General features: G+C 38.8%; 1 protein-coding gene across 1 annotated transcript; it reads left to right on the top strand.

The window, feature by feature from the left end:
* The first annotated feature begins 12,197 nt into the window (after positions 1-12,197).
* Positions 12,198-60,688, top strand: Rif1 (replication timing regulatory factor 1). Its single transcript, XM_032903279.1, is given in 37 exon segments — positions 12,198-12,294; positions 12,479-12,592; positions 13,563-13,641; positions 15,399-15,495; positions 16,226-16,353; positions 16,438-16,532; positions 17,383-17,572; positions 20,428-20,520; positions 21,848-21,986; positions 24,149-24,300; positions 27,349-27,466; positions 28,207-28,368; positions 28,771-28,881; positions 30,483-30,545; positions 30,924-31,024; positions 32,116-32,202; positions 33,409-33,482; positions 34,891-35,071; positions 36,997-37,104; positions 37,431-37,580; positions 37,939-38,038; positions 41,301-41,565; positions 42,395-42,437; positions 43,837-44,039; positions 45,205-45,304; positions 45,977-46,096; positions 46,729-46,880; positions 47,485-47,568; positions 47,651-47,702; positions 48,187-51,300; positions 54,486-54,596; positions 54,598-54,633; positions 54,906-54,983; positions 55,074-55,189; positions 57,012-57,165; positions 58,591-58,699; positions 59,301-60,688. Coding segments are annotated over 36 exon segments (7,281 nt in total). The 5' UTR covers positions 12,198-12,294; positions 12,479-12,488; the 3' UTR covers positions 59,513-60,688.
* The last annotated feature ends 260 nt before the right edge of the window (positions 60,689-60,948 follow it).

The raw sequence follows: 60,948 nt of genomic DNA on the forward strand, positions 1-60,948 counted from the left end.
TAAGATGTAATCTGAAAGTGGTTTTTATTTGCATTTCTGTGATGGCTAAGGAAATTGAACATTTAGGTGTTTCTCAGTCATTTAAGCTTTCTCTATTGAGAATTCTCTGTTAGAGCTGTATCCCATATTTAAATTGGATTGTTTGGTTTTTCGATATCTAGTTTCTTGGGTTCTTTATATATTTTGGATGTTTGTCCTCTATTGAATATGGAGTTGATAAAAATCTTTCCTGATTCAGTAGGCTGCCACTTTGTCGAAATGACCGTGTTCTTTGCCTTTCAAAAGCTTCTCAGTTCCATGAGGTGCCATTTATTAATTGTTGATCTTTGTGCCTGTGCTAATGGTAGTCAGTTCAGAAAGCCTTTGCCTGTGCCAACGAGAGCAAGGTTATTCCCTACTTTCTCTTCTGTCAGGTTCAACATGGCTGGTTTCATGTTGACGTCTTTGATTCATTACAAGTTGAGCTTTGTGTACGTTGAGAAGTATGGATTTATTGGCATTCTTTAACATTCAGACATCCTAGTTTGACCAGTTCCATTTGCTGGGGATATTCTTTGGGGAGTGATAAAAATGTTTCCAATTGGGCTGGTATTTTAAAAGCTCCTGCCTATAATCCCATCATCCAGCAGGAGACAACAAGCAGATCAGGGGGTTACTACAAGTTTCAGCTACAGACATAAGTTTGAGTTCAGCCTGTACTACATGAGACCTTGTCTCAAGAAAAAAACACCTAGCAAGCTCAAGGCCCTGGGTTCTTTCCTCAGCTCCGAAAAAAAAAAAAAAAAAAGTAAATCAAGAAAAAAACATAGAAAGGGATTCTAAAATGTCATGATAACTACACAAGTCTGAGTATATCAACCATCTTTGAGTTGTATACTTGAGATTGGTGGGTTTATGCTGTGTGGACTGCATCTCAATAAAAGGGGATTTAAAAGAATGAAATGTTTTCCACATATAAGAAGATCACATAAAAAAAAAAAAACTTAACTACATTGTGAGGGAAATAAAGATCAAATCCAGAGTGGGACATGATTTTACCCATAGATTTTACTGGTTCATTCTAAACTATCCTAACATTCGAAAAAATGTGGTATGGTGAAGTCTCTTACAAAATTTCTCTGAGGATAATTAGAAAAAATCACACTGAAAAAAAAAGTTGTCAAAGGTTGTTTTGTTTTGTTTTGAATGTCTGACAGGGTTTCTCTGTGTAGCCTTGGCTGTCCTGGAACTCACTCCATAGAGCAGCCTGGCCTCGAACTCAGAGATCCACCTTCCTCTGGCTCCCAAATTGCTGGGATGAGTAGTGTGCCACTATGGCTGGCTTTCTTCAAACTTCTGGTGTGAAGAAAGCTCTGGAGAGGACAGGCTGTGCCCTACTCTAAGTTACTCCCAATGGTATATGAAACAGTAGCTTCCAGGCTGTGTCGTTTTCTGGATGATAACTTTTAATAAACAATTATGGCCTTGTTTTGAGTGCCAATGTGAGACCAGATGACATTGCATCTTCTGCCCGTAGACACTACACTAGTGTCTGCCCACGAGGAGCAAACTGATAAATAACTTACTCCTAAACGTAAAAAGATAAGCTTACCAAAGCAGATTGGGAACATGTAAGCATGTGGACATGTTTAACCATATCAGGAAAATCAAGACTTACTGAATAAACCATACCAACTAAATTATAAATAAACAAATTTAAATGCCAGTCCCTCATTGGACCCCATAAAGAAAAGGACATCAAAGAGAAGGAGGCTAATAACAGTAGCCTCCAATAGACTGACCTGTCATTTGATCATGGGTGTGTGTGTGTGTGTGTGTGTGTGTGTGTGTGTGTGTGTGTGTGTGTGTGTAAAAAGGAACACCAGGTACAGGTAGAGAACCCCTGATTGTTCCTGAAGCTTTAGGTCATCTCAGTCCCTATTGGTATTGTGACCCACTTACACTGTCCTTAATCCATCTGTCTGTCTACACATCTATCCAGCTGACCTGACCATGTCCTGTATCTTACTTTTCTCTTTCATAGCTGCACCTTGTCTCTACAACTCAACCATATGACCCTACAGCGCACCTGTCAAGATGGCTCAATGAGTAAAAGTGCTTGTCATCAAGCCTAATGGCATCCCTGGAATCCACATAACAAAAGGAATGGACTCAAGCAAGTTTGTCATCTTCCACATAGGTTCCATGGCATGTACATGCCCCCACCCCAGCCCCCAATAAACAAATAAAAATATGTAAAATTAGAGACAAAAAGGATATTAGAATACTGTGGTGGTTTGAATAGGTATGGCCCCATAGACTCATGTGTTTGAATGTTTAGCCCATGGGGAATGGCACTCTTAGGAGGTGTCGCCTTGCTGGAATAGATTTGGCCTTGTTGGAGGAAGTGTGTCACCATGGAGGTGGGCTTTGAGGTCATATATGGTTAAGCTACGCCCAGTGTTGAACACAGTTTCCTTTTGCTGCCTATGGATTAAGATGTAGAACTCTCAGCGACCTCTCTAGCACCGTGTCTACTTGCTTATCTCTATGCTTCCTGCCATGACACTACGTCTCTGAACTACAAACCAGCCTGATTCAATGTCTTCCTGTATAAGAATTGGTCATTGTGTCTCTTCACAGTAAGAGAACCCTAACTAAGACAAGTACATAGCAACGAAATAAAAAGGATCATGAGGAACTATTTTTAAAATTTATATTGCAAGAAATTTAGAAGAAATGGGTAAATGTCTAGACATATATGACCTACCTAAATTAATCCAAGAAGGTATAAATAGTCTAAATTAATAAGGAACAATGGAGTTGATGTAGTAAAAGTTTGCCCACAACCCTACTGGGGCGGGTCGGGTCGGAGGGGTGGTTAGGGGGAGGAAGCAGGCTGAGAAAGCAAGCCAGGGGAAGCAAGACAGTAAGCAGTATTCCTCCAAGGTGTGAGCTTCAGTTCCTGCATCCAGATTCCTGATGGGGTTCCTTCCTTAGTTTCCCTCAGCGATGCACCTGAAAGCCAAATAACTCCTTCTCTTCTCCAAGCTGGTTTTACTCATAGTGTTTATCAGAGCAACAGAAAGCAAATTGGAATGCGAGCCCTAGCACTCCTGTTCTGTATCTATGCCAATATATAGTACTGATACCTGCACACTCATATGTACCATGATACTATCACAAAAATGAAGTGATGGGATCACTGCAACTGCCCATGAATGAATAAACAATAATGTGGTGTGTGGTGGTCTCATTGATAACAGTCCCTGTAGGCTCACAGGGAAGGGCACTATTAGGAGGTCTGGCCTACTTGGAGTAGGCGTGGCTTTGTTAGAAGAAGTTCGTCACTAGGGGAGGGCTTTGAGCTTTCAGATGCTCAAGCCAGGCCCAGTGTACAACTCTTTCCGTCCTGCCTTCAGATTCTGATGTGGAACTCTGAGCTACTTCTCCAACACCATACCTGCCTGCGAGCTGCTATGCTTCCCACCATGATGACATTGGACTAAACCTCTGAGCTGTAAGCCGACTCCCAATGAAATGTTTTCCTTTATAAGAGTTGCTGTGGTCATCCTGTCCCTTTACAGCAATAGGAGCCCTAACTGAGACATGGTGCACATGCAGTCGAAGTTGGTTGATTTGGCAAATTGAATCCAAGGCCTTGCACTGGGATTGCGCGCACTCTATCATTGAGCTAGGTCCTTAGCCCCTGTGATTTAGTCACAAAGAAGGACAAAATCACGCTCGCAGGAAGATGGGTGAGACTGGACAACTTCACGTTGCCACAAATGCAGACCGTGGTACTGATTACGTGCCACTGCACCCTGCTTTTGGATGGTGCTGAGGACCTGAACTCCAGTCCTCGTGATTATATAGGAAGAACTTTACCCATAATGCTACTTTCCAGACCCAGAAAACTAGCCTTATTCTGACCATCAAGAAGACACCCTGGCTCATACCTGTAATTCTAACACTCAAGAGATAAAGGGAGAAATGCCATGAAACTGAGGCTAGCCCAGGATACATAATGAGACATTCTTTAAAAAAAAAGTCTAACTATACCCACTCATTTCCCTAGGGATGATGGCTTGAATTTATTCTAAGAGAACACAAGCTTAAGAGTTTGTATGTTCTTTTTCTCAGAAGCCCTGACACATAATAAAACAGTTTTTCATCTTGTAAAGACTGTCAGTTTGGGCTCTCTTGCTTCTCTCTTGCTCCTGCCTTCCTGCTCCTGCTTTGTCCTCTTGTCCCTTTCCCCCCTCTCTCTCCACATGCTCATGGCCGACCTCTACTTCTCCCCTCCTCTCCTCTTCTCTCCTCTCCTCTCCTCTCCTCTCCTCCCCTCCCCTTCCTCCTCTACCTTTCTCTGCCTCTGCTACCCTCTTGACTCCCCTCCCCATGACCTGAATAAACTCTATTCTATAAAAAAAAAATCCCTTGAGCTTCCAATTTTCCTTCCTATGATATATAAGATACAGATATATAAGATAGAGATACGATATATATGGTACAGAAAAGGGGGGCTGGTGAGATAGCTTATGGAGCAGAAATGTTTGCAATAAAACTTAACACTCTGGGTTTGAGCCCTGGAGCTCACATGGTAGAAAGAACCAACTCTCTCAAGCTGGCCTCTGACCTACTTTTTTAAAAAAACAGGAACATACACACAAACACACACACTCACAGAAACACACACCAATACACACACACACACACACACACACACACACACACTCACAGAAACACACACATGCAAACACACAGAAACACATACACACAAACACACACACTCACAGAAACACACACCAATACACACACACACACACACACACACACACATGCACACACACACACAATGTTAAAAAGTTTAAAACAGCTGAATGTGGAGACACAAGCTCTTTGTCCCAGCATTTAACAGGCAGAAGCAAGTAGATTGCTATGAATTCGAGGTCAGCCTGGTCTACACAATGAGTTCTAGGCTAGCCAAAGCTATACTGTGAAACCCAGTCTCAACCCTGCTGCTTCCCAACTCCAAATAAACAAACAAACAAACAAACTAACTAACTAACTAACTAACTAACTGCATTGCATAGGTGAACTCTTTCAGAGACAGATATATATATTCGAATTACAAATAAAATTAAATACTATACTAGCCTATTAAAGTTATTATTATGCCTTAAACATGGCAATACCAGCCTTGACCAGGATGCAGATGCCCAGGAAACAGCAGAGGCTAGTGCAGAAACAGTCTGTACTTGATTTGAAATCTGTTGGGACAGAAAGACCAGGGACAGAAGGTAAAGTTAAGATGTTTAGGGGGGAGGAAACTTATCTTACCTCTACATTTGAGATTTCTTGGTCCTGGTAGTCCATTGGGAAGGGGAGTCTCAAGGCTGGGAACAGATGGACAGGAGGAGAGGACCACAGCAGGGGAGAGATCCAGCCTTTAGGAACATACCGGTGGGACATTTTGGCTGTTGACAGGAGCTCTTATCTGGAGTCCTTAGGACCTGTGACAGGCACAATCAAGTTGATTTCCGAAAACTTATGAGAATTTTTAAGTTTATAAAAAAAGATAAAAGTTTCAGAAACGTCAGCATTACTGCTTTTTGTTATCTGTATTGAAATTCTTATTGTAGAAAGAGCAGTCCATTTTGGGATCCTGTAAAGTGAGAACAAATTAAATCGAGGCTGAGGAAAGGGAGCGGAGTTTATGTTGAGGTACTTTGGAAGCTATGGGTAGAAGGCAAATGTCTGTCAATTTTCATAACAAGCTGGACATAGTCTTGTGTGCCTGTAATCCCAGCACTGCGCAGGTCTGTAGTGTGACAAACATTTTCCTGGGGAGATGATACAATACACACAACTTCTCATCTCCGATGGGCATCTTCAACAGACCAAAGTACAGATACTGCCGAGGTCCAACTTGGTGAATCGATGAGTGTGGTGGTTTTTTTGTTTTGATTTGTTCTTTTATGTTCTTATATCTACAACCCTTCCAAACCCTATTCCACTCTAATCCCTTCCAAACCCCAACACTAGGTAGGATAGAAGGAAGGTTAGAGGGGAAAGAAGCAGTAGACCTCTTTAGACTACTTCCTGCTGATTAGGGGCTTAGAGCTCCCTGGGGCCAGTACAGTCTTTGTTGGCAGGATATCTACAACTTCTTCACGAACACTTGCAAAACCACAACAGCAACCAGGAACAGCCATGGCCAGAAGCCACCACCACAGCCACCACCACCACCTCCTCCTCCTCTTCCTCCTCATCTTCTTCCTCCCCCCTCCTCCTCTTCCCTCTTCTCTTCCTCCTCTTTTTTAGAGAACCTCTGGCCCCTCTCAGAACGCTGGCGTTTATTCCCACTCCAGAGTCCTCGAATAAACTTATCTAATCATGTCCCTCCTAGAACACAAGACAATCACAGTTAATGGCTGTGAAAAAAAAACAAAAAAAACAAACTGAAGCAGCCCATGGAACTAAAACATATTCATATACCATAACTGGGTCTAAGCACAGAAAAAATTATTCAGACACAAAAAAGAGAAAGGAAAGCTTCCCTCAGGAGTCTGACTGAAGCTTCTCACCACCTGAGAATCAAGAGTCTTAACCCAGGCTGGAGAAATGGCTCATTGGCTAAGAGTGCTAGTTTCTTTTCCAGGTGACTAGGTCTGATTCCCAGCACCCACATGGTGGCTCACAACTGCCTCTGTATACATACACACAGATGTACATTAAAAAATAAAATCCCCAAACCCTTTGAAATATTCTAATATAGTCTTAGCATGAGATTTAAGATGAAAATCAAGAAACTCAGAAAGATATCCTTGCGTATGGGTGTGGCGTTCTCTACGAGAGAATGGACCGCCACATTTTCTCTATTCCTTCACCAGTTGACTGATCCTTGGGCTGTTTCCATTGCTCAGCTGTCGTAAATAGTGCTGCAGTGAAGAGGGGAGTGCAGATCTCTCCTCTCAATACTGATTTCCCTTGCTCTGGGCATAGACCCAGGGCTGGGATTGCTGGGTCACATGCAGTTCCAATTAAACATTTTCAGGAATTTCTACGTTATTCTCCACAATCATTGTAGCTATTGATATCCCCCCTTTAAAGGTTTACTTTTATTTATGTGCATGCATGTCTTTGCATACCCATGTTTAGATGCCTACAGAGGACCGAAGAGGGTTTAGGATCCCTGCCTACAGCTGCAGTTATAGGCAAGAGGGCTCTAGATGAGCAGTAAACACACTTAGCTGTTGAGCATTTCTCCCAACCCTCTTTATCTTTTCTAACACAGCCATTCTGACAAGTGTGTATGGTGTGGTTTAATTTTCATTTTTTCCTAGAGAGAAGTGCTTTTTTTTTTTTTTTTTTTTGGCACATATTTTGACTGTTTGTTTGGGTTTTTGAGACAGAGTTTCTCTGTGTAATTTTCCTGGCTGTCCTGGAACTCGCTCTGTAGGTTGGTCTCAAACTCACTGAAATCTGCCGGCCTCTGTCTCTCAAGTGCTGGGATTTAAAGGTGTGTGCCACCATGCCTGGCTATTGGAAAAGACTATATTTAACATATACACAGGAGAGTCATGCAATGCTGCCTACGTTGGATGCCTTCACAGACATGATTTACAAAACTTTGCCTCTGTGTTGTTAATACATTTGATCCCAGTTCCTACTAGACAGGTCTGGTGGTTTGATGCAAATGGCCCCCATAGGCTCATATGTTTGACTTCTTGCTCCCTAGTTAGTGAATTGTCTGGGATCAGTTAGGAGGTGTGACCTTGTTGGAGGAGATGTCTAATTGGAGGTAGACTTTGATACCGCATCAGGCCCAGTCCTGCTTCTCTGCCTGCAACTTGCTGATCAAATGTATTGTATGCTCTTAGCTATTGCTCCAGTGCCATGCCTGCCTGCCACCTCCCCCTCCCCCACCATGCTCCCAACAGTGATTCGATGATCATGACTAACCCTCTGAAACTGTAAGGAAGCCTCCAGTTACATGCTTTCTTCTATAAGTCGTTATGAGGAACTAAGATACAGGGAAAGGCAGAATTTCTCTCCAGAGGACCTAGCAAGTCCCTCCTTTTGACATTTTGAACACCTGGAAAGAGGAAATAAGTTCAGAGGGCATTGGGATATGAGTGTGATGAATGGTTTTGAACATTATTCATTTATTTTTTTAAAGATGTATTCATTTATTATGTATAAGCACACTGTCGCTGTCTTCAGACACACCAGAAGAGGGCATTAGATCTCATTACAGATGGTTGTGAGCCACTGTGTGGTTGCTGGGATTTGAACTCAGGACCTCTGGGAAAGCAGTCAGTGCTCTAAACCACTAAACCATCTCTCCAGCCATATTTATTGTTTTTTTGTTTTTTTTTTTTAAAGCTAATCTCACTATGTAATCCTAAGCTGTCCTGGAACTCAGTATGTAGACCAAGCTGGCCTTGAACTTAAAGCAGTTCCACCGTCTCTGCCTCCCAACTATTGGGATTAAAGGTGGGTGCCACTACTCTCACCGTTTAAAATGTGCCCATTATTTGCTTCTCTTCTTTGGAGAAAGGGATTTTTCTTCTAGCTATTGTGCTTGGGACTGCCAAGTGTTAGGAGTTCCTTATGTGTTTTGGCTGTTGGTCCTGTATCAACTGTACAGCTTCAAACATTTTCTCCTACTCTGGAGGTTGTCACTTTACTCTTTTGTATCCTTTGCTGTGCAGAAGCCTTTTCCTTCTCCTTTGACTGTTTGACACGGGGTCTTTGTGTGAAGCCCTGGCTGGCTTGGAGTTCCTCTCTCCAAACACTGAGCACCCCCTGCCCCACATGCTGGGATGGCAGGTTTGCCCCATATTGCCCAGCTGGCAACCTTTTGTTTTGGTGAGCTTTCTGAATACTAATAATAAAAAAAAGAATAAAAAGAAAAGGAAAAGACTGCTTTTAGGTACAGTGGAGGAGAAAATTCATAGATATAAGGGAAGCATAGCCAGAGGCAGACACATCAGAGAGAGTCCAGAGTGGTCATGATCCTGAACCATGTGAGGAGAGGAGAGGGTTGGGGAGAGAGGGGGACTAAATATAGCAGCAGGAGGACAAAGAGGGGTTAGGTAGCCAAAACATCTGGATTACATAGGGAAGGGCAGTTTGACCCCTGGGATGGAAAGTTCAGGGTAGAGAGTGTTATATGCCAGCCATACTCTGGAATAGGTAGAGACTCAGGGATGCTAGGAGAACATGGAGGTCAAGTTCTACTTGATATGTTAAGTAGGCACCTCAGCCACTTGTCCCAGGTTTGAAATTTAACACTTTCGCCTTGTCTAATTTTGCTTTTGTTTCTAGTGTTTTTGGGTGAAGCCTAAAGAAATAATAACTTGTGTTTTTAGTAGTCTTTTTTTTGTCCCCTCTCCTTGACACAGGATCTCATTAGGTAGTTCCAGCTGGTCTGAAATTCACTATGGAGACCAGGCTGGCTTCAAAGTTCTATCAACCTATCTGCCTCAGCTTTCTGAGTACTGAGATTAAAGGCATATACCTTCATGCCTGCTAGCTTTTAATGTGCCTGTGGATTTGTGTGGGGGTGAATGTGTGCAGAGGCTAAGAAACAAGAAGGGGTAAAATAGGCTTGGGGTGTGTGGGGGAGGTAGAATCTGTACGATGTGAACATGGAAGGGTGAAGACTGGGGGACGGGGGAGAGGACGTGGGGTTTCCCATAGACCAGGTTGGCCTCAAGCTGACTGTGTAGCCGAGTATGAATTCTTGGTCCTTCTGCCTCTACCTCCCGAGTGCTGAGATTCTATGCATGGAGCTCCACTATGCTTGACTCTGATTCTTCCTGATACATGTTATGTAACACACGCATGTGTATATTTATGTATATATATTTATATATGTATATTAATTTTTTTTTTTTTGAGCTGGGGACCGAACCCAGGGCCTTGCGCTTCCTAGGCAAGCGCTCTACCACTGAGCTAAATCCCCAACCCATGTATATTAATTTTATGTGTATATATAATTTACAATTTTTTTATTGGTTTTTCAAGACAGGGTTTCTTTGTGTAGTCCCGGCTCTCACTCAGCAGATTATGCTGACTTTGAACTCATGTAGATTTGCCAGTTTGTGCCTCCAGAGTGCTGGGACTAAAGATGTGCACCACCAAGCCTGTTTATTTATTTATTTTTATCTTTATTAACTTGAGTATTTCTTATTTACATTTTGATTATTATTCCCCTTATTTTCTTTTTTAAACAGAATCTTTCTATGTAGCTCTGGGTATTTCGAAACTTCGTATGTAGATCAAGCTGACCTTAAATTTAGGAGTTAGAGATCCTCCTGCTTCTGCCTTCTAAGTGCTGGGATTAAAGGCAAGTACCACCACACCTTACTTGTTTTGCAGAGGCAAAAAAAAAAAAAAAAAAAAAAAAAAATGGTCTGGCTAAGTAGCCCTGACTGGCCCGGTACTCATTATGTAGCCCAGGTTGACCTGGAACTCACAGCAATCCTACTGCCTCAGCCTTGTAAGCGATGGGACTACAGATTTGTGTTGATAAAATTTTCTAGAAATTTTGGCGGTAGTCTGTGTGGGAAAGGGGCTTTGTTTTGACTCTAATCTTTGACTTTTTTTATATGAGATAGAAAACACCAAAGGGCAGAGAACTGACTGACCTAACGTGATTGCCTGTGGATTTAACTATTTTCATAAATGTAACACTTCTGCTGCAAGTGCCTAGGACCAAATAGAAAATTAAGTCATTTTAGGAGGTCAAGAGCTGGGCGTGGTGGTACATGCCTTTAATCCCCACTTTGGGGAGGCAGAGGCTGGTGGATCTCCTGGAGTTTGAGCCTTCAGGGGTGGGGGTGGGTAGGGTGAGGGGGGTGGGAGAATTTAAATCTCAATGGATGGAATGTGGGTGGTGGTAGGGAAAGATTCCACCTGAATGGTGGATTTCGAATTCCACTAAATGAAGCCGAAGGCTTATCAATATTTGTTTTTACTTTTGTGACTGGGTCCTGCAATGTAAGCCAGTTTGAATTGGAACCTGGGACCCCTCTTATGCAAACCTTCTGAGTGCTGGGAAACAGGTGTGTACTACCGTGCTTAACTGACCCATAGTTCTTGAAAGAGGGGATTTAAAAATAAGGGATTTTCACAGGGAAAAGTTAAGAGGGTTCTGGTGGGTTGTTCAGAACAAGCGGTTCTGAACCCGAGGTTCGAACCTAGGGCATCAATGTGTCAGGGCAAACTCATAACAGAGCGTGGCTCTGGGTCGTTCTATTATTCTTTGTTGTTATTTTAACAGTTTTCTTTCTTTTTTTTTGTTTAAAGACAGGGTGTCATTATGTTGCTCTGGTTGTCCTCTAACTCTTTTATCTGTCTGCCTTTGCCAACTGAAATTTTCAGAGTAAAGGCGTGGGCCACTAGGTCCTGCTTCCTTGACCTTGGGTGCTTAAAGTTGAAACAATTTTGCAGGCTGTGGAGCATGCAGAGAGGCCCAAGAAATGATTTTAATGAGAACCACCTTTAGTATCACGGGCCACACTCACGCTAAACACCTGGGGTCCAAAGGAAGCCAGGAGATTCAAGGCAGGTGCCTCAATCCGAGGAATCCCAAGGCTGGAGGGCGGAATTTTGAAGTCTGCACATCAATGCCGCCCATTTCCAGGCTTTTGTTATGCAGGCCATTGGCCTCTTTTAACTCCACCTTTTCTGCACAGAAATGTGCTGCATCTCAGTCCTAACCTCTCGGAAGAAACTGAGGTGAGGTAAATTTGCTAAGGTCACAGACCAACGCTTGGACGCGTTGCCTGAGTCTCTGACTTACCCATTGGGCTAGGGCTTAGAGGCCGAAAGCTTGACTGAGCAAGCGGACCTCTAGAACACAAAAACCCAATAACAACAACAAAACAAGCCCAACAGCCTGCCATTCACTCTCAATCAAATGGTTTTGTTTGCTCATTTTGAGAGCACTGCATTTGGGAGTTTGCAAACTTGGTCTGATGAGTAGACTGAGTCAGGTGGAGCTGGGCACTAATCTACATCACCAATTTGTACCCCTCCCAGGAGGCGATACACGCCCCCCGAGGTGATCTGGGGGCGGGGGCGGGCAGCAGGCCATCGAGCAGCCCGGCGCGCCACCGCCCGTTGGATTGGCTCGAGCCTCTCCCGCCAGGCCTGCCCGGCTCCCGCGCGCCGCTGGGCCCGCCCCCCGCCGCCATCTTGGTCGTGGAGGAGCGGGCTGCACGCGTGAGTAAATAAGCGCGAGCCGGGAGCGAACGGCGTCCCGGGGCAGAGAGCGGAGGAGCGGACTTCCCGCGTGGGGTGAGGAGCGGGAGTCTCGGCCGGCTCCGCCTCTGCCCCCTCGCGGCGGTGCTGCCTGGGAAGCGGCGGCGGGAGCCGGGCGGGCGGGAGGTCGGCCTGCGAGCGGGCGCGCGGCCCGGCGTGCAGGTGAGGGCGCCGCGCGGGCTGTGCCACCGGTCACTGGTGTCTTCCGGCCTCACTTCAGGGTGGCCGACATGACGGCCCCAGGTCGTAGCCCCCTGGAGCCGCTTCTGGAGACATGGGAGGACCCCTCGGTGTCTCCCGGAGAGCAGACGGACGCCTACCTAACTCTGACCAGGTGAGGCGGGCGGGAGAGGAACGGGGCGGGAGACGGGGTAGCTGTGGGGACCCGGCGGACGCGGGCAGCTTGGGGCGCACCGGGCCATGCCTACGGAGTGACGTTGCGGGGCGCAGCGGCGGCGTCCGAGGGCTTCTTCGGGGAGGAGCGTTTTTTTGTCCGGCCGGCAAACGGGAGCCCTTAAAGAAAAGTTTGAGCTGAAAGTAGTTTGAAGAGCAGAGCTCCGCGCTGCAGACCTGGGGTGCCGTGGGAAAGTTGGTGGCCCTGAATTTCTGGGTTTAGTTAGTTAGGGTCTTTGAGTCAGGCTCACTCCAGTGCTCCCCCGTGGCCTCGAACTTGTGGTTCCGCCTGAGCCTTGTAGTGATTAAGATTACAGGTGCGCAAGCCAGCAAACCGGCCCCAGAATTGGCTCTTTTAAAAAGTAGGGCCAGGAACCCCGTTTTTACTTTATTTGAAAGACTTTAGGAAATTTCTAAATTTTGTCAGGTGACAGTAATATTAGAAAATATGACTGGGGAAAAGGGTTCCCGTTTTCTAAAGATTAAAAAAAAATGTTAAAGATTTAAAAAGTTGTGGCTAAAAAGCTTAGAGGCTTTTAGCAAGTTGCCACTTATATCTGGTGTAATTTACAATTTTTTTCCTATGTACCCTTGAACCATTTTAAAGGAAGAGGTTAATTTTCAAGGGCTTGAAAGTGATCTTTAAAAACTTAAAAAAAACAAAAACCAGTTACCAGTCTGGGTACCTGTGCCTGCAGAAGCCTGAAGTGTTGGATGGCCCTGGAACTGGAGCTACAGGTGGTTGTGAGCCACTTGATAGGGGTGCTGGGAATTGAACACCAGTCTTCTGCCAGAGCCTCTGTGTTCTCACCACAGTATTATCTCTCCAACCCTGAAAATAATTCTTAAAAATGACAGTTTTTGTTTGTTTATGCTTTCAACTAAGCTTACATTCTCTATTTCCTTTAAAGTCGTATGACTGGAGAAGAAGGAAAAGAAGTTATTGCAGAAATCGAGAAAAACCTTCCTCGGTTGTACACGGTTTTAAAGGTCTGTTTCTTAATGACACCGTACTGCCTCAGTCCGAGCCCTTTGAAATCTTTTCCTTAGTCTTCCAAATCTGGGCTTCCAGGGACAACTCTAATGAGCTTTCTAATAAAATGGTTTTTCCGCTGTGGATGTAGCATTACGCACTGCATTATTAATGCCCTGAAGACAAGATAGCATCAGTTATATTGATGGAACTATTACCTCATTTCTGATTACATATGGTTCTTCAGGTGATTAGTTACCTTATATGTGTTCTCTCACTTCAGTTCATGTCTGTACCACTAAGCTACATCTACAGTCTGCTCTTTAAAGCTCCACTTTGCAGGTTAGGAAATTGGTTAATTTGCCTAAAGTGTCCAGGGTTGTCAGTTCAAAGCTTGTCTTTTATATTAAAACAGTTGTCTGGAATATAAAATCTGTTTGTTTTGAAAGTATAGTTCTGGGTAAGTTGTCCTAAAATGGCAACTGTCTTTGATCTGCTCTTTATATAGACAGTATTTATACACATCCTTTTTTTAGGGGAGGGGCAGAGTGATTTTTCCCTTGGTTCCCTGGGAACCAAGTAGCTTAGCTAGATGACAATCCTGCGTCTGCTTTCCAAGTATTGGGATTATAGGCTGGCACTGGCATACCCCACAATACATGTTATTTATTTCTATTTACATTAATTTTTTGCTAATTTTGCTTGTTTGGAAATTGTTAACACCTTAGAAAATTATAGTTAACTTGTTTTCCTTGTTTAATGGTAATAAATAGTTAATATCAGAGTGAGTGTATTCTTAACCTCATCTGACCACTTAGTGAGATCATAATCTGCCATCAACACTTTTTAATCTTGTTTTTAGAATGAAAAGATTGAACTGAATATCCCGACCTTATTGAAATTCTTACTATCTTTTTTGACAGGGTCTCTAGTCCAGGCTTGCCTTGGACTTCCTAGATAGCTGAGGATGACCTTGAACTTCTGATCCTCCTGCCTCCCAAGTGCTGGGATCACAGGCATGTGCCACCACTTTGCATTTATGCAGTGCTGGAGATTGAACCCAGGGCTTCATGCATGCTAGACAAGCACTGTACCCACCAAAGTAATCCCCAGTCCCAAATTTCTTAAGCATTTTTTAAGACAGAGAAAAAGTGCCTAATACATAGTACCCTTGAGAATTGCTGCATTGCGGCTGCTTCCCTTTCCTAGTCTTAGAGGAAGAAGGCAGCACTCCCTTCTAAAGCTAGCGTCAGTTTTGCTTTTGAGACTTCACTTATTCCTTGTGGAAGAGCCATGTTGCCTGTTTTCTGTCTAATAATTTTAGCATTTTTCATCTGTTGGCCTTTTCTTTGTTTTTGCATGGATATGGGAGATGTCATTTTGTCTTTTCTTAAAAATGTTCTTCGAGTTGATTTTTTTTTTGTTTTGTTTATTTTTTATGTGTGTGGGTATTAACCTGCATGTATGTATGTCTGTGTACCACGTGTGCAGTGACCACAGAACAGAAGAGGGTGTCAGACGGTAGAGATTGGAGTTGTGTTGTGAGCCACCGTGTGTGCACACTGGGAACCAAATGTAGATGTTCTGCTCTCTCCAGTCCCTTTAGTTCGTTCTTTTTCTAGTTCCTCCTCCTTTGCCAGGCTTCCCTATCTTTTTTTCACCACTCCCACAAGGTTGTTGATTGATTGGATTAAAATGCAATGAATTTGGGTTGCAGCTGGTTTTAACTCTAGAAACTCTGTTTCTTTGCTGTCCATGTGATTTTGTTTTGTAGGCTCACATTTGCAGTCCGAGCTCAGAACTGAGTAGTGCTGCTCTACAAGCCTTGGGATTTTGTTTATATAATCCCAGAATTACCTCAGGATTATCAGGTAGGTACTAATGCTAGTCATATCTGTTGACTTTTAGTTTACTATAGTTAAAGTACTGTTGTCTGTGGATAAACGGTAGCCCTCCTTAAGACATTAATTTGGAGCATGTGCACCTATACTGAAGTACAGGGAGTCATACCTCCCATGTGGGTTCTGGGGATTGACGTTAACCAGGCTTGATGGCAAGGGCCTTAACTGGCTCAGTCTTTCTAGTAGAACATCATAAGTTGGAAGTTAATATTTATCTATCTGATTTATGATTGATGTGGTAGTCATACCCCTAAGGAACTGTTGATGAAGAGTTCTTATATAACACTCGTAAGTGTTAGTTTGGAAGTGGTAATGGGGTATAGAACCTGATGCTGTCCAAGTGCTAAGTAGTACTATTGTTCTGTAGTTAGTAGTTTGCAACTGTAAAAGACGCCTACAAGATCACTGTTAGAGGGACTGAGGGGTAGGTAATAAAGATAGCATAAAGTAAGACTCCTTAGCATCCTCAGATGACAGTAGTTAATTGAGTTGTATAAGATAAAAAAAGTTTTCAGTCTGCTACTGTGTGTTTCTCCTTTGGTCAGGATTTTTATTTTGTCAAGAAGTGATACTGGTTAGCATCTCTAGGGTCTGTGATCATTATCTCCATCTGCTTTGTTACTTGTATGTTTCTAGTTGAGAATTTAAAGATTTAATTGAACTATACTATGTAAATGAAATTAAAATGCTTGTTTTTCAGAGGCAAATATTCAAGAACTGCTATTAACCTTGAATGGTATCATTAAGAGTTCAGACAAAAATGTGTGTACCAGGGCACTGTGGGTAATATCCAAACAGACGTTTCCTGCTGAACTTGTTAGCAAAATGGTGAGTCTAGTTTTGGGACGTCTGAATTATATGTCCAAAAGACAGTTGTGGCTCGTCTGATTTGTGTTTGCTTTTGTCATTTAGGTATCCAGTATTATTGATTCGTTGGAAGTGATACTAAGTAAAGGAGAGATACATTCTGCTGTTGTTGATTTTGAAGCATTAAATGTTATTATAAGGTATGGAGTTGATTCTTATATAAATTAGAATAAACAAGCTTTAGAACTTTGAGATTGTAAATTTGATGATGAGATAGATATTAAGCAGCAGGGCTGACAACCCGACTTCTAAAATCTGTGTGAGAGACCCCATTCGTGCAAGTTCTCTGAGCTAAACACCATGAATATGTAGACAGTCACACTGGTACACATACATGCACACACATAAAAGTTTAAAACAATGTTTAAAAAACCAGAAGTGATTATCCTTTAGACCAAGGTAATAAGATGGAAAACTATCTGTAAGTTCGTTCTAAAAGTTTTAAGATAAGACTTTCAAAATAAAATGTGCTCTAAGTGAGCCTCGGCAGGAGCATCTTTGTACCTCACTCAGACATGCTGACAGTGCAGTTTTGCTTATTTTCAACTTTCAAAGGTTTCTTGCAATTATTCCAGCTGTTTGCTTTAACTGTGTTCTGATGTCGACTGACTTGTTTCCGAACACATGCATGTATACATTTTCAAATAATTGGGTTGTGTTATACCTATTTGATGCTCATTTTCCTGGTAATTTCTTTCATAGTGTGAGATTTGAGCATAGCAGGCAATAAATACTCTTCCACTAAGCTGTGCCCCAAACCATGCCTTTTTTTTTTCTCTCTTTTTTAAAAAAAATTGGAGACGGAATCTCATCAAATTGCCTAAGGCTGAACTTGGCTTACCATGTAAGTGAAGTAGGCCTTGAACCTTGTGATCTTTTTAGCCTCTTGAACAGTTGGACTTATGGACATGCCTCATCTGCCCTTGCTTCTTGATAATTTAGCTTGACCTCATCTTTTAAGTTTGTCTGTCATTGGTTTCTCCATTGTAGGCTAATTGAACAAGCACCAGTTCAAATGGGAGAAGAGTCTGTGAGATGGGCCAAATTGGTCATACCATTGGTTGTTCACTCAGCACAAAAAGTACATTTGCGGGGAGCCACTGCTCTAGAAATGGGGATGCCATTGCTGCTTCAGAAACAACAAGAAATAGCCTTGATTACAGAGCACCTTATGACTACTGTGAGTATTTCCTTTCTTTTGTATGTGGTATGAAATTTAATGTGGCAGCTGGTGGGGAGTTCCTGATTGGCCAGGTTAAGGTGTCCTACTGAGAAGTCACGCTGAGGTAGACCTGGTACAAGGGAGGTTTGTTTGGGGAAGGGAGGGGAGGGAGGACCTGGAGAAGAGGTAGAGGCAGATAGGAGCAGAGCTAGGAGGGCAGAAATAGGGAGAGAAGGACCATCCAGGAATGAAGGTCGGGGTGGGGGAGCAAGGGAGCTAGGGAGTGAGTACTAGCAGTTCTTTTTTTTATGTGCTGCCACACTTGGAGGTGGCAGCAGGTTGCTAGGACCGTTTGAGGAGCCTAGCGGAATCCCCCTCTAAGCCAACGATAAGAGTTTGCTGAATTTTGAGTTTAGGAATTTCTTCCTTGAACTTAAAATTTAGCCTAAATTCATTGGTTTAGTTATATTATCTTTGAGGAGTTTTGTTTTGAATCAAAACAGATTTGGACTGGCTGTAGCCCAGTGGTAGGTAGAATGTTAGTTTTGCATGCACAAAAACCTTGGGTACAATCTTAGACATCACAAAAGAATCAAATGCAGAAAAGAATTGTTAGTTTAATCAAATTACTCATATAATAAGTGAATCCAAACATTTTTGCTAAAGTTTAGATATTTTTTATCCCTTCTAATGAGTGATAGAAGAGGGATTATATTCTGCGAAAGGAAGAATTATGTTGGATTCATTTTCTCAGTAGATGCACACTTAAGGCTTATAAACTCATGTGATACAGTTTTCCAGCTACTGTTTCAGGTCTTAAGTTTACCAACTTGTATTCTTGGCAATATTTATTGAACATCGGTTTTGGGTTTTGTTATTGTTTTTTCTCCACCGGAATTGTTCTAAGAGCCTTATTGGTTACTGTGTAAACTTGTAAGGTTTATATATGAGGCATATATATAGTATGAAGAAAATGTCACAATTAGGTCCTTTTAGCAGTGTAAGAACTGGCTGTGTGTATAATAATAATAATAATAATAATAATAGTACCACCAGCTCATTTTAGGTGAGGAAGTCATGATTGCAAAGGGCCCCCAAGGTTTGTGCACTCAGCTAGTTTTCAGGGGGTGTTGTGGGCAGCTTTTCATTTGTAGAAGGGAGCGAGAAAGCGGTTATTACGTAGGACTAGGACTTGGGGACTATAGTAAGATTGTTGTTTTGAGTAAGATCTCACTGTGCACTCTTCCATGGCCCTAGACTTCATTGTATAGACTAGGTTGGCCTTGAACTCAGACTTTTCTGCTTCCTGAGTCTGGGATTAAAGGTGCATGCCCCGAAGCCTGGTTTAATGTAGTGTGTTCCAAAGGACAATCTTGTATTCCTCAGGCACTACCTTTAAAGAAAAAGAAAAAAAAAAGATACTTTTATTGGCCTGGAACTTAATGGCTAGTGAGACCCAGGGTTTTTCTGTGTCACTGACTGTCCTGGAACTCCGTAGACCAGGCTGGTCTAGATTGAACTCACAGATCCACCCCAAGGTTCCTTTTTTCTCCACCCTTCCAGCTTTGGGATTTCAGATATGCACAACTTCGTCAACCTTGTTTGTTTGTTTTTGTTTTGTTTCTTTCTTTCTTTTTTTTTTCAAATGGGTTTGGGAATCAAATTCTAAGTTCTCATACTTTCGTAGCACTTTATTGGCCATGAAGTTTTTATTGGTAATGTGATTTATACAGTAAGACATGTTAGTTTCTTGTTGCTATGATGTCCTTCAGAGAATAAATATAGACTCACAAACAGCAGTTAATAAACATGACTACTTGGGTTTAGGTTTGGTCACTTTGGACCTATGCATTTTATGTCCTGACCAGCGTCGTGATAGGAATCTGTGGTAGAGTGTGTTTCATCTCATCATCTTACAGAGGACAGCACATACATGTAATCCCAGAACTTGGAAGCATAGATATGTGAATCATCTCTGAGTTGGAGGCCAGCTTGTCTTTCATAATATGTAACAGGTCATCCATAGCTGACCTCATCTTAAAAAATATTCAGAGACTAAAAATCATAGTTTATTGGAGGCAAAGGACTAGCTAGAGCAAGATATGCCCTTCAGAGACTCCCCACTACTGTCTCAGATTGTCAGTTTTTATACTAATAACTTTCTTCTCATAGGCCAATGTATACATTACCTAACATGTCTTTTAAATTTGCTTTTAAAATTTATTATATGATGAATGCCAGGATGTATGTACATGGTTTGGCTCAGAGGACAACTTGTATTTTTGGAGATAGTCTTAATAAGGAACTCACTGTGTAGACCTGACTTAAGTCATTTCAGCCTGCCTTTGCCTCCTGAGTGATGGGATTCAAGGCATGCATCACCATGCCCAGTAAGAGGGCAAATTAGGAGTTAGTTAATGTAGATTCTTTTGTTAGGCCTGAGGGGCAAGGGTTTTCACCCTCTCAGCCATCTCAAAGGCTCTTGGTTTTAAGTTATTAGTATGAGAAGATTATTACAGTATCATTTGAATTCTAGTTAATGATGTGCTTCAAGTTTTTAGGAAGAGGTAATGCTGGTAAGAAAAATGTGACCTGAATTGGTAGACATCTGGATGGTCAGTTAAGCATTAAACTTACTGGAATTAGGTGCTTTCCTTTGTCTTTAAACTTATTCAGATTGCTATGTACTGGAGTTTTTGCTTTCTTCAGAGGATGTATATTATTGTGGAAGAGGTTATTTGGTTCAAAAAAATTAATGTACGAAGTTATTAAGAAGGGGAGGGGCAAAGGGGGAAGCAAAAAAGTCCTTAGATTTGGATAATGGATGTTTTGCCTTTTAGAGTATTTGATAAATGTTTTACTTTTGTTTACAGAAATTAATCTCAGAACTCCAAAAGCTATTTATGAGTAAAAATGAGACTTATGTGTTAAAATTATGGCCTTTGTTTGTCAAACTTCTTGGAAAGGTAAGTGAAATATCTTGGAATTCTTGGATTATCTTGGAAAGAATAGTGATTTAGTTAGTATTTTCATAATTTGAACATGACAGCATTTTTACTTTTATTGTGTCTCACACAAGCTTCTGTGGAACTCAATACTCAGTACAAAGCTCAAACACAGCCCTGCAATTTGCATCAATCCTCCTGTATCAGCCTACCAAATGCTGGGATTGTAGCTTGAACCAATGTGCCCAGTTTATGTGTCTGCATGTTTATGTGTATAAAGTTTATGTGTCTGCATGCTTGCACATGCATGTGGAGGCCAGAGGTCAACCCTCAGGCGTTGCTCATTAGTTGCCATCTGCCTGTTCTTATATTTCTTTATTACATTTATTTGTATGACTGAGATACAATGCCCATCAGGACTGCTTGGTGTGGGGGTGGGGTTATTTCCTCCTCCACTGTGAGGTTCCCAGCAATGAACCCAGGTTGCCAGGTCTACCTGCCTCTGTGCTGGGATTAAAGGCATCTCTCTGCCACTGTCTGCCCAGCTTCTACCTTCTTTGAGGCAGGGTTCTCACACTCCTGTACATTGACTGAGGAGGTAACAGTTACTGCCTTTGCCTCCATTTCCACCCTGAAAAATAGATGGGTGTGTTTATTTTAAGAAATTTATTATCTCTTTTTTATTTTTTTCTGTTTTTAATGTGTAGCTCAGGCTGGCCTTGAACTCATTATCCTCCTGCCTTGCCTCCTTCAGTAGATCCTACTGAAATGCACCACTACAACTGGCAAAATTTATTATCTTGTTTATGCACTTGCATGTAGATATGTAGATGTGTGCACAGAGGTCAAGGCAACTTTGTGGAGTTTTTTCAGTTACCACTGATGGGCAAACTCAGGTTTTCAGGCTTTTTTGTTTTTGTCTTTTTCTATACAGAGTTTCTTAGTAACAGCCCTGGATGTCCAGGAAGTCCCTCTGTAGACCAGGCTGGCTTTGAACTCATAAAGATCTACCTGTCTTTGCCTCTGCCTCTTGAGTTCTGGGATTAAAGGGGTACACAGTAACCGTTCAACCATGTTTAGGCCTTCTGTGTGGCTAAGCAAAAGCTTTTGTACTGCTGAGCCATATCACTGGCCCTTTTGCCTAGTTTGTTGTTTTGAGACATAGCCTTATTAAGTAATCCTGGCTATGCTAGAGTAATAATTGTTTAACTTGCTTAATATCTCTTTATTACTCATGCTATAGGTTTTTGTAAGCGATACAGCTTTTGTTTACTGGTTAGATTTTGAATTTCCAAGAACATAGAGTAAGTGAATAAGTAACTTTCTGATGCCTTTTCTTCTTTCTTAGACATTGCACCGAAGTGGGAGTTTCATCAATTCTTTGTTACAGCTGGAAGAACTAGGCTTCCGTAGTGGGACACCCATGATTAAAAAAATAGCTTTCATTGCTTGGAAAAGCTTAATAGATAATTTTGCTTTAAACCCAGGTATGTAAATAGTCTTAAGTTCTTTCAGCATTTATTTTGTAAATTTAGTTGTGTCTGCGTGCTGGGTGTGGTGTGTCTTTAATGAAGGAAAGGGCCTATGGGCAGTGGTAAGAAGGATATTGGACACTTGTGGAGTCTGTTTCTTTTGCTGTTACTCCATGGGTTCTGGGAATCACTTAACATCATCAGACTTGTACATCTTGCTGTTCATGTTTTGCTTTTTTGAGGCAGGTTCTAAGAATGTCGCTGAGGCTGGTGTTGAACTAACTAGGTAGTTAGCCCAAACTAGGTAGCCCAAATTAAGCAAAGTTTTAATTTAGCATGGTATCATTTACTGTTCAGATTTTGGGGGGGGGGGGGCTTTATATTGAAATGTAGTTCTTATTAACTTTACCTTAAGGGAATAGGGACAAATATGTAAATAAGTGTAAGACATTGAAAATTGCTAATATATGACTTACCTAAGTTATTTCAGAAGTTGAACAAAATGAAAACCTATTTGTGACTTTGTACTCTGAGTTAAATGTCATATGTGTCTCTTTAAAGTCACTGCAGTAGGTTTGATTTTATGACTACTTTAGAAAAAAACCAACTTACCAGGAATAATAGAAACACTAGTTGACAAGAAACAGTGATAGCCATGGAATTAAGATTTTAATGACTTAGTTTTCTCCTCATAGCTCTAGAAATGTGCTCCAAACTGGATTCCTTTAGACTTGTCTTCACCTTATCATAATGCTCAGGTGGAGTATTTAACACTATTTATATGAAAATAGCCAAAAACATCAATATACATATTTAATAGACTAAGTTAAGTTTTATAGGTTGAATATTATAGATTAGAGGTGGTACACTGCTCTAATCTCAGTTCTCCAGAGGTTGACTCAGATGGATCTCTGTAAGTTTGAGGCCAGCTTGATCTACATAGTGAGCTCCAGGATCTACTCACACACAAAAAACAAAAAACCAAGCTAGGAGATTGTTTAGATAGTTTAGTCCTAGGTAGTATATGTTTGCATCTTTGTGGCATAACATCTAGACTTCTTATAGAAGTGATGATCAAATTGATAAAGTAGTTAAATACTGAGGGACGATACACCATTAAACACTATCTTTGACGTCTCAGTCCTTCTGAAGTCTTGTGATAATGATGTTGGAGCAAAGATTGTATCTTAGTTTTCTGTACTCAAGTCAAGAACACATCTAGTAAAAATATTCTTTAAAGAATTGGCTTTGAGGGTCTGGAGAGAGATGTGTTAGTGGTTGAGAGTGCTTGCTGCTATTCCAGAAGACACGCCCATATTGGAAGGCTTAGAGCTGCTTGGGTAGTCCCAGCTCCAGAGGGTCTGATACCCTCTTCTGGGTTCCAAGGGCATCTACACACACATGATATATACTCCCCCAGATATACACACATACACATAAAAATGAAAGCAAATCTCAAGAATTAGCAAATAAGACAAACAACTTTGAGTTTCATTTTTGTGTTGAAGTCTAAAAATAAACTAGGGCGCAGGCTGACTAAATATTTAACTTTCTAAAAATTAGATGGCATTAGTGGTAATGGTGCTTGCTCTATGTAGGTAGGTAGATAGGTATATTTGTTTTTTGGGGACAGGGAGGGTTTCTTTGTGTATCCCTGACTGTCCTGTAACTCTGTAGACCAAGCCGGTCTCGAACTCAGAGATACCCGGTATGTGTTCCCCACTGCCTGGCCATTAGTTGATTTTTTTTTTAAATAACCTTTGTTGTTACGATGTAAAAACATGCCTCCATTTCTTTTGTTGTTTTGAGGTAAAATCTTACGTTGATCATATTGTTGGCTTATACCTCCTGATCCTCTTGTCCTTCCCTGTGTCCTGCAGGGCATGAGCCACTATGGTTCTTTGCCTCTATTTCTTTTAGGAAATTGGAGCATCCTTGACTTGAATCCACTAAATGGACTAGCATCCATTCAGTTATAACAACCTGAAATATACTGTAGATATTGCCACATGTCCACATTCTTGGTGGGAATAGTAACCCTGTTATGTTACACTGTATCTAATCTTACAGGTTCTATTCTGATTTTGGCCTAGTTGTACTGGAGTTTGTCAAAGTGAAAAGTTTATTCTGACCTTTTTTGCTACAGCAATTAACTTGTGTTCATATTTTCTTTTAAGATATACTTTGTAGTGCAAAAAGACTGAAGTTGTTAATGCAGCCTTTGAGTTCCATCCATGTGAGAACAGAAACTTTAGCACTAACAAAACTAGAAGTCTGGTGGTATTTACTGATGAGACTTGGGCCTCAGCTCCCTGCCAATTTTGAACAGGTAATATAATTATTAACTGTTAACTTAAACATTTTATGTTGCTTGTTTTTGCATAGGGTCTTACTATGCAGCCCTGTCTGGGCTGGAACTCCCTCTGTCTATTCCGCTGGCCTCAAACTCATATATCTGTCTCTGCTTCCTGCATGCTGCAATTATGGGTATTCACCACCATGCCTGGCATATGTTCCTAATTCTTACCAGTCTAATTGCAGAGGTTTTTTTCTTGTTGTTTGGTCATTACATATCAGTATTTTGAAGGTCTTTTATGCTTTTAAGAACTCGAATGTAATTCAGAGTATTCTCCAGTGGCCTAAAATGGGGTATCATTTATAAACCTAATTATCAAATGCCAACATACCTATTAGTTTAGAGCATTTGGTTTTTTTATTTAAAAAATTACTCATTTTTCTATGTTTTTGGGTGTTTTGCCTACATGTATTTCTGCACTGCTTCTGTGCCTGCCAATGCTGGCGAGAAACGTGGATTCCTGGGACTGGACTTATGGTTGTGAGGTCCTCTGTGGGCAATTGGAATCAAACCTGGCCCTTTGAAGGAGTAGCCAGTGTTGAGTACTGAGCTCTCTCTCCAGACACTCTTTTTAAAATGAACTTTAATGTTTAGCAGTTAGTTAACATTAATGTGCTATACATAAGGTTATATAAATAAAATGCTTCCCCTCCCCCCCTAATTTCTGAGGACATAGTTAAAGCAGTCATTTAAAATATCTACTGACACTAATTTAATCCGATTCAAGCCTATCTTGTTTGGCAATTTCTTTGATGGTTTCTAATTAAGAAAACATTAAAAAAGACTTGTATATCTGTAGTAAATTGCTTTTTTGGAAGGTGCATTTGTACTAGAGCCTTTGTCCCCTGTTGGTGCCCTTTCATTAAGGCACGTTCCTATAGTTTAAAACAGGTTGTTCTTGAACTTGGGGCTGTTTCTCTCTTTGTTCTCTTGAGTTACTGGCATATGAGTAAGCCATGAACCATATTATTTAGATTTTGGGTTTTTGGTTTTTTTCTTTGGAGGTAGGACTTGCTTTGTAGCCAAGAATAGCTTTCTGGTCTTCCTGCCTTCATCTTCCAAATGCTGGGATTATAGGTATTTATACCTTTAGAGTACTAGGACTTCACACATGCCAATTGAACTACATCAGCCATACTATTCTTGTTTGGAAATCTTGGGGGACCCTCTGTATACTAGGGGAGCTACCAATGAGCTTTATCACTGGCTTTAGTTCCTGAGTTTTAGATAGAAGCCTTCCAAATTTGATATAACATAATTGAAAGTTGACATTAAGTAAATCATAATGATATCCTCCAAATATGCCATAATAAGGTCCTAAGAGTCTAATCTGGTTATCCATTTTAATGGAAGAGCATAGTAAATATAGATGAGACTGGTAGTGGATGATTTTAGAAGTAAGCTTTAAACTATCTTGATATTTCTAACGTGACTTCACAAAAGCTATCTGTTGCTTACTGGTAGTGAGTATGCTCAACCAGTGCCCCACCATGAGTTTATTTTTTGGGGTGGCTGTGGGTTGTATATGTTTAATTTGGGTTTTCAAGGCAGATAGCCTGGCTGACCCTGAACTCAAAGATTGGCCTGCCTCTGCCATTGCTTCTTCACCATGGGTTTAATCTGGAACACCAAAGAAGAATTAAAAAACTTAAATCAGCCAGGCATGGTGGTGCACACTTTTAATCCTGTGAGTCAGGACTACACAGAGAAACCCTGCCCCCTCCCCAAAATAAAACAAGGGTTGGGGATTTCAGCTAAGTTGACTGGATGCTTGCTTAGCATGCCTGGTACCCTATAGTCAAACTAATGACCCAGGTAAATGGGAATGTACTGGAGTGAAACTCTAGAACTGGAGAAGTAGAGGAAAAAGAGTTATTATGCTTTGTCATCTTGGCTATATGTTGAGTTCAAGGACAGTCTGGGTTGCAGAAAACCCTATTGGGGGAAAAATGTAAATACAGGAGTAGCATGTGTAACTGACTCAATTTATTTGTCAAAGCTATTAATGTATGTGCTTTGAGATTTAGAACTAACCAAAACAGAGATAGTAACTTAGACAAATATAAGTCTCGAAAACTTGTCTTGCATTTCAGTTTGTTTGCTTTTGTTTTTTTGTTTGCTTTTGTTTTTGTTTTGTTTTGCTGTGTGGTCTTGGCTGACTAGGAACTTGAGATTCGCCTACTTCTGCCTCCTGAATTTGCTAGGATTCAAGGCATATGCCCACCCTTACTAGACTTGCATTTTCATTTTTAATTCATGGGATAACCAATAAAATTTAGTACAGGTTCAATATTTGTTGTTGATAAAATATTTATGACTGTAAATGTTTCATATTTTTCTAGATCTTAGGAATCGTCGAAAGAATTTTTAGATTTAATTATTTTAAGAGTATAATAAGTGTTTTACCTGCATATATGCCTCTATGCACTTACCTGGTGCTCATGGAGGTCAGAAAGAGGGATTGAGTCTTCTGGAACTAGATGGCTGTAAGCTATCATGTAAATTCGGGAAACTGAACCCACATCTGCAAGAATAACAAATGTTCCTAACTTCTGAGATCTTTCTACCTCAAGATCTTGGGATATTTGGATATAAGGAATAGAACTAAAGTTTAACCATAAAATTTATGTTATATACAGAATTATACAAGGTAATTTTATTTTGCTACCTCTTCCATGAGATTGGTCATGTTTAGGATTAAAAAAAATTTTATAAGCAGATCTTAGGGGTGGAGAGATGCTCAGTGGCTAAAAACACAGACTGCTCTTCCAGAGAACCAGGATTTAATTTCCAGCACCCGTGGCAGCTAATAACTATAACTCTAGTTCTAGGGAACATCCTCACTTTAATACACATAAAATAAAAATGTTATTTAAAAGAAAACTTAATCAGGTCTTAAGTTTTTAAGTTGTCTTGCTCTGTGTCTGGAGAATTTGCTTCTGAATAAGAATACATAGCTTGTAAAGCTTTATCATAAACTTGACAATGACATTGTTACTATTTTGCCTTCTTATCTGTTAGGTTTGTGTGCCACTGATTCAGAGTACAATAAGTGTTGATAGTATTGCTTCACCTCAAGGCAGTTCATCTCGAGGATCTACTTCTCCTGGCTTGAGTCCACTGACTCCTGGAAATAAAGGTGAGAGATTTTTTTTTTTTTTCTCTTTGAAAATGGGATTAAAAAGTCCTTTTTTTTTTTTTTTTTTTCTTTTTAAATTTGAGACAGGACTTGTTGACGTTAATCTTCATGTGGTAACCCTCTGCCTCTCAAGTGTTGGGATTAGAGGTCATGCCTCTAATAATCTTAACTTATATTATCTTAGTTACTGATAACTTTTATCTAGATTATTGTGAGTGGTTGGAAAACAATTTTTCTTGTTTTGCTTTTTACCTTGCTTTGTCATTAGGTCTCACTATGTATGTAGTCCAGCTAGATTTTAATTTTTTCCTGTGTGAGGCAGTGCTTCACTGTGTAGCCTAGATTGACTTGAATTTGAACTCTTTGTTTTTGAGACATGGTCTCACTATATAGTTCTGGTTAGGCTGGAACCCACTATGATGACCATGAACTGACATGAATCCTGCCTCCAAATGCTGGGATTGCAAATGGGTATAACCAAGCCCAGCTCTTTTCATGCTACTGTGCTTGTATGAAAAAAAAAAAAAAAAACAGGTCTTAAAAGATGTTTTACATTGGGAAGCAATAAGGTACGTTATTTTAGTCATTTTCAACTTACAGTTTCTGTTCAAGTACAGAGAAGCTTGGTATTAATTTCAAGGTTTGTATTAATGTTTGAGAAATTTACATCATATTTTCAAAGGTATATAGTATCTTGATAGGACATATAACTTGAGTAATTTGGTCTTTCTCTCTTAAAGGTGCTTCTTACGGAACGCCTCGTGTGAACCTGGGTTCAAATATAGGTGGAATGGCTACAATCCCTTCTATTCAGCTTTTGGGACTGGAAATGATGCTTCATTTTTTGTTGGGTCCAGAAGTCTTGAGTTTTGCCAAGCAGCACAAGATTGTATTGAGTTTAGGTATTTAATTTTGAAATAATTTCATGCATTTGGAACATTCCAAAACATAACTGTTGGATGGAAGAGAGGCCTCAGTTTCATAATAGCCTACTAATAATGATGATGATGAGCATAATTTATTTTCCTTTCTGCTGTTTTTGTTTTTTTGTTTTTTTTTTTTGTTTTGTTTTTTTTTTTTGGACACAGGGTTTCTGTGTGTATGTAACAGCCCTTGCTAGCGTGAAACAAGAGCTCCATCTGCTTCTGCCTCCCAAGTGCTGGGATTAAAGGCGTGACCCATTATGACTGGCTGAATTTAAATCTTTTAAGGCATTTAAGACATTTAAGAATATTTCGGGGGGAGGGGTGAGAAATTTGCTTCATGAGTCTTTTAGCCTGACTGTATTTGCTGTTTGTGTTTAGAGCCCCTGGAACATCCACTCATCAGCAGCCCTTCTTTCTTCTCCAAGTATGCACATACGCTCATCACTGCTGTTCATGACAGCTTTGTCGCAGTTGGAAAGGATGCTTCAGGTAAATTAGGGAAGTTTTAAAATTCAGAAGTGTTCATTTCTTAAGGCTATAGCTTGTGTGCTTGTACATTGGTGTGGTCATACATTTGCCACAGCACATGTGGCTGTCAGAGGACAACTTTCTTGGGACTCAAGTTCGCTACCATGTGCGCCTTGGGGATTGAATTTAGACTATCAGGGTTGGAAGCAGGTACCTTTTACCCACCGAACCATCTTATCAGCCACCACTTTAATGGAAGATAAAATAGCAAATATTTGTGTGGTGTTAACTCATTGGCCAGATTGTACACAAAAAAATGTCTATTTTTTTTTCTTTGATGTAACTTGTATTAAACCATTAGAAATGGGGAGATTGGAATGACTGACAGCATGGTAGAGGCAGGGGCAGGCCATCTGTGATAATCTATGCCCGTGTTGTCTATGTAGCACATGCCAGGCATGTCAAAACAACTTAGGAGAAGAAGTAAGTTGTACAAAGAGATAAATAGTAACATAAAATTTTATAAGTGACTAATGGAGGTCTGGTTCAAGCCTAGACTCTGCATCTTCAGTCTTTGCATTTAACTTTGTGTTCAGGGCTCAACAAAAGAAATGTAAAGCCTTGGGTGGTGACTTACCTTTGTAAGGTAGGATTGAGGTCACCCTGGACAGCAGAATGAGACCTTGTTTTCAAATTAGACATGAATGAGTGTGGTAGCAAACCATCCCGGCACTGCAGAAGCTGAGGCATGGGGTCATTGATTTGAGGCTGACCTGATTTCCAGACCTAGAGCCTGTCATGAAAATAAGTAGCTGCTTGGAAAATGAAACATTTTGTTCCATCATACATGCATGTGTGTATTCATGCATTGCCACATGTTGAGGACAGAGGACAACTTTTAGAAGTTGGTTCTCTCCGCTATGTGGGAGTCTCAGGATTGAACTCTGCTTACCAGACCTGGCAGTAAGTGCCTGAACACCATTTCATTGGTTCTTTTTATTTGTTTTGTAATAAATAAAAGGGTAGGTGTGGATGTGGGTTGAGGGCCATAGAATCTAGACTGGGGGAGACTTGGCATCCTTTGGAGAAAGCATCTTGGTCTGTGTAGCTCTGCTGGCCTTGTAGTCTTGTCCTTGCCTCTTAAGTGCAGGGATTATAAGTGTCACCAGGCATGGTGACGGTGTCTTTCTAAATGATTGTTTTCCTTTCTGCAAGAGTGGTGAGTATACAACATTAAAAGGCTAAAAAAAATCCTACAGAAGGAAAAAGAGTAGGAAAAGTAGAAACATTTATTTTTTGTTATATGATTGGCCCATTGTTAGCATGTTGTAGTCCTTCTTAAGTTTAATTTCTTAAGATGTTTAATTAAAGAAACATTGAAATGGGGGTTTTATAGGTAGTATAAGGAAATAATATTCAAATTAGTTTTGAGTTTGCTGTTTCTTTAGTTTGAGGAACTGGAGAAAAGTTTGAGTTATTTTATGTGTATGATTTTTGTCTGCATGTGTATGTGTACTGAGTGTGCCTAGTGCTTAAGGAAGTTATAAGAGGACATCATATTCCTTAGGAGTGGAGTTACAGATCTTATGCTAGGAACTGAACCCCATCTATTTCCTTGACAGATGCAGTAGTCAGTGCTATCTGGAAGGAGCTAATTAGTTTGGTGAAGTCAGTTACTGAGTCAGGTAAGCCCTATTGCAGTGCTCCCCAGCCTTCACAGAAGCCCAGGTGCAGTGCTTCCCTAGCCAGTGCTGTCCTCCTTTTGTTGTAATCCCAGTTGGTATCCAGAATTATACTTTTTTAAACCGTTTACTTAACAGGGATTGTTACTTTGTAAAACAATTGTTATAACTCTCTAGTAGATAATACTTAAAAAACATATTTAGAATTATTTTCTTCTTTTATTCTTTTTGTTGTAATCCCAGTTGGTATCCAGAATTATACTTTTTTAAACAGTTTACTTAACAGGGATTGTTACTTTGTAAAACAATTGTTATAACTCTTTAGTAGATAATACTTAAAAAACATGTTTAGAATTATTTTCTTCTTTTATTCTTTGATAGGAAACAGAAAAGAAAGATCAGGTTCTGAAGTTTTGACCCTCCTACTAAAATCTTTGGAAAACATAGTGAAGTCAGAAGTATTTCCTGTATCAAAAACACTGGTAAATATGTTTGTAGATTCCCTCAGCGTCTAAGTTTGAAGTTTAGTTTATATTGATACTTGTTCAGATGAGATTTGGCACAGACCTTTTGACTTAACAGTTTATTGTGCCATTCAAATATCATTTGAAACCTATATAGTAAGCAGCTGAGCAGCAGTCGGCACTGCAGTGAGGTTAAAGGGCTCAGCCTTTCCCCAATAGTGGAATGAAAGACGTGCAGCTTGAGTTGAGCATACTCTAATGTCTGGAGTGCAAGGTAACATTGTTGACTTCCTATTAAATGTGCTTTAAATTTAAATAGTAGGTATGGAAAAATGTAATTTTCATAATATATTGAACAAATAACACTTTTAAATTCTGAGTCTTGCTGTTTCGGACTATGACATTTAATTAACACTGCAGAGTAGTATAGTAGATGGTATCAGGGGCTGTGGAGGAGATTAGGTTGAATCAACAAAGAGAATTTGGGCGATTAATTGATTTCTTGGTTCATCAGTTCTGAACTTGGGTTTGTAAAGACAGTGCAGTTGGTTTATACTAAGTGAGTTTATGCTTGCAGAGCGCTCTGGACAGGGTTCACATTAATGCTGTCAGTTTCAGTTTGTTTCCAGAACAACTGATTTGCTTTTACTAAGAATTGCTAGGTTTACTACAACTACTAGTTGACCTACTACAAACACAGGAAGACTTTGGTGAACAGTTCAGGAGGCTCGAGCATCTCTGGATTTGTAATCAGAGTCAACTTGTAGTTAACAAGCTATTGAGATGTTTGCTTCTAGGCCTATTATAGTAAATATTAATTGCAGAATTTCTCATAACAATGCAAAAAAAGTGTGAAGGTTCATTTTTTACTCAGTAATACAAAAACTGGTAATAAGGAGGAAGTTATTTTATTTTTGAACTTTTAGAATAATGTCAATATATACATAATCGATAAATGTAGTGAATCATGAGTGATGGTCACTTCTTTTTTTTTTTTGTGATGGTCACTAATAATAAATTGTCAAATATAGATGACACTGTAAGATTTTTGCTATGTAACAAGTTTTCAGGTTTTTATGACTAACTACTGTAAAATCTTTCTTCCTTAGGTTCTCATGGAAATTACAGTTAAAGGACTTCCTCAGAAAGTATTAGGTTCACCAGCATATCAGGTTGCTAATATGGATGTTCTTAATGCAAGTATCTTAAATGTAGTGTAGTGATGTGATAAAGATTGGCAAAACAAAAACTTCTGTTAGATTTCTTAAAAAAATAATTAACTGTATTTGTTAAAAAACTTGTATGCAAAATAATAGATTGCTGTGAAAAATTAAAGATGGTGCTGTGCCAGTAAGTGAACATACTGCCCTGGGTTGAGTAGTGGATTCTAGAAGGAAAGTTTTCTGTTTGTTTGTGTGGAATAATATTAGTGGCTACTGCTAAAATATTTGAAAGCTTAATATTAGCTTGATACTGTGAGAAATTCTAGGTGAGTGTGTTAGTTATGTTTTGTTAGTAATAGCTGAAGCCTCACTATCTGATTTCTTAAAGGAGGCCTGAGATCCAGAGTATAGAGATGTATTTGATATTTATTTATTTAAAAATATGTATTTACTGTTCATTTTACTCTTCGTGTGTGTGTGTGTGTGTATAGAGATGTATTTGATATTTATTTATTTAAAATATATGTATTTACTGTTCATTTTACTCTGTGTGTGTGTATAGAGATGTATTTGATATTTATTTATTTAAAATATATGTATTTACTGTTCATTTTACTCTTTGTGTGTGTGTGTGTGTGTGTTTGTGTGTTTGTGTGTTTGTGTGTGCGCGCAATACGCAGAGACCAGGAGAAAGTGTCATAATCTCCTGGAGCTAGAGTTAAGGAGCTTGCGAGCCATCTGATTTGGGTATGAGAACTGAAGTGTGGGCCTTTGTAAGAATAGAACACTCTTTTAGCCACTGGACCATCTATTTAGTTTCTTTTTTTTAAAAGAAAAATTGAAGGTCTGTGTAGTTTGCATAAGACTGCTGTAGGTCAGACTTGCTTCTAAAATCTCAAACTCACATATCTCCCTGCCTCTGCTGCCTATGTGCTGTCGTAGCTGGCTTGTTTGTGTGTTCTAATGACAGGATCTCACTGTCCCACACTGGCCTTGGACTCAACACTCTTGCTACCTCAACCTACTGGGTGTTTTAACTGCAAGTGTGTGCCACTATGCCTGACATTGTGTGTGGTTTTTAGAAATAAAACTGCTGTCATCATAACTGTTGTGATCATACCTTAAATAATGCTAAAAAAGATAAATTATTCATGCTAAAAATAAATCATGTTGAGTGACTGTAGAAAACAAACAGTTCTTTTTAGCCGGATTTGTAACTCTGTTTCCTTCCCTTTGCAGGGAACTCCAGCATTGTTCTTAATCCAGTTAATTTTAAACAAGAATCTTTTAGAATGTGGTGTAGAAGATGAAAAGTAAGTCTGTAACTTTGTTTTTATCTTAAATTCAGTCATGGTCTCTAAATCTCAGGTTGGCCTTGGATTGCTATGTAAAGAAACTTGTAAGAATTTATTCTCCTTTCTCTACTTCCTAACTTCCAGCATAACAGATGTGTATTACTATGCTCTTTGTCTTTTGGTGTTTTTATTTGGACCATATCTGTATCCCTGTCTAGTCTGGTTGTATAGACCAGCCTGATGTACAGCCATGCCTATCCTTGAACAAAGACATCTGCCTACCTCTCCTGGGATTAAAGCTTGTGTCACTAATCCCGTGTGTGTGTGTGTGTGTGTGTGTGTGTGTGTGTGTGTGTGTGTGTGTGTTTGTGTGTTTTACTTTTTCATGAGCGATGATTATATATGGAGGAGATTCTTTGTCTTTTTCCTTTTCCCCCAAAGACAGGTTTTCTCTGTGGCTCTGGCTGTCCTGGAACTCACTTTAGACCAGGCTGGCCTCTAACTCAGAGATTGACTTGCTGTCTCTGCCTAGTGAGTGCTGGGATTAGAGGCATGTGCCACCACTGCCTGGTAAATAAATGAGAGTCTCTTTGTTGTAGTTCATAAGTTTGATTTTAAAATTAATACATTTTTTTCCTGTTTAGAGATGTTTTCACTATATGTAATCCAGGCTGGCCTTAAACTTGTGGCAGGTCTATCTCTACCTTCACAGTGCTGGATTACAGATGAAATGGTCAGTGGGACATTGTGTTTTGTGATGTGGCTTTGTAGTGCAGGCCAGTCACACTATTTATGCTAGAGTCCCAAGTACTGGATTTCTAGATGCTTGCCACTAGGTCTTGTGCCACACAATTTTTTTTTTTTTTTTTTTTTTTTTTTTAGATTTTATTTATTTTATGTATGTAACTACACTGTTGCTGTCTTCAGACACACCAGAAGAGGGCATCAGATCCCATTACAGATGGTTATGAACCACCATGTGGTTGCTGGGAATTGAACTCAGGACCTCTGGAAGAGCAGCTAGTGCTCTTAACCTCTGAGTCATCTCTCCAGCCCCACAATGTTTTTTAAAAAGATGTTATGTGTGTGAGTGTTTTGCCAGCCTGTATGTCTGCACCATGGGTATGCTCGGAGGACACAAGAGGGTATCAAATCCTTTGGCTCTATGAGTCATGGTTGGTGACAATGTAGGTTCTAGGAACTGAACCCAGATCCTGTGGAAGGAAGAACAAGTACTCTTAACCCTTGAGTTATAATTCCAGCTCTTGCTTGTGTCATAATATAAAAATTTTAAAGTAGGTCATGTGGTAGAAGCTGGGGGGAATAAATAATAAAACCAACTTAAAAATTCATTGTTTCTCGTGTTTACCTGTTAATATATCAGGATGAACAGGCCATTCTGATACACATTGTTCATATTTTTTAGGTTTTTTCTCAATCTAGAAACACTTGTAGGCTGCGTGCTTTCTGGTCCGACATCACCACTGGCTTTCAGTGATTCTGTATTAACTGTGATTAATCAGAATGCAAAGCAGTTGGCAAACAAGGAGCATCTCTGGAGAATGTGGAGTATGATAGTCACTCCACTGACGGATGTGATTCATCAGGTAGGACACATCTGCCATGGCTCCCTCACTGGAGTCTAGACTAATAATTATTTATAAAGGATGCACTGTAGTTTAGGCTGGTCTTCTGCTTGCCATAGTCCCGCCTCTGCCCACTTAGTGCCAGGAGGTTATAGGTTTGTGCTTTCATGCCAGTCCAGTCTCCATTCCCCCCTATTTTGGAAAGAGCAGAAGTATGGGTTTAAATAAAAGTAGAAATACTATTTTTTGTTATGTAGTGATTGATTGCTTCTACTTGCTATAGTGATAGGTACTAGTGCAGACCAAACAGTTTCTTACTTTTAATAGTGACAATAATACTTGCTGCCTTTGTGTGATAGTGATCTGTCAGTATCTTACTGTGAGGCCGATACTGGCCTCCCATTTCCTGGGATTTTTCTGGCCCATCCTTCCAGTATTGTATCATTTGAATATTTTTGTTGATCCCTATCTGGTACAGTTCAATATAGCATGGTCTTTGCTTTTGTTTTCCCCTTGAAACAAAGTCTTACTCTGTAGCCAAGCCGGCTTCATGTCCACGCTTCCCAGAGTTGGTTTTCAGGTCGTGTGCCTCCCACATGCGAAGTTATTATTTTAAATGGCTTATGTGCAGGCTCAAGCCATGGTGCCTCATTTATCCTTAGGAGTTGAGAGTTTCTTACATTTAAGTGTTCATAGGTTTTAAGTATTAAGATATGGAACACAAATTAACTTTCATGGCTTCGTTTTGGTATATTCTGTTTGCTTTTGGGACATAGTTCAATTTTTTTTGGTATTTAGGTTGATGACGAGTAATTCATGGGATGAAAAACTCCACAGATGAGTTTTATGAAAGTCAGCTTCTTAAGCTAGCTAGCACTTTCCTAGAATCCTCACCTTAGCTATGTGGTGGTGCACACCTTTAATCCCAGCACTTGAGAGACAGAGGCAGGCAGGTCTATAGAGCAACCAGGGCTACACAGAAGAAACCGTGTCTCAAAAAAAAAAAAAAAAAGAATCCTCACCTTGAATGGTGGTAGAAGCCTTTTATGAATCTACTGCTCTGACTAATGTTTTAAGAATTATTTGAGGTTCTGTGTGTTTTGAGATGTCTGCCTTTATAGCTGTGTTCCCTGGAACTATTATAGTCCAGGCTGGTCTTCGATTCATAGCAGCTCTCCAAATGCTATCATTGCTGGTGTACGAAACATCTAGCTTGGGAACTTATCTCTTTCTCAGTTTATTCCCTAAGGCTTCTGAGAACAACAAAATTTACAAGATCCAGGTGGCGAAAACGAGAATTAATTACAAGTTTTTGTTTGTATTTTGAGACAGAGTTTCTCTGTAGTCCTGGTTGTACTGGAACCCAAACAGTAGGCCAAATTGGCCTAGAATTTGGTGATCTGCTTGTCTCTCTTCCTGGGTGCTGGGATTTTAAAGGCCTGTGCCACCAGCACCCAATGAGAATTATGTTTTTTTATTTTAAATTGTTTTATGTTAAGTGCTAGAACGAAGCACTTAACATAATGAAGTATATCTTCAGGCAATGCTGGGCTGTACTTCTAGTTCTGATAATAAATAGAAGTCTCTGTTGTCAGAATTCTAAAGACTAGAAGTTTTGGAGCCTTCCTCTCAAGTAACAGTGGTAGCCAGCAATCCATGACCTTGAATTGTATCCACATCATTTCCAGCTGTCTTCCCATAGTCAGAATGCCAAATGTTGGGTTTGAGATCACCACACTTGAGTATGACATCTTGATTCTACACTGGTGTTTATTTTTGTATCTGGTATCTAGGGCTAGAAGTGCCACATCTCTAGAATATATTCTAGTAGAACACCACTTTGTTATAAATGAGTTATATATTATTGTTAATAATAATAATAATAATAATAATAATAATATAGTTTAGAATTAGTAATTTGTCTAAATTCATATTTTTTGTTTCAGACCAATGAAGTGAATCAAGGTGATGCCTTAGAACATAATTTTAGTGCCATTTATGGTGCATTGACTTTGCCAATAAACCATATTTTTTCAGCTTCAACATTTCCCACGGTAAGAACATGTAATGATTGTGTAAGGATTTTGTGCCTTTCTGGAAATACTGCTGTTATATATGGTTAGCCCCAACCCTGATTTTTCTTGAATTTATGTTTGTGGGGTGGAGGGAGAGAAGGGAAAACTGGAATAAGGATTTGGGTTTTGGCCTTTGACTTTTGACCTTTGGTAATAGTGCTCTTCATGTAGATTGTAGTAGAGAGGTGTAACAGTTCCTCTGACAAATGAAGTGTGCCACTCTTAACAGACATAAGAGATGTATTCATCCTGCTATGTATTTGGTATGATGGTGTCAATTTGTCAAATTTCTTTTTTGTTATTAGGGTACCATGAAAACTTTACTTAAAACTTGGTCAGAATTGTATAGAGCTTTTGCTCGCTGTGCTGCTGTGGTGGCAACAGCAGAAGAGAATTTGTGCTGTGAAGAACTTTCTTCTAAAATAATGTGCAGTTTGGAAGATGAAGCCCTTTCAGTGAGTACATTTTTCTTTTTGAAGATAACATTAAAAAACTTAACAGTTTATTGAAACTGCTGTATAATAGAAGATAAGCACGAGTGTTTATTACTTTAGAGTGCCTCTTTTCTCTTAATGCTAACCCTAGTCTAAGCTTTTCTTAACAGTACCTTCCTTGTGATATAGCTCACCTTCCGTGCAGGTTAGCTGCCCACTGTTGAGAAGCACATTGTTGAGTGCCTAACTGGGAAGTACTTATGACCATGTATTTGTAGCATGAACAGTAAACATTCTTTTTGTGTGTGTTTTGAGTCTTGACTGTTGTACTATGGCTGTAGTAAAATTTTCTGATTATCACACTTAAATTTCTTCTTAGGACTTGCTGTTCTTGGACAGGATTTCTCATGTTGTTGTAGTAATGGTTGATTGTATTGACTTTTCACCATATAATATTAAATACCAGCCGAAAATCAAATGTAAGTATTGTCTTTACTTTTGTTTAAATAGTATTTCATAGCTGAAATTTCAGGGGAAATTCTTACAGCCAGCCTTTCTTAGTTTACTTTACAGATTTACCAGATTATTTTGCTAATATCAATTAAGCAAATTTTCAATGTAGAGAAACATTCTTAGAATTGTCTATGCATCTTTTGGCTAGATTTTCCAATGATAGTTATGGCTGGGTGCACTCCTAAATTCTGGCAGTTGACTTGGAGGTTCACAACATAGTGGGCAACATAGTGAATGAGTACCAGGTCCACCTCAGCTACATAACATGACTCAGTCTCAAAGGAACAAGTTGATTTTAGTATTTTTTCCAAGATAGAACTATCCCCCCCCTTTTTTAAAATTGTGTTACTTTTGTTTGAAAGCATGATAAAGACAAGTGAAGATCAGTGTAAACAGCTTGGAGTATTTCTTCAGTGTTATGTTTTTTACAGATGAGGCGCTTGGCCAGCATTTTTTTGTTTGGTCTTTCATTTGAACTTGCCATATTACTCAAGGCTGGACACATTTTTAATTTTTTTTTTTTTTTTCTGTAATAGAGATACCACAAAACTAATGTAGTGGTGCTTTTAATTCACACCTCATTCATTTCTGATGTTAATATATACTGTTGATTGGTGTCAAAGTTTCCATTAATTTGGCTGTATTGTGGCTACTGTAAAAAACTGAATATCTTCCCCACCCCACCCATTTGTTTTTGTTTTTTATTGTTTGCAGAGGCGAATAGCCCAGGCTGGCCTATAACTTGCCACGAGGAGGAATTCATTTATTTTTGTCTTTTATGTGAGACAGTCTACTGTAGATTGGCTACAGGATGTCCTTTACTTCCCATTTTTCTGTCCCTACCTGCTGATTGCTGGGATTACAGGCATGGTGGTTTTGTTTGTGTTACTAGGGTTGCAGCCCACAGGTTTCTGCCTGATAGTCAAGCAGTGGACCAGCTGAGCTGCATATCCCTAGCTCCAAATACCTTGTTCTTAGGAAGCCTGACTCATGACTTTGTCACATCACTTGTTAATGCAGCTTCCTAAATCACCATGATATTTTGTTTATTTAAAACTCTTTTGGTGGCCAGGATCTCACTTAGTAGGCTAGGCATAGCTTGGAACTTTAGAACTTGTGAAATTCTAAAATATGTTGGGTGATCCTTCTGAGATTAAAGTCACGAGCCACCATCCTCCCCCCACTCTGATATTTGAAGTGATCACACTGTTTTCACTTGATTACATTAAATTAGTTTGTGTCAGAAATCAGTTGATTTCTTATCAGTTATATCGTAAAATCCCTGTTTTAAGTTGTCATTCTCACAATACTTACCTCATAGTTACTGAATAGAATTACATTTTTTTCTACTGGAAGTATAGAAAATAAGTTCCCATATAATTGCTTCTGTTTATTTTTATATCTTTACTCTTTTTTGTGTGTTTGTGTGTTATGTGTAGTGTATGCATATGGGTTTCAAAGAAAGTCTATGTCTGGTGTTTTCCTCTTATTAACAGTGGTTTTCAACCTCTGGGTTATGATGCCATTGGCAAACCTATTTCTCCAAAAATACTTAACACTACTTTCCACAACAGCAAAATTACAGCTATACTGAAGTAACAATTAAAAATGATTTTATGGTTGGGGGTCACCACAACATGAACTGTATGAAAGGGTCAGGACATTAGAAAGGTTGAGAGCCATGGCTCTATTTCTTACTGCCTAGTTTTTTTGAGACAGGATTTCAGTAACCCTTGAGTTGACTTTATTGGCTAGTCTGGGCACCAAAAAACCCCACCCTTGTCTGGTTCCTTTTCCTAGCATTGGGATTATATAAACATGATGTTCAACCTCTTCCGCTTGTTTGTTTTTGCCTCTTTTGTAGATGCTGAGGATACAGACTTACGTCTTTATGATCATATAGTAAACATTGAGATATTAGTTCTGAATTCTTTCCTTTGTACTGGGGCATACAATTCAGTGCCTTTACTTGTTAAGAAAGCTCCACCTTAGTATAGAATGATATCTCTTACAATATTTTGACATATTACTATTTATAAGTTCTGCAGAATATTCAGCCTTGTACTTTTCTGACAGACTGGTATTATTCTCCCTAGAAAGAAACATAGTTCTTTTTTGTCTGATACTAGGATGTAAAAACCCAGAGCAGGGCATTGCTGCTAAGTTACATTGTTTCTGGATTCCTTTACTGAGGACATAGATGAGATGTTGTCTCTGTTAGCTGTTTTTGTGGATAAGTTTCTGCGCACAGTCAGATTCTTAAAATTGTACTTAAGCAATTTAGAGACCTTTGTTGCTCTTAACTCTACCTACCTACCTACCTACCTACCTACCTACCTACCTACCTATTGATCAAATTGGTCAGACAACTTTTTCCTTACATCCCTTGTTACCTTAGCCATATCCTGGTATCTTAGTGTCAAAATTGAATAGAAGAGTTTCTGAGTAGCAGAAATTCTTTTATTTTAATGTATATGTTGAAGAAACTGCTTCTAGATGAGATGATTGACTTTTTTTTAGTGGCAGCCTTGATTTCAGTTCATCATGAGGCTAGTAAGGTATGAGTTAGACTTCCTTTCCCTTAAACCTGAGCTCTCTCCCAAAGCTTGATTGTGTTACAGAAACAGAAACATTGTTGTCAGAAACAGGTAATTTTGAAATAAGAATGACTTTCAGGGCAAGAGAAATGTGGGTTTTGTTTTGTGCCTGGAATCTGGAGACTAATTATCTAAAAGGGGATGATAAAGAAAAAGGTGTACTTTTAAGATAAATGTTACAGTCTAGAAAATAGGTACTGGAAAGAATTTCTCTGAATTCTTTCTCATTATTTTGCAGGGAGTAATGAACTGTGTGTGAGCTAGGAATATTAGTTTCTAATAAAAACATTTATTATTGAAAATCCATAGTTCAGCTTTGTTACTTTGGTCATGTATTTTGTTAATTGTAAATGATTTGTTGAAATTCTGAGGTATAGAAGAAATTGAGATGTACTCTATATCTATAATTCCTTAGAAATTCTTACTTTGATTTCTTGAGATCTGCCAGCTCTTTTCCACTGAATTTGGATTTTATTTATACTAATGCTATATTGTTTGAAGGTTTATTTGAAGTTTCAATTAACAGCAAGAACATGTATATTTGATGTATTTAACATTTAATTGCAAAGTATAAAAGTGATAGTGACATATCAAAGTACTTAAGTTTTTAATCAAGTCAATTATGTCTCAGCACCACAGAGATCTTCAGATTGGTCCAGAAAGAAGAAGGAGCCCCTAGGGAAATTGGCTTCTTTATTTAAGCTAATCGTGAGAATCATCGATTCTTTCCACACTCTAAGCCTCAAGGAAACATACTCTGATACATTGCTTGCTATTGGTAACTCTATCATTAGCATGCTTTCCAATATATTTGGACATATTTCTTTGTCGTCTATGATCCGAGAAATATTTACAACTTTTACAAGACCTCTGGCTTTACTGTATGAAAATTCAAAGTAAGTATTTTCAGTATATTCATGTTGAATTAACTACATTGATTTTTTTTAATGTGTTTCATATATGTCCATAAATGTATGCACATCCATGTAGGTGTAACAGATTGCTATCTTTTATTACTTTATACCTTTTTTGATTTATCTAAACAGGGTTTTTCTCTGTAGCCCTAGCTGTCCTGGAACTTGATCTGTGGACCAGGGTGACCTCTGCCTCTGCCTCTGCCTCTGCCTCCTAAGTGCCTAGATTAAAGATGGCTGCCACCACCAACTGGCTCTACTTTGCCTTTTGAGATAGGATTTCTCACGAACTTGGAGCTCACCAATTCTAGCTCCAAACTCTCAGAAGTGGATGCTGGGGATTCAAACTCATGTCCTCATGTTTTTACTACCCAGCAATTAACTGAGCATCTCTGCTGGGCCCTGATGTGTATGTTAAACATAATAACTTCGCTTTTCTAAATACTTTGTTGTCTGGAACACTTAAAAATCAAAAATTATAGGGAGGAATGGCAAAATAGTAAATCACCAGACCCTCAAATCCACTCCAAACCTTACATAAAGAAAAGATAGGAAGGAGATAGGCAAGTAATTTCCATGAACGCTATTTATCTGTTCTGGGCATTTTTTAAATTTTATTTTTTAAACGTTTATTACATACATTTACTTCATGCTTATTAATATTTGGCATCTTACTCTTGGGACATTTTATACTAGTATGTGACTGTTTCACCTTAGTTTTGTGACTGTATTGTTTCACTTTGAGACTTTTTGATAAGTAGTGTACAGATAACATTTAAAAATAGTAACTATCTTACATCTTTATTCCCAGGCTTGATGAGGTTCCTAAAGTGTATACTAGTTTGAACAACAAGGTAAGTGGACAGTATCTATAAAGTAGACCTTATTGAGGACAGGGTATGGTTTAGGCAGTAATCTTTGTATACATTATATTATTGTTGCTTTACACTTATATTTGCTGTGTGTGCATATACACATAGTGTCAGACGTCAGAGCACTTGTGCAGGATTGGTTCTCTCTTACCACGTAGGTCCCAGGGACTGAAATACCTTCTCTCCTTGCTGTTGATGTAAAAGTATAAAAAATATAAAAGGTATAGTTGTCTTTTTCCCCCGCTAGGTCCAGCACTGAGGTGCCCCAAGATATCTGCTAGATATCTTGGCAGAAACACATCCCAACTCTGTGGCGGCCCAGTGTCTCTTGCCACCACATACTTTCCTACACTCAAACTGTCACATAAAAGAACACACAACACAATAACCTTTGACCCAAATGGTAAGATATAATTGCCCACTTAAACATACAAAGCCTGGTACCATCCCCCCCTTAGGGACATATAATAACAATTATAAATACACAGAGCAGAATCTTAACATCACCTGCCATGGCTTCTCACCCTCTCCTCTGTCCTGTCTCCTCCTTTCTCCTCTAGTCTCCTCTTCCTTCAAACTTCTCTCCTGCCCATCTTTCCTTCTCCTCCAATGACAGGCCTCCTTCTATCCTGTACCTGCCCTTCACCTGTACTTTACAAATTCAATAGGGAGGTGGTTCTGGTGAAGTTACCTGAGTTCTGAGTACGTGACTAGGCAGCTGTCCTTGGGGCAGTGGAATTAGCATCAAAATAAAATAACTTCAGGGCAAACTACAACACCTTGCCATCTTCATTTTAAAAAATTCTTTTTTCTTTAAAAAAAAAAAAGGTGTGCATGTGTGTATAATTGTGCATAAATATATTCACCATGGAGGTTAGAAGAAGGTCCAGTGGAGCTATAGTCATAGGCAGATCGGGGACTGAGAACTGAACTGCTGTCTTCTGGAAGCAAGTTGTGCAAGTGTTGGCTATCCACTGAATCCTCCCAGCCCCGTTGCTTCATTTTTAGGGGACATAAAATAATGGGGTTTAGATGCATTCTTAAGCAGCTGGGTTTACTTTAAATTCATGTAATTTCTCAGGTCTCATCTCTTTTTATATGAGATTGTGGGCGGTAATATATTAATTGTACAGATGATTATTAATCACTGTTGCAATTAATAAGAAACCTTTTTTTCTGTTCACAAGAAAGAGCTGTGAATCAAGTTACAGCACTAGTACTAAGTAAATTTACCTGATAGCTTGTTCATATGTAAAAAGGATGACCTATTTATGATGACCATGGTGTTGCTTAAAGATGTTCCAGATTTTAATGGAAATAGTAACATATTCTACAAATTTGTATTTACAATACCTTTTGTTTCCCCCACTCTTTTTCCTAGTTAGAAAAGTTATTAGGAGAAATTGTTGCTTGTCTACAGTTCAACTATCTTGGAGCCTATGACAGTGAACTTCTTGGACAACTTTCTCCACTCCTATGCATAATTTTTCTTCACAAGAATAAACAGATTCGGAAACAGAGTGCTCTGTTGTGGAATGCTACATTTGCTAAAGCAACAGCTCTGATCTATCCTGAGGAATTAAAGTATGTTAACATCAAAATTTCCAACAACTGCTTGTTCTATTGTGGTCATGTAAATCTGAATTTGGACAAAAACTGCACAGAGAAGTTTTTAATTGTGTCATCAGAGTATGTGGGAGCCATTAAGCTTGGGTTGATTTTCGTTATACTTACTGATTTTAGGAAACAGGACATGCCGTAGAAAATCCTTGAAAATAAATAACGGCAGAGAATTGAAGGTTATTAATAAAGCCATACATGGGTAGTAATATTTAACTTTTTTTGAGACAAGGTCTCTACATAACACCAGCTGTCCAAACTCAGAGATGCACTTGTCTCTGCCTTCTGAGAGCTGGGATTAATGGCATGTGCCACAATGTCCAGCATAGTTTACTTCAAAACAAATTAAGAAAAAGATTATTTTGCATAAATGAATGGGTCTTTATGTGGGTCTGTGCACCACCTGCAGGTCTTGTCCTTGTGGAGGCAAGAGAAGGCACTAGATCTCTCCTGAACTCTGGGTTGCCATTTCTTTCGGAAGAGCGGCCAAAGCTCTTAAGTGCTAAGCCACCTTATTAATTTCTAATATTTGAGTGTTCGTGTGTGTAGTTTTTTTGTTTTTTTTTAAATCTAATTATATACAGGAGTGTTTTACCTACATGTATATTTTTATACCTTGTTCTTGCCTGGTGCTTGTGGAGGGCAGTGAGGGCATTGGATCCTCTGGAACTGGATTTATGCATGGTTGTTAGCCATGCATGTTGGTCTTGGGTAGTGAACTTGACTTCTTTGGAGGAGCAACAAGTGCTTCTAACCACTAAGCTAACACTGTCCCCTCATGAATTTTCTTTTTAAATAGGTTTTGAGTTTGTCATTTATTTTAAGACAAAGTTTCATACCTATAATAGCTCGGCCTTGAACAGATGGTGATCTCTCTCACCTTCCAAAGTGCTGGAAGTGTCTTGCTTTGAAAGTTAGAGAAGTTTGGGAATGCTGTGAAAAGTATAGAGAAAAATCCAGATATTGTCTAGTGTTGTATGTGTACAAGTAAAGTTCAAAGTCATAGAGGTAAATCACAAGTTTGAGGCCAGCTTGAGATTCATGAGAACTTCTTTCATAATTAATGTAACATTGTAACAGTACTAGTGCACTTGACTTAAGAACTATCTATTTTGTACTTTTTTTAAAGACCAATATTAAGACAAGCCAAACAAAAAATCTTGCTTCTTTTGCCTGGTTTGGAAAATGTTGAGATGATGGATGAGTCCAGTGGACCATATTCAGATGCAGTAAGTTCTTTTATTTTTTTTTTTTAAAACTTAAATTTGATTTGATTGATATAAGTGAGCAGCAATAATCAGAACTTGAGCAGGAAAGAATTCAACCATCGTTTCCTTATTCCACATGAAATGAGGTCTTTTCGGGAACAAGCTTTCCACTCAGAAACAGGTGTGTGCTTGTATTTCTATTCAGAAGAAAAAATACAGTGGCTTACTGTGAGGATTCTTGTTATGTCCAAAGGAATTCTCAGAAAAAACAGTTCAGCTTGTTAGTGTGTTTAGCATAATTTAGTGTGCCATAATTGTATACTCTGGTATAAGAGAAAAATGTGCTAGATACATTTGTGTTCTCTGTCCTACCTCTGGTTTATTAACCTTTATTCTGGAATGTTGAAAGCTTCAATTTTTTTCTTAAATTTCAAGTCTATGTTGAGTATTTGAGTTTACTAATTGGATACAGTTTATTTAAGTTTTGTTTTCAGTTCACAAAAGTAAAAGCTTTAAAACTGACTACATAAGTAGATAAGTATCAGCTCAGCGTCTTTCCTTTGTTTTCAGTAGACTTGAATAGTCACACAGTTTACATCATTTGAATTGTGATGTCATTTGACTGATTTTGATAGCAGGACCAGAAGCAGAATAGTTGGCATGTATTTAATGTGTTCATTTTTATCTCAAAAGACAGAGAATTCACAATTAAATGTCAAGATAAGTGGCATGGAAAGAAAATCAAGTGGAAAGAGAGATTCCATTTTGGCACATACAAAGGAGAAAAAAGAAAATGTGAAATTATCAGCCAAAGTATGTTTTCAGAATTATATTTCTTAGAATTTTAAATATTAGCTTTCCTAATAGTCCATAATTCTTAGTTGGAATAAAGAGCTATGAAAGTCAAAATAAATGTTGGTATCATGGTAGGATAATAGTTAAAGAAAAGTTGGCTGTGATAGCTTGTAGATCTAGAAGCCCAGAGTGATTTCTTGTGAATAATGGCAGCCTGGTGGTCATTCTTCCTGAGGAGATGAAAGGATTTCTGAGGAACACAGTATGGTGCATGACAATAATGTAGATGCTTTGGTTAGGTCTTTATCACATAGCTTAGTAATTTGGAGTGCTGTGCTGCCCAAACATGCATCTCTAACTCCATAGTCTTTGCTTACTGCTTATCCTCTCAGTATTGGAGTTAGGAGAAAGCAAAGGACGTTTAACTTTTTGTTGTGAATATTGTATTAGTTTTATTTACATGCTTTCGAACAGAGTTGGTAGGGTGAGACAGGAGAATCTCAAGTTTAATCCAACCTGCACTGCATAAAGAGATCTTGTCTTCAAATAAGAAAGGTATTGATTTCATGAAATAATCCAGAGTATTAGTAAACATGAAGAATGAGAAAATAATTTGCCAACTCATACATTTATTTTTTAACAACCCACAGCTGAAACTAGACTCTTCTTCTCCAAAATTAAAGAATGGTAAGCTTTTGGAAGAGGAAAAGTCTACAGACTTTGTCTTCATACCTCCAGAAGGAAAAGAGACAAAGGCAAGGATTCTAACTGAGCACCAGAAAGAAGTACTCAAAACAAAACGGTTTGTGAGGTTTTTATCATCTCTTTGTAGATAATGTTCTGTATCAAATGTGCATGCATTTTTGTTTTTGTTGCCTGGTGAAGTGATCTTACTTAGGACATTGGTTATTAGGCAAATGCTGTTCTACTGAGCTGCTACACCTAGCCTGAGTATACTAAATTTTAATGGAAGATGATGGACTATACATGATGGGATTTCATAGTATTTTACTCTATTTAGTAATATGCCCAGTGTTCCTAAACTTACTATTTTTCAGATAGTTTATTTATTTATATCCGAAATGCTGCCCCCTCCTGTCTTGCACAGTTCTTCCCCATTCTCCCACCCCCTCATCTCTGAGAGGGCAGTCCACCCCCAACCCCTGAAGCATACCCCCACCCTGATGGAACAAGTCTGCAGGATGAGGCACATCCTTTCCCACTGAGGTCATTTCTACACTGCCTTTAGTGAGGTATATGAATATTGGAAGGGAAAGTAGTCTCTTAGGAAAATCTGTAAGCTTCTATATGGTTCATTAAATATACTTTGATAGAATAATTACAGCTTATGGTGGTGGGAATATACCAGATTTTTTTGAATTTTTATAAAATATATTTTTTCCTAGGTGTGATATTCCTGCTTTGTATAATAATCTGGATGCTTCACAAGACACTTTATTTTCTGCTCAGTTTAGTCAAGAAGAATCAATGTAAGTATAAAACTTTTATGAATAATTTTTTAGTTATATAATTAAAAATAATCTAATTTGTCTAATTATTTATTTATCTTAGGGAAGGCCTCACTTTAACTGAAAAACCGAAAGAAGATGCCAAGATAATTAAGGTATGAGCAGTGTTTGAACTTCAGGGTTTCTGTAATCATTCTTCAGTTATGAGATCTTGTTAATTATAAGGTTGTAAATTATAAATGCAGATCTTTATTTCATTAATTGTTAAAATGTATACCAGTCTCCTGACTCTGAACCATATACTTGCAGAATTGTACATATGTATGCATTTTAAATACATCGTAAGTAACTTTGCAATTGGAAGCATTAAGGTAGTGTCTCAGGTAGCCCAGGATGTCTTTGAACTGGTATGGAACCATAGTTCCTCTCAGTTACCTGATCTCCTGCCTTTTCCATCGGTCTTGGCCTCAGTGAGGCTTTAACTGAACATCAGTTTAAAGTATGTTAATATTTCTTTACTGGTACTTTTGTAACTTTAGCAGAGTTTATTCTTAAGTTTCCTAAGAAAGTTTTAATTACCACAGTATTATATTTAATTTTCCTAAGTAAGTGGGTTTTTTTCTATGTGCTTTTATATAGGAAGAGCAAATGGAGAGTGCCATTTTCATTCCTCAAGATGCCCCAGAAAACTGTACAATAGATCAACATCCTGAGAAAGCTTCTTTACCAAATTACGGTGGCTCTGTTGCTGAAACCAATCCAGAAACTCTGAGCACTGGTTTTGATGCTAGAAAAGAAATGTTAATTTCATCAAAGATGTCAGCTGAATGTTCATCTAGTTCAGAAACTACAGTGGTTAGCAGTAGTTCAGTTTCTAATGCCACTTTTTCTGGAACTCCACAGCCTACAAGTCGGAGACAAACCTTTATTACTTTGGAGAAATTTGATGGTTCAGAAACTAGACCTTTCAGTCCATCCCCCTTGAGTAACTTGTCTTCCACTGTTACAGTGAGAAACAACCAAGATAACACAACCAAAACTGATATGCCACAAAAAGCAAGGAAAAGAGAAGTGACTCACTCAAAATCTGATTCAGAAAAATTAGCGAATGGAGGTAAGAAGTCAAGCAGGAGGTGGAGTAAAGCTGAGCAGTCAGTTAATAAAAAGTTTAAGCCTTCACCGACATCTGAACAGGAAGAACAGTCATTGGAAAACCCTCCTGATTTGCTCAGTTCAGCAGAATGTGTATCAGAAAATCATGATCATCCTTCCGAAGCTACTCTAGAGCATGAAGATCGAGATCCTAGAGCATCAGTGGAAAATGCTTCATTGGAAGACTTAACAGAAGGAAAAAACGTAGGCATTAATAAGGACTCTAAAGAAAGTGCATCCCCAGTTGTAGCAGCAACAGAACAAACAGTAAATGAAGGGAGTCAAGCTGCTGCAGCAGCTCCCAATCCAAAAACACTCAGACGGTCCTCAAGGCGGCGTTCAGAAGCAGTAGAGTCTTCTGGTGACAGCCAGGAGAAGGAAAGTGGTCAACAAAAAAGGGAAAGACGAAAAGAAGAAGAAAGGACAATTTCAAAGAGTCCATGTCATATCAAAGATGATAAGTTGCCCAAGCAAAAACTAACGGCTGAGCCACCTATACTGGAAAATTTAACTGAAAAAGAAAATAGTTTACAGGAGAGAACTTTAGGGGAACCCAGCGCTAATGTTGAAATCGACCAAAATAGAAGAAAACCTGACCTTGAGACCATTAGCTCTGAGGGAGGTGGTGGCACCTTGGACAATGTAGATAAGTCATCTGAGAAGCCTTTAAGAGGTCGGACACGTTATCAAACAAGAAGAGCTTCTCAGGGTTTGATTTCCGGTGTTGAAAACTCAGAATCTGATAGTTCTGAGGCAAAGGAAGAAGTTTCTAGAAAGAAAAGATCAGGAAAATGGAAAAATAAAAGTAGTGACAGTGTTGATATTGAAGAGCAAGAAGAAAAAATGGTTGAAGATGAAGTTATGAAAACTGCAAGTCAGACACATTATGGTCAGGCAGTTCCTGATGATATAAATGCAGCAGCTCAGATTTGTGAAAAAAATATAAATAATAATAGGGCAATCCTTCAGGATTCTTCTGGGTCTATAGATTCACTGCAAGTTTCACTTACAGGCGAGGACAAAAGTAAGACTAGCAAATGTTTAGACAGTTCACTTGTAAGTCTACCTGTGCCAGAATCAAACCTCAGGACTAGAAATGCCAGTAAGAGATTATATAAACGAGATACTGATAGTAATGTGGGGGCATCAGACATGTCTATGTCTCCTGAAAAATGCACCCAAGTAGTTGAATGCCAGCACAAGAGAAGTAGGAGAGTCAGGAGGTCTAAAAGTTGTGACTGCTGTGGAGAAAAATCACAGTCCCAGGAAAAGTCATTTACTGGGTTAAAGAACACAGAAAGTTCTGCCATGAAGAGCTTGGAGACAAAAAAGACAGATCTACAAATGCCTGAGACTGCACCTGAAACTCCGGAAGCCAGTGAGCATGCTGAAACAAAGTCGGTAGGCAAACAGCCTGTTGTGAATTTTCATTTGGGTCTTGAAGAGATTTCAGCTACTGGTGATCTAATTAAATCTGAAGCTAAATTGGAAAAAGATAGTAAAAATTCCCTTCCTTCTGAACCAGTAAATATGAAAGAAAAAACTTACGATACAGATGCTAGTGAAGCAGTATCTGAAATCCAAGAGCCATGTAGTGAGGAATACAATGCTCCTGAGGACCCATGCTTAAGTGACTGCAAGGACATTTCACAGAAGTACCCTTTAGATAACAAAGCAGAAAGTCCAGAAGCTATTCTGCAAAAAGAGTTGGACATCAGCAATGTAGGAAAGGCATGCAAAGTAATGGATGGGTCCAGTCCAGAGGGAGTTGAAAGTATAGAATCCAGTGTGAGAAAGGACACATTTGGAGCTGCTGTCTCTGAAAAAAAGAGTACCCAAATGGATGTTTCTGTAGATGTGGCAACAGAGGAAGATAATAAAAAAGATGAGTGTGAAGCAATCACAACTGAAGTGAATGCTGAAGGAGTAGCCACTGAGGACTTTAATTCAAGTATGGGTCTTTCTGATACTACTACACCTGTAAGTAAGGATGTTCAGGCTGAGCATCCAGCAAGTGGGGACCTAGAGGGGGATAGCAATGGATCTGAATCAGGCTCATGTGAGGAAGTGAACAAAGAAATGGAAAGTTACAAAGCACAGATGAACACTGAAATTGACAATGCCAGGGTAAAGGATATGGACATGATTGCCAGCACCTCTAAATCTGAAGAAGCACTGATTGGGAGACTTGATGTCGACACTGAGGGCTTTGTTAGCGACATTGAAATGAGTTCTGGAGAAGGAACTGGTAAATGCAAAACTGAAACAAACATTGAACTTAATAAATTAGATGAAACAAAAATAGGTGGTAATCAAACTACAGTGGGAAATGAAACTCTGCAGGAAGTTTGCTTTACTTCAGAGAAAGTGGAGGAATTACCACAGCCTCTGATACCCGAAGTGACTTCTGAACTTGGAGCAGAAAGCAATAATGTATCCCCTATCAAGTTAGAGCTGGATCCTTCCTTTGGATCAGCAAGTGAAAGTCCTAGTGGTGTGCAGGCGCGCTGTGTCTGGTCGCCTTTGGCTTCTCCATCCACAAGCATTTTAAAGAGAGCACTAAAAAGATCCCAAGAAGATGAGATCTCACCAATTAACAAGGTAGGAGGAATGACACTGTAATGCATCTAATGTTTGCTTGAAACATGTGGTCTCTATGTGAAACATAGTAAAGGACAAGGTATTAGGATCCTGGCCACTCACCATGGAAAGGACAGGAGGGTTTCAGATAGTCTTGCACCTCACACTCAAGAACTTGATGCAGATGTGCACATGGGACACAATGGGTAGCTCTCCTTTAGGATTTTCCTTTTCTATAATTCGTGGAACCAGATTAAGAAGGCAGGCAACACTGTTGTTGATCAGAAAGCTTAGCACTGGGGCTGGGGATTTAGCTCAGTGGTAGAGCGCTTACCTAGGAAGCACAAGGCCCTGGGTTCGGGGTCCCCAGCTCCGAAAAAAAGAACCCCCCCAAAAAAAAAAGAAAAAGAAAAAAGAAAGCTTAGCACTTAATACATGTTTGGACTTAGTAATATAAAAAAGTTCTAAGGCAATTAAAATAATTTATAACTACCTCATTTTTTTCTTAATCGTTATCCCCCCTTTTCTATTGTGGAGATTAAATCCAGAGGCCCAGGCTTTCATTTTTTGAGATATGTTAAGTGCATGCCAACAAATCACTTCTCCCCTATCAATATTTAGTTTCTGTTTCTTTTTGAGGTTGGGGGAATTCAGTGCACAATGTTGAGTATGATTGCTCTATGGCACATACTTTGTCACTGAGAGATTCCCAGGTCTTAATGTCTATTTCTCCAGCACTGATCTATATACACATTTGAAGAGTTTGAGGAAAAAATGGATTATCTAGATAATTTACTTTAGCTTTTGCGTCTTTTGCTTACATAGGTTGCTGAATGAATAAAAAGACTGTAGCCTCTGCTTGCCATAAAACATGCCCTCAGCTTAGCAAAACATGTCCTCAAAAGATGTCATATTGATCTTTTCAACTTAATCTTGAAATTAGTATCTGATACTATAGATCATATATGTAGAATATATTTGAACATATTTGTATATTGTGATTGACAAGCATGTATGTTTTTTAATCTTTCTTGGGTGTGGGAACTTCTGTCTTCCACGCTGACCTTGAACTGTCATTTATGCCCCAGCTAGGGTTATAGTCTATTTCATAACCATTGGCTAACAAGTATAAGATCTATTTTTACTATTTTTAGTTACACGTATATGCATGAGTGTATTAGGATATGTGCACAGGAGTGCAGGTATCAAGTTATGGGCAGTTGTAAGCTGCTTAATGTGGGTGCTAGGACTTTTGAAGTGTAGTATGTGCTTTTTTTTTTTCTTTTCCTTTTTTTGATTTTTTGAGACAAGGTTTCTTTGTGTCCTGGCTGCTATGGATCTGTTCTGTAGATGGGGCTGACCTGCAACTCATTGCCTGCCTCTACCCTACCTTCACTTCCAGGAGTGCTGGGATTAAATGCATGCACATAACTGCCCAGCTGCGGTGTGAACTCCTAACTGCTGGAGTCTTCTCTCTACTTTTAGTTTTACAATCTGGAAAGTCACATTGAAAATGCTTCTGAGACTTCCGAGATGAAATCCTTTAGGAAAATAAACGGCTCTTGATTTTGTTTGTTAGCTTTTATTTTCATGACAAAGGGCTTCACTGTGCAGCTCTGGCTCTCCTAGAGTTAACAAATTGGTAGCTATATGCTTTTTTTTGTTTGTTTTAACAAAGGGTAGTAAGGCAGTTACAAGATGACAGAATTCTGAATTCATCAGAAGGCTTATACAGCTTAACTAGCTATTACTACTGTACTACTGTTTGGTAGGAAATTAGATTTAGTGTGTTCCCACCCCCCTTTTAAAAGATAGGGCCTTGCTATGTATCCTGGCTATCCTGGAACCTACAGAGACCCTCCTGCCTCTACCTCTTACTAATGCTGGAATTAAAGGTTTTTTTTTAAACTACTCGAAGCAGATTTAATGTCTGTTCTAAATAAAATAGGATAACATTTCTGAAGCAGCTACTTACAGGTTACCCATTCTTAAGAATCAATCCTAGTAGATATATGAGATCTCTATAGCTAATAGCTCAATGTGAACATATTGTAGACCTTTAGAAGAAGCCAAATTAGCCACAGTGAGGTTAAGCCACAGTATTTGTATTGCCTTCAAAGAGTTTAGGGTAGGGGCTCTGGAGATAAGCTTGGGTGGTGTGGTGTGTTTGCAAGGTATGCATAAGGACTTGAGGTCCAATTTCTAGAACCCATATTTAAAGGAAAAATCCCGGGCTGGGTGGCATGTGCTACTTACTAATCTCTGTCTTGGGAAGACAGATAACCATATTTCTGGGGTCTGCTGCTTAGTAAGCCTAGGCCATTGAGAAGCATCATCACACAAAATAAGTTGTACAACACCTGAGCAATCACTCTGTCACCTCAAAGTTGTCCTCTGACTTCTACATGCAAACATTCACAAGTTTACAACGATGATTAATAAGATATACCAGAAACTAGTTGCTACTATCTATTAATCTGTAAATACAGTTTATTGGTCAACTAAAATCAAATTATTTAGGATTTTTAAGAGATTTCGTTTTTATTGGTGTGTATGTTTGTATATGCAAAAGCTCCTGGCGAGGTCAGAAGAATGTGTATCAGATCCCTTGGAGCTGGAGTTACAGACTTCTGTAGAACTGACTTGGTAATGTTGGTGCTAGGATTTGAACTCTGGCTGATATGATTATGCAGTTGGTGCTTTTAATACCTAAGTTGTGTCTCTTGAGCTCTTGTTTTGTTCTTTGAGGCTGAGGTTTCACTATGTAGTTCCAGACTGACCTCAATTGGTGTGGTCTTCTGCCCCAGTCTCCTGATTGCTGGGACCACAGTTATGTACTGCCACTTCTGTGCTTTGTTTTTTAGACAGAATCTCACTATGTATCCCTGACTGATCTGGAAATCTATACTGTTCAGACCAGGCTGACCTCAAACTCATAGACATCTACCTGCCTTTGCCTCTTGGGTACTGTGATTGAATGTGTGCACAATCACACTCTGCATATTTATTTGTGCATTGTTGATTTAAAGAGTTTGATGACTATAGAAGTAGTGTAGTATGTAATTTGAATGGACTGCAATATTAGGCAGTATCTGAAAGATGGAACAGTTGTGCAGGAGGGTTCTAGTAAAATAAGTTTGGAAATACTTGGTTTTGCACAAACTCAAGGTGTTGTCTTCTTAATGAAAACTATCCCGTACTTTCAGGTTAGACGTGTCTCATTTGCAGATCCAATATACCAAGCAGGATTGGCAGATGACATTGATAGGCGCTGCTCTGTTGTTAGGTCTCATTCTTCAAATAGCTCTCCTGTAATAAAAAAGTGTTAAAACTTCACCTACTTCACACTCTAAGGTAAGTTATAGTCTTCAAAATATGCATATGTCTTTATATATAAACTTGTATTTGAAGATAAGAAACAGTCTGCTTTGGATAGATTGATTTTTTATGGAGAAGGTTGAGGCCAGTCAGTCAACTATATCTCACAGGTAAATTAATAGTTTATCCTATTCTATTTTTATTTCCTAAATTTTTACAAAGGTAATTTTAGTTGTACAATTTAACTTGTAACGTTATAGTTGTCTGGGGTTCTGAGTGCCTTTTTTTTTTTCTCCACTTCTATCCAGCATAATACCACTTCAGCCAAAGGATTTCTGTCCCCAGGATCACAGAGCTCTAAATTTAAGAGCTCAAAGAAGTGTTTAGTAAGAAGTGCTTTAGTTTTTATGTAATTTTATACTTTATACTTTCAGTCCTGTAACCTCTACTTAATGGCTTTTGACATTTATTTTAAGATTACAGAAATGGCCCAAGAATCCATGCTATCCCCAACAGAAAGTGTTTACCCAGCTTTGGTGAACTGTGCAGCATCAGTCGACATCATTTTACCTCAGATTACATCAAACATGTGGTAAGTGGTTATTTAAGCTTATGGTTCATATTCTGAGGAGTAGGCATTTGGACGTTTATATTTGTTTTTCATCTTCATTTTGAGTCATAGTTTTGCTAAAATTTCCCAGTTTGAGAAGGGGAGTATGTGCTGCTAATAAGAAAGCTGAGGTAGGATTACCAGTTCATGGCACGCCTGAGATGTAGTTTGATGGAGTAGTCTGGCACTAGGGTTGAAGCTCAGTTGCCAGACTGCTTGTTTAGCATTGATGAGTGTGTAAAATTCATCCTCAGTACTGCAGAAGCCAGAAGTGCTTTTGCAGGTGCGCTGAGGCCAGCTCAAGGGCATCCTCTGACACATGGTGAGTTTAAGGCCCGAGTCCCACTGGATTGTTGATTTAATTTCTAAGACTTGGGCTGGAGAGATGGTTCAGCAATTAAGAGCACTGACTGCTCTTCCAGAGGTCCTGAGTTCAATTCCCAGAAACCACATGGTGGCTCACAACCATCTGTAATAAGATCTGGTGCCCTCTTCTGGTGTGTCTGAAGACAGCTACAGTATATTTATATACATAAAATAAATAAGTACAAAAACATTTAAAATTTTTCTAAGACTTACAATGTGAAGGGACATAAAAATAAAAGACCTTACTGAGGTTCACCTGTATGAACCCATGTTCATATATAACATACAGAGCATGTGTTCCAAAGAGTTCTTGATTTTTGGACCCTTTCTTTCCTCCCTTCATACAAACTAGGATTATAGGATTGAATTGGCTGGGCATGGCTCTGGAGGAATATCTTAATGGTCAAACTTTTCAGTTTGGTATTTATTCCTCTCACACATTTTTGCTTTCAAAAGTAAAACATGTGTATCCTGGTATGAATAAAGGCTTCGTGTTTGCATATTTTTGTATATGTATCTTGTTTCATCCTATTTTAGACCCTTTTAGCAATAGAAGTATCATTGTATATTTATGAAGCTTAGTCCACAAAATTTGTAGAGCTAAGTAGGTAGTTTCATATAGGTAGGCCTCATTGAGGGTCTTTCATGCTTCAATTTAATCTTGTTTCAATCTTGTTAGAAATGTAATTAGCATATTTTAAATTTATATATACATGTTTTGCTTGCATACATATATATATGTATACACACACACACACACACACACACACACACACACACACACACACACACACACACACACACACACACACACACACACACACACACATACCTACACCATGTGAGGCTGGTACCTGTGGAGGCCAGAAGAAGGTGTCAACATTCCTAGAACTGGAGTTGAAATGTGTCCCTGAAGTGCAATAAGTACTCTTAACCACTGAGCTATCTCCATTTCCAGACAAGCAAATCTTAAGAAAATTGGTAAGTGTTGTTTGGGAAATTTAGAGAATTTCTTTAATTACTAGACTGATAATCAGAACATAATTCCTCAGTAAGAAACTCCTTATATTCTCCTCCAGAGAACTGTGTGAGACATACATACAGAATATAGAAGGAAGTCACATTAAAAAGGGTCTAGAATAGGATAAGTTAAAATAACAAAACTGCATACATCTGATGAAGGACCTGATCATAGACAGAAAGCTGAAGTGAAGGCATGTTGCGTTCCTCCTGTGTTACACTGTGCTTACCTTGTAAACACCGCAGAACACATCATTGGTGCTGCTATTAAAGAAGCTAGAGGAGAATTAAGTTCACTAGGTGTTTGCTTATTGCACTGTATGGGTTAGGTGGAGTATGTGTAAACTGAGTTTAAGTGGAGAAGTGCTCACAGATAATGTATCAGTAAAAGCTTAATTATGCTTTTCCTTTTCAAAAGGGCAAGAGGTCTTGGACAACTTATCAGAGCCAAGAATATAAAAACGATTGGTGATTTGAGTACGCTTACAGCATCTGAAATAAAAACTCTTCCTATTCGTTCTCCAAAGGTGTTTAATGTAAAAAAGGCCCTCAGAGTATACCATGAACAACAGGTAAACACTTGTCTTTTGTCTGCGTGTATGTCTGTTTACCATGTGTGTACTCTATTCTTGAAACTACTTGATTTTTTATTATTTTTGATACTTAAAAATAAAGCATTTTGCTGACAGGTTAATTATAAAAGCAAGCAAAACCCAGAAACTAAACTACTAATTTGCAATGTCACAGGTAGAATTTCTGAAATTAACAAACAGTATTTTTTTTGTGTGTTGGGTTGCCTGTATGTACTGCATACATGCAGAACCCTGTGGAAACCCAGAGTGAAAGATCCTTTGGAACTGGACATTAAAGCAGGTTCTGTACACAGGCACGCATTCATCCCCATGTGACTAAGTCAGTAAAAATGCTGTTATCACTAACAGTAATACCTTTATCAAAGGAGGTTTGTTTATACAGACCCATTGTTTCCGGGTTTTTGTTTTTACTTTGTGAGACAGGGTCTTGTATTCTTGGCAGTCCATGAACTCCAACACAGAGATCTTTTGCCTTCGCCATCTTAGGGTTCATATAAAAGTGTGTGCTGCCGTGGCTGGCTTCCCATTATGTTTACTACTAATGGGTTCTAGCAGTAGCTATGAAGGCTTTCTATGTGTTTAAATCTATATGTTGGATGTATCATGTTTATGTGTATGTAGATTTCTGAAAAGCTCTAATAAGATTTAATATAAAATTTTATATAAATGAAATTGATCCATGCAGTCTATTGTTAATAACTAAGTATATTAAATATATATCATTCCTATGATTAATTTAATATTGAAATTAAGAAAATTCTCCAAAATGAAGAAAATCCGTTACTCTTCATTTCCATTCCCCATCCCTTGGCATTTTTTTCTATAGGCTTACTTACTCTGGACATTGTTTAATATTGGAATTAATACTAAGTCTGGTTGGTGGTTATACGTTTATTATTAATCTGACTTTCTTTATAGCTGAAAAGTATTCCGTAGATCTACCACATTTTCTTTATCCATCCCTCAACTGATGGGCTTATGGGCTGCTTTTCTCCTTTGGTTTTCATAAGAAACCCTCTTAAGTTTTTATGTGGCCATATTTGTATTTCATTTGTGCCATTGTATAGGACTGTTGAGTCATGAAAACTTTGAACTATTTCTTTGAGCAGTAGTCCATGAAACCTGGGATACTCATACTTTAGTTATGCTTTTGGCCTGTGCTTAGGACATTATGCATAGTGAGTGAGCAGTGCTCTAACAGTGAGGTATCCATAGCTTTGATAATGAAAGGTTTCCAGAGTGCTGGGATCAGAATTCTCCACCACACTGCTGCCGCACTAGATATGAGCAGTTTTAGTAAATCTTTTTAACAACGTTAACTGAGTTGACTTTGGGGCATTTCATGTCATTCCTGTTAAAAATATGTTTTATTATTTCTGTTACTGTTTTAAATGTATAATCAAGATGAAATCTCGTGGACTTGAAGAAATTCCAATTTTTGATATTTCTGAAAAGGCAGTAAATGGGGTAGAGAGCAAGACCCTCTCCACGGATGAAGAAAGGTTTGCCTCAGGTATGCTAGCCAAGCACGTTAGTTTCGTATGGAACAAACTGTCTTGGAAAACATAACTTTGTTAATGCTTTTACATGTTTTAAACAAAGGTTATTTTTAGTATATATTTGTATATATTTGTATGTATTTGTGTGCTTTTGTTCTCCTGGGACTAATATTAGAGCAGTTGTGATTTGCCATGTGACTGCTTGGAAATGAATCCTGGTCCTTTGGAAGGACAGGCTTTTAAGTACGGAGCCATTTCTCCAGGCCAGTGCTTTAGTTTTAATTTGACCACAACTATTAATTCACCATATCCCTGTCCCCTTCCCCCCTGCCAAGTACATGAGGGGAAAACCTTTTTTAATTTTAAGTGTGTCTAACTGGTTTTCTCTAATCATGTCAGTGTCAAGTCCTTCAAGGCATAGATAAGGATATTGACAGTTTGTTCGGTTATTTTATGCAGAGTAACAAGCTGTGATATATTTTTCTGGCATTGTGTTTTCTTGAGCAAGTGTCCCATATTTTATTTCCTCTCATAATGAACCTGATTGGGGATCAGGGTCAATTTTTAAACTGGTATGGATCTAATACATGTTGTGTGTGTTTTTTCCTCTTCTAGATTTGATTGATCCTGTGACCTTAGATACCCCACTGTCTAAAAATCTTGTGGCACAGATTAGTGCTCTTGCTCTTCAGCTGGACTCGGAAGACCTCTACAGCTACTCTGGAAGCCAGCTGTTTGAAATGCATGAAAAACTTGGGACCATGGCAAACTCTATAATAAGAAATCTACAGTCACGTTGGAGATCGACAGCCCATGAAAATTCTTAGTATTTTAAGAGAAATGTAAAGTTTTTCACCAAGTTATTTTTTGGTTTTTTAGAAATATCCATACCATTTAAAGAAGAAACTTTGTAAAGTTGGTAAAATAACCAAGTCCTGAAAGGCAATGAATTACTAGGTCAGTTTTATAAGTTAATTAGATCTTCCCTACTGTATTTTCTTGGCCAGTACACAATAGTTTTTTAAGAAATTTAAATGTTACTGAAACTTGAAAGCAAAAGAAATATACATACTTTTTTTCATGCTTTAACTCATGCATATTTTGGTATAGTTCATGCAAAAGATTTTAATTAAAATAGAAGAAAAGTTTTATTTACACTTTATTGAATTGATAGAGATGTTTATACTCTTTCAAAATATTTATATTTGTTGTGCCTGGTGGAACACCTATACTGAGATACAGAAGAATGAGAGCATTTCCTGAAGATTACAGCTGTAGAGACTCTGGAACACCAAGTTTCAACTTGTTGGACGTTAAAATAATAATGGCTGAATTCACTAAGATTCTATTCATTTGGCATTGACAAATACGTGTACAGCAGCCTTTGTGAAAATGTTCTCTTAGAAAGTATAGTGTTCAGTCTTAAATGCATGACTTTGTACATTATGTATAGAAGACAATGTTTTTTAATTTATAAAGTTCAGCCTTCATGAATTGCATGAGTTTTTCTGCAGCTTTCTGTGAATACTATTGTTTTGTGTAATAGAAACATTTGTATATATTTAATATCAAAATAACCGTATGGATAGTAAAAGTACTTGGACCTACTGTGGATATTCGTAGGTGTCTTTATCTACAAATAAAGCAACAGATAGTTTTGTATTTAGTTAAAACAGGAGTTTATTTTCTAAAATGTCCAGAATAATTAAAATTATTAGAACCAGAAAATGTTACATGCCACTACCTTTTTTCTTATGGTTTGGAAAAGGATCCCAGCCACTGGAAAATGTGCCTCCCTCATATGTTTCTTCTTAATGGAGAGTTATCCTGGATATTTTTATTGCAGGTTGTACTATAGACCGTCTGTACAGACACCTGGTGTTTCACATAGATTGAAGACTAAACTTGGAAGACATTTGAAACTGCCATTTTTGTATGTATGTTTTTGTCAAGTTAAAAAGATTAGGATATATAATTAAACCATTTGTAAATTTTACCAAGTACTTAGTGCCTGCATTCACACATTTGTTTCATAGGTTTTATTTATTTATTTTGTTTTGTTGTTTTTGAGATACAGTTTCTGTAGCCCAGGCTAGCTCTGAACTTTTATGATCCTCCTGCCTCTGCTGTCTGTTCTGGTATTGCCTGTGTTTGCCACCATGCCCAGCTGTGTTTTGTGTTTCCCCCAGGATATACTTTGCTTGTTTTCTGAGTAAAATCAGTGAGTGATCTTAGTTTCAAACTTAACCTCTACTTAGAAAGA

Source organism: Rattus rattus, chromosome 5 (genome assembly GCF_011064425.1).
Source record: "Rattus rattus isolate New Zealand chromosome 5, Rrattus_CSIRO_v1, whole genome shotgun sequence".
Taxonomy (NCBI): domain Eukaryota; kingdom Metazoa; phylum Chordata; class Mammalia; order Rodentia; family Muridae; genus Rattus; species Rattus rattus.